Source organism: Triticum aestivum, chromosome 6B (genome assembly GCF_018294505.1).
Source record: "Triticum aestivum cultivar Chinese Spring chromosome 6B, IWGSC CS RefSeq v2.1, whole genome shotgun sequence".
Classification (NCBI taxonomy): domain Eukaryota; kingdom Viridiplantae; phylum Streptophyta; class Magnoliopsida; order Poales; family Poaceae; genus Triticum; species Triticum aestivum.
This window is the reverse complement of record NC_057810.1, coordinates 651,979,283-652,051,371: the sequence shown is the minus strand read 5'-3', so window position 1 is coordinate 652,051,371 and position 72,089 is coordinate 651,979,283. Positions and strand designations below refer to the sequence as shown.

Sequence of the window (72,089 nt, the reverse complement as noted above, 5' to 3'; positions counted from 1 at the left end):
ATGATCATTTTCGGAATTTACTCATATTTTTTAAAATAATTTTATTGTATTTAAATCCCCCTAAAAATCAACGGTTGGTTTGCTGAAAAAAAGGAAATGTTAACGCCCACACGTGTGGGCGTTTGCACATTGCCCACACGCCTCCATCATCACTCATTTTGCCACGTATGAACAGATGACATCAGCAGAATTTTTTTGGTTTTCGGCTTAAAAATGTTGTATCTCCTAAATAAAAAAGCGAACTAAAAATCCGTTTTCACCATTAAATCCGTCTCGACGAGATCTTCAAAACTAGACCCCATGTTGATATGTTTCAATGAATTTTTTTTTGCCAGAAGTTGCCATGATGTTTACACTGCAGTTGCCATAAGGCTTAAACTAAAGTTGCCATGTGGCAATTTTAGTTTGTAGATCATGGCAATTTTAGTATTTTGATGATGGCAACTCCAGTACTTTGACCATGAAAATTATTTTTTGTATGAACCATGGCAATTTTATGTGCATGTATCATGGCAATTTTAGTTTATGGTTCATGGCAAGTCTAGTTTCTTAATTCCCCGTTTTATAAATGTCAAAATTTACTTTGAAATATAGAAGAAAATAGCTGAAACATATCATGGCAACTTCAGTGTAAACATCATGGCAATTCATATGCACATGGCAAGTTTTAATCCAAATTTTTTTTCATCAAAACATATCAACATGGAATCTAGTTTCGAAGATCTCATCGCGAGGGATTTAATGGTGTAAACGGATTTTCAATCGGATTTTTCGTTTAAGAGATAAAACATTTTAAAAACTGAAAATCCAAAAAAATTCCTGCATGCATGCATGCGATGACGTGGCAATCTGTTTACATTAGAGACGTGTGGTGCGTCTCCCTTCCCGCCATACGTGTGGCAGTTAGCGCGACCCAAAAAAAAAAACAGACTACAAAACCGAAGAGAAGAAAGCGAAGTAAACTTGTATAAACTGAATGTGCTAGATTGGGCCGGTCCATTAGCAACTTTTCTATTTCGTAGGTAACATGTTCTGGAATTAAGCAAAGCAAACCTCAGGTGTCAGATCTTTTCTACTACCTCCATCTCAAAATAAGTTGTTTCAATTTTGTAAAATTTTAATAAAAAGTTGCACTAAAGTTAAGACATTTATTTTGAGACGGAAAGAGTATTTTGTAGGGTTCAATGGCCCTAGTTTTTTGTTCTCACGTTTGATTTGTTCTATCCGGTCTGATTGCAGGACTCTAATCGCCTCCTATAGGCGTCCAACAGGATTACTCGTCTCGCCTGCAGCGGGACTGAGTGTAGTGTCGCCTCAAGGGGCGTTCTAAATGGGATGGTCCGGTAAAAAGGTATGACGTGTTGCTTCTTACTTATTTGTTGCTTCTTTTTTTTTCCTTTTCTACTTTTATTTATATTTAGCATGCAGTGAAATATTTTTACACAATGGAAAGAAAAAGAATCAACACAACTTCTAAAAGAATTAGTAGAATTTTAGAAAAAAATTTATCACATTTCAAAAAATGTTTACGCATTTCAAAATGTGTCCATCACATTTTTACAAAGAATTATACAATGTAAGCTGTTGGTGAAAAATAATACGATTTCAACAAATTGGTCACACATTTCAGAAATATTTTTTTCACATTTTTTAAGATAATAGTGTAAAAGAAAGGTTCACACTATATAAGAAAAATGGTCAAACCAGTCAATTAAAATGTTCAACTTATATTCGAAAAAGTTTAACAGTTTTCCAAAATAATACTCCAACATAATGTATAGCAAAAAATTGTTGTCGGTGCATAGGAAAAATTTACAACATATATTGCAAATTTTGACATAGCACCGGTCCGAACAGGGCCATAAAACTTACTAAAAAAATGCTCAAGGAAGTTACAATGTTGAGCCGACCCGTTTAGTCGCAATGCAGTTTTGCAAAGAGAAATCCATATTCTTTAAGCCAACCTGCCAATCCTGGGATAACCTAGAACAGGAAAGCATTGCTATTTTAACATGATACACGCCTGTACACACGCCATGTCAAGACGACGCAATGGGACGTGCTGACCGGTCGCCCACTTCGCCACGCCACACGTTTTTTAAATAAGACCATCCTGCCCCTTTTTCTGAAGACGTATGGGCTAATCACGGCTATCCTTGTGTTTACGGGGCTTCTACTGAAGTAAAAGTATATTAAGAAATATATCCTAAACATAGATATGGAAGTCCCTTTAGCAACTACTCCCTCCATTACTTTATGTAAGGTGTATTATTTTTGGCACGGTGAGCAAGGCGCATAAATATAAAGGTGTTAGGACGGGAATTACCTTTGGCAAATTTATTGGTTAGTGGCAAGTAAATCAATGAGTGCAGGAAAGTAAGAGATACATGCAATCGAGAGAGAGATTCTTTCCTTATTTTGCAACAAAGAGAGGTACATGCAATCACGAGAAAGATACTTTCCTTTTGCTGGAGGGTTAAAAAGGGAATTAGGAGGATTTAGAAGAAATGCACCTTACATTGTGGAATTTTATCAAAAAACAAATACACCTTATATAAAGAAACAGAGGGAGTATAATCTTGTAACGACGCGTAGTTAGACCACATCTGCCAAATATTTTGGTCCCACATAAAGATACTGGTGTCGCTATGTCCATTATCGTAGAAGTTTTGTCTTTCATCTACCATTGATGAATTAGAAGCTTTGGCAGAGGTTAGACCTCTATCTGAGTATGAAATCGAGATCAAGAGTCATTCAAATGCACAGATAGCTAACATGCTGCGTCAAGAGGAACTCAAATGATATCAACATTCTAACTCTCAGTTTATCCTGAAAGGTGATTCGAATACTAGATTTTTCCGTGGAGTCACCAGTGGCAGACACCGGAAGAAAATTATTCATTCCCTACAACAGGATGAGGGCACAATTGAGGGGCATGAGCAACTTATATCTTATATCACTAATTATTATAAAAAATTGTTCGGAGTCCCAAAGGAAGGAAACTTCTCTATGAATGAGTCCCGAACGGATAACATCCCCAAGTCTCTGATGAGGAAAACAACCTTCTAACAGCCTCATACATCGAGGAGGAAGTTAGAAAGGAGATTTTTCTAACGGAGCATAATAAAGCTCCGGGTCCAGATGTTTTTCCCGCAGAGTTCTACCAGAACTTCTGGGAAGTCATCAAACCGGATCTCCTACTTTTGTTTAGCGACCTACATGCTGTCCAACTAGAATTGTTTCGCTTCTTCGATGAGATTATTTTATTAGCTAAGGTTAATGAGGTTGAAATGATACAACAATATAGACCTATTTGCCTCCTTAATGTTAGTTCTAAAATATTCACAAAGGTTGCGACTATTAGGCTAAATTCGGTTGCTGAACATGTGGTTCGTCCTTCACAGATAGCTTTTATGCAAGGCAGACACATCCTAGATGGAGTTGTTAGCCTTCATGAAACGGTCCATGAATTACACCAAAAAAAGTTGAATGGGGTGGTACTTCAAATAGACTTTGAAAAGGCTTATGACAAAGTCAAGTGGCCCTTTCTTCAACAGACTCTCAGAATGAAAGGATTTTCTGCAGAGTGGCGCACAATGATCCATAGCTTCGTTCTGGAGGTAGTGTTGCCATTAAGGTCAATGATGACGTTGGACACTATTTTCAAACAAAGAAGGGATTGCGACAAGGTAACTCGGTATCGCCCATCTATTCAATATAGTGGCGGATATGCTAGCGGTCATGATTGAGCGTGCTAAGATTGATGGCCAAATTGATGGGGTAGTAAATCATCTAGTTGATGGTAGTCTCTCTACACTTCAGTATGCCGACGATACGATTCTCTTCATGGATCATGACCTTGAAAAAGCGAGAAATATGAAATTAATTTTATCAACATTCGAGCAACTCTCGGGTCTTAAGATCAATTTTCATAAAATTGAATTTTTTTGCTTTGACGACGCTCAAGACGAGGCCCACCTGTATGCTGAACTGTTTGGATGTAGGTTGGGCCAGTTTCCGATCACATATTTGGGGATACCGATACATTATCGGAGACTCACAAATGCTGAATGGAAACACGTCGAGGAGAGAATGCAAAAAAGACTTAGCAGTTGGAAAGGAAAACTGCTATCTCTGGGTGAAAGATTGGTTCTCATAAATTCAGTACTAAGTAATATGGTACTATATATGATTTCCTTCTTCCAGTTGCCGAAAGGAGTTTTACATAGATTGGATTATTTTCGATCAAGATTCTTTTGGAAAGGAGATAGCGAGAGAAAGAAATATCGACTGGCTAAATGGAGTGTGGTTTTCCGTCCCAAAGACCAAGGAGGGTTGGGGATTCATGACCTTGAGGTTAAGAATAGGGCCCTCCTCGGCAAATGGTTGTTCAAATTACTAACGGAAGATGGTGTATGGCAAACCCTCCCGAGGAGGAAATATGTGGGTTCGAAGGCGGTATCCCAAGTATACCGGAAGCCTGGGGATTCCCACTTTTTGCGGGTCTAGGCTACGAAGAAGTATTTCTTCTGCTATGGATCCTTCTCGATTAAGGACGGCTCAGAAATTAGATTCTGGGAGGACAAGTGGCTAGGAAATGGCACACTCCGGGAACAATATCTGGCTGTATACAATATTGTGCACCACAAGGGTGATACTATCGCCATGGTATTGGAATCATTTCTGCCAAATGTGACGTTCAGAAGAGATTTAATTGGACCCAGACTCTAATCGTGGAACATCCTGCTCCAGCGGTTGTCTACGGTGCAATTGTCACATGGGTCTGATGTATTCCGATGGAATCTCCATGGGAAAGGAAAATTCTCAGTGGAGTCCATGTATAGAGCGTTAATCCAGTCTGATGTGCCAGTTGATAATAACAAAAAGATCTGGAAGAGAAGATACCTCTTAAGAATAAAATCTTCACATGGTATCTTCATCTGGAGTTATTCTTACTAAAGATAACCTTATTAAGAGGAATTGGCATGGAAGTCCGTAATGTGTCTTCTGTCACCATGATGAGACAATTAAACATTTATTCTTCCAGTGAAAATTGGCTCGTTCTATATGGTCAGTCATCCAATTAGCTTCTGGATTGTATCCTCCTTGTAGTGTTGCTAATGTATTTTACAACTGGTTACATGGGATTGATCACAAGTTTAGAACGCTACTTAGGGTGGGAGCGCTTGCAGTTATTTGGTCGCTTTAACTATGTAGAAATGATAAGGTGTTTAATGATAAAAGTACTTCTCTGATGCAGGTTATCGGAACTCTTCGTTTATGGTCTTCTCTATAACGCGTGGAGAATTAACACCTATTTACGGAGGTGTGTACACGATTGAAGGCTACGACGAGGGATACTTTTACCCAACATGGGTGGCAGCATTGTGATGCCCGGATAATTAAGCTACAGTAATCCCAAGTTAATAGTGCCATGTCACCACTCTTACTGTTGCTAATCATTGGTTGATCCAAATCGCAATCCAAATTCAAATTCAAATTAAAGTCCAAAACTCAAAGTTTTCAAACATGAAAGCTAAAATGTTCAAACTGTGGCAAATAATCTCTGGTTATTTGTCTTGTTGAAACCAACCTCTTTTGAATTCCTAAAATGCCCCTGGGAATTAATTTTTGATCCAACAAAAAATTATTTGGCCTTTTCAGTTTCTAAAAATGGTTAGACAACTCCTTTTGACCCCATACTTTTTGTTCCATCTCAATATATCGTGTTAAATTTATGTGCCAAGCTTTGTTCAAAACAAAACTCATTTAATACAAAAAGAAAATGCAAAAGAAAAAGAGAAAATAGAAAACAGAAAAGATAAAAGTAAAAAGAATAGCCCCTTCCTCACTGGGCCTCGGTCCAACTGCCCCCCTCCAAGCAGGCCGGCCCACTCCCCACACCCCCCGGCCTATAACCCCAAATCCCCCCAACCGAACCCTAGAAGCAACCCCCACTCCCCCACGATCTCCACCCTCTCCCTCCAGCGCCGCCAGGGGAGAGCCCCACGTGCGACCCCCACCTCTCTCGCTCGCTGTCACGCTCCCCCTCGATCTGAACTGGGGCTCGGCCCCAACACCTCCCGCCGCCCTCGCCATGACGCCGCCGCTCGAGGGCCTCGTCACCGTCGCCACCCCAGACCGCCCCGGGACCACTTGCCCTGACGTCGCCCCGCCGCCTCGTCCGCACCATCGACGCCCGATCTCGCGCCCCCGAAGCTGGCGCCCATCCTTGTCACCTCCTCGCCTCTTCTTCTCCGTCGCATGACGCCCGCCTGAGGCCTCCGCCTTACCGTCGTCGGCCAACGTCGTCGTAGCCGGAAACGCATCCCCGGCCCCTCGCGGAGCCTAATTTTGCACAACTACAGGCCCCGGTGAGGCCTCGTCCGTCTTCACTCCGTTCTCCTATGATCCGGTCGCTGTAGGTCGCCTCCCGCACCCCCCGCTCCGGCCACATCTTGCGGTCACCGCCCAGCACGCGCCCGGTGGCCATGCTCGTGCCCCGGATGCACCTCGGCCGCGCACGCCGCTCCCTAGACGTGCCCAGGCGCGCGCCCGCCGCCACCCGCGCCTCTGTTCGCTCCCGCTCGAGCCCACCGATGGCTGCGCCGCCCGCTGCTTTCCTCTGGCGCCGCTTTCGACCGCACTACAACTGTCTCCTTGCCCGCTACCCAACGCGCCCCGCCGCATCGGTTTCCGTCGCCGGAAACAGCCAGCCGGCGAGCCCTACCGTGGCCGTCGGTGCGCTCCAGCGCCCGCACGCCCGTGGCCATGCGGGCGGGCGCCCGCACCTGTTTCGCCTGTCGCCCGATTGGCCCCAGTAGGCCACTAACCGCTGGGCCCGGCCCCTTGTTAAAAAAATAAATAAATAAGTAAATAATAAATATAAAAACAAGTAATTAATTAGTTAATTAATTAACTTAATTAACCTTGCTCAATTAACCTAACCACATAATTAGTCTTAACTAAACTGTTATGTTAGCTGTGGTGTCAATGACAGATGGGCCCCACATGCCCTTTTTGACCAGTCAATCCAGTCAAAGTTGACTGTTGACCCTGCTGACATCAGCATGATGTCATGCTGGCACAATAAGTCCTTTTTGAATTAGAGATAATTTCAAAAATGTTTAAAAACTTTAGAAAATCATATAAATTAATCCGTAACTCGGATGAAAAAGTTTTCTACATGAAAGTTGCTCAGAAAAACAAGACAAATCTGGACACACGGTCCGTTCATTCGCCACATGTTCCTAGCATAACAAACCTCGAACTTTTCCCCTCCGGTTTATCTGTCTGGCAGACGTCCGGAACCGGGAAGACTTTCCCGGATGTTTCTCCCTTCACCGGTATCGTGTAACACCACATTAGAAGATCCCTAGCGCTGCTTATTGTCTTGTCATGCTTAGTTTTGCACTTGTTTGCTCTGTATTTATTGTTTCTTCCTCCTCTTCTCTCTGGTAGACCCCGAGACCGCTGCCGATGCCCTTGTGATCGACTACGTCGATGACGACTCTCTTCTCTTTTCATCGGAGCTTCCAGGCAAGCCCCCCCTTTGATCATCCCGATATGGCCCATTCTATTATCTCATGCTTGCATTAGATTTTGCTACTGTAATTGATTGCTCCTATTCTGATGCATAGCCTGCTTTTGTACGTGCTTATTGTTACCTACCTGCTTATCCTAAACTGCTTAGTATAGGTTGGTTAGTGATCCATCAGTGACCCCCACTTGTCCTTGTTGCCCCTGCTTCATCATCGACGACTCGATCAACGTGATCGACGACCAGAGCCCGACACCTCACATCACATCACGCCCCTTTTTGTTGCTCGACTCTGCAGAGTTACCATCGAGCGCAAAGGGTGGAACCTCATACATCACTCCTAATGAGATCTCTATAGTGTAGCTTTTCGGTCATGGTCAACGAGGGTGGTTCCTCGTTCACCATTCCCGATACGGCTATGTTGTGCAACACCTCAAGTGTGAACCTCGAGGGTGGTTCCTCTTACGTTCACCTTGATGATTACATTGAGTGGAACCCTCCGAGGGTGATTCCTTGGGTTTTCCCCTTGATGTTTGGACACACGGTTACAATGACTTTACTTGAGACCTTGGTGAAAGTCGGGCGGGCCTGGAGAGCACCCACAAGATAATGACGTGGCACGGCCGGGCATTCTGGGCCCTTTTCGTAAGTCCACGAGACGGGGCGACGGGGTCGCCTCGATCTTGAGTCTCTGCTCGTCTTCGCAAGCTAATAATACACTATGGTTTGGGTATTTGTTCTGAGTTGGCCTCTGGCCTTTACGCACCAACCACCACGCGAGAATAGTTATGGGCCTCGGCGTTGTGGTACCAGCCGAAGATTTGTCAGACGTCCAGTTCAATAGTGCGGCATGGCTGGGCCGACACCATCCTGTAGTGGTGGAGCCTGGACCCGCCCTACGCGCAACAACCCAGAGTGCAACGGGCGATGGGCCCAGACCCCAGAGTGCTTAGGAGGTAGACCGGCGGGGACCTCTCTGCTGAGCCTAGGTAGGGCTGCGACGTGTTGATCTTTCGAGGCCGGGCATGACCCAGGAAAGTGTGTCCGGCCAGAGTGATCGAGCGTGTTGGAAAATGTGGTGCGCCCCTACAGGGAAGATTATCTATTAATAACCGTGTCCACGGTAACGGACGTTCAGACTTATATCCCGATCTTATACAACTACAAATGGATACTTGAGATATGTGGCTCGGGGTTGCATTCTCGCATGGAGTCGAGGAAGGATATCTGGGCATTAATACTACAACATGTTTGTTAATTAAACTGCTATTCGTTACTCTTCTACATGCTGCAAGATGCTTGGAGCTGCTTGAAGATGCTAGTCTTCGATAGGCTAGGCCTTCCCTCTCTATTTTGGCATTCTACAGTTCAGTCCACAGATACAAACCTTCTATTTGATACCAATGCATACTTAGTATAGATCTGATGCTTGCGAGTACTTTGAATGAGTACTCATAGTTGCTTTGCTCCCATTCCCCCCCCCCCCTTCTTCCTTCTTTCTGGTTGTTGCAACCAGATGGTGGATCCCAGGAGCCAGATGATGCCACCCCGCCGACTACTACTACTACCCCGAGGGTGCCTACTGCTACGTGGAGCCCACCGACGACCAGGAATAGTTAGGAGGTTCCAGGCAGGAGGCCTTGCCTCTTCGATCGTTGTTGCTTTTGTGCTAGCCTTCTTAAGGCATCCTTATTTAACTTATGTCTGTACTCAGATATTGTTGCTTCCGCTGACTCTTGTGTATCGAGCTATGTATTCGAGCCCTCGAGGCTCTTGGCTTGTAATATAAAGCTTGTATTATTTTATTTGTGTCTAAAGTGTGTTGTGATATCTTCCCGCGAGTCTCTGATCTTGATCGTACATATTTCCGTGTATGATTAGTGTACGATTGAATCGGGGGCGTCACAAGCACGATCTTAGGATTGGTCCCCCTACGCTTTAGGTGTTATAAAGACTCTACATGTCTCTTTGTATTTCACCTTTTTATTTTTTTATTGTGTGAGTGAACCTTATTTGGCTGTGTGCACCTTAGTTATGCAGAGGCCAGGTGTAATAGTTATAGTTTTTAAGTAATAAAGCGCCCCTTTTCGAAAAAATGTCCATTCTCGTTGTGCGCATCTTAATTATACATATAGACCAGGTGTCACTCATTATATTTTGTATTACTATATCCACTTGATGCTATTATGACCTAATAAAAACTTCATTTCCGGAAGGAAAAAAGACTCACACACACCAAGAACTGAACGTTATTAGTATCGCATATGCAACTAACTTCAGAAAAGATTTCGATGCCATTTATCGTGGTTGCACTGGTGTTTGCTTCCTTGACGACCCTCGCAGCTAGCGTCTTGCGTCCGTGTGCTTGGGGCGACCGCGCGTGTTGGGACCGGAGGTGTGTATGCCGCCAACACACCGCAGTTGGTTCATGGCATTATCATGGGCAGCAACGACGCAGTCCACGGCTTGCCAGCCCCGCTGCTTCCGCCAAGATGTCCCCTACTACGACAGCTCTTGGTCGTGCACCGCCCATGGCGTGCCAGGCAACAAGACGACTCTGTGCCCCGCCGCCCAGCATGTCGGTCCGTGCGCCGGGCATATCACATGCGCCATTAGTGCCAGCTACAACACCTTAGAGACGGGCAAGTTGCTGAATATCTTGGTGTTGAGGTGTTCATGCTGGGTTCACACACGGTGGTTGTGGTGTTCAGGTGTATCAAAGGGTCGTCAAGTGACCTGGCTCAGGAGCTTTACTCGTCTCATTACGCTTACATGATGCCTATTTGGTACTCTCTACTATCTCACTTCACTGATCATGCCAGATAAACCATGTGTCTCATAGCCCATGGAGAAAAATACAAAGCTGATAGCATGGTTTCACACTTTCACTGGACAAACTACGTGTACATATAGAGAGGTCGAGATGCCATATGTCACAGATAGAGTTTTGTGTGAGCAAGCTGAAGACATGGAAACCAAAGTGATATGAATGGCCGCACGCAATAGAAATGACTTGCAACTCTCCCGGGCGACGTACAAACATACATCGATGTGGTCGTTGATCACTGGCCGATATCAGAGGGTCATATGCATGATATGATGCTCAAGGTGCATGCCCATGCCCTTTGTCTTCTCCTCCCATAATGTCGGGATGAGCACACATGAGTACATGACCACACTGTTCACATTTTCCTTTTTTTTGTTTATTTATGTTTATATCTAATTAGGATTCAAAAGTTTTAGAAAGTATACACACATGCTTTTTGAACATTCATACCTTTTTGAAACGAACTTTGCTTTGGTACGCACCCCCTTAGAACAGCTTATGGATTTCAATGTAAATTAAAGGTGGAGATTATAAGTTACCCCTTTCAATGAAAAAGGGTAAGAGAGTCTTTTGCATCCAAATCATTTATCAATACATTTGATCAGCATGCTAATATGGTGATCGCATTTTAAAGTGATTTTAAGTTTCATTTAAACTTTTAGAGGGGAGGGGGAGGGGGATACCAAGGACGTAGGAAAACACGAAACAAAAATTTATATTTGTCTTTTGAAAGATGAGAGCATGTTTTCACACACAGAAAAGATGAGAGCATTTAATTAAGTGGCGGGAGCAGATGATATGCACTATCCTTCACTACCCATCCAAGGAGTTTATTCTCTATTTTAAATGTTTGGGAATACAAACCCATGTCTACGGGGGAAAAAAATACCCGTTTTAAAGGTGCACTTTAACCTATGCATGTGCAATGTGGTAGTCATACATAGAATCTTTCTTCAGACATCAAATATGGGACTTCTTTATTCACACCCTTATGCCCACCACGCAAACTGAAACTTGCCACCCAACCCCACATAGTAGATCACATCTCTAAACTTGGCTCGCCAAGCAGGTGATAGCAATGGGGCCTTTTACCATGTGATTGCTATCGCTTCACACGATCAACGGACCAAATGTACTTGTTCTTGGGGAACGTAGTAATTTCAAAATTTTCCTACGCACACGTAAAATCATGGTGATGCATAACAACGAGAGGGGAGAGTGTTGTCCACGTACCCTCGTAGGCCGAAAGCGGAAGCGTTAGAACAACGCGGTTGATGTAGTCGTACGTCTTCACGGCCCGACCGATCAAGCACCGAAACTACGGCACCTCCGAGTTCTAGCAGACGTTCAACTCGATGACGATCCCCGGACTCCGATCCAGCAGGGTGTCGGGGAAGAGTTCCGTCAGCGCGACGGCGTGGTGACGATCTTGAAGTTCTACCATTGCGGGGCTTCGCCTAAGCACCGCTACAATATTATCGAGGACTATGGTGGAGGGGGCACCGCACACGGCTAAGAGATCTTGGAGATCAATTGTTGTGTCTTTGGGGTGCTCCCCTCCTCCGTATATAAAGGGGGGGGGGAGGAGAGGGCTGGCCAAGGGGAGAGGCGCGCCCTAGGGGGGGCAATCCTACTCCAAGTAGGTTTGGCCTCCCCTTTCCTATTCCAAGTAGGAGAAGGGGGAAGGAGGAGGTGGAGAGAAGGAAGGAGAAGGGGGGCCGCCGCCCCCTTCCCTTTCCCAATTCGGATTGGGGAAAGGGGGGGCGCGCGCCACCTCCTGGCCTCCCTCTCTCCTTTCCACTAAGGCCCATAAGGCCCAATAGCTTCCCGGGGGGGGGGGGGGTTCCGGTAACCCCCGGTACTCCGATATATATCCGATAACCCCCGGAACTATTCCGGTGTCCAAATATAGTTGTCCAATATATCAATCTTTATGTCTCAACCATTTCGAGACTCCTCGTCATGTCCGTGATCACACCCGGGACTCTGAATAAACTTCGATACATCAAAACTCATAAACTCATAATATAACTGTCATCGAAACCTTAAGCGTGCGGACCCTACGGGTTCGAGAACTATGTAGACATGACCTAGAACTGTTTCCGGTCAATAACCAATAGCGGAACCTGGATGCTCATATTGGTTCCTACATATTTACGAAGATCTTTAATCGGTCAAACCGCATAACAACATACGTTGTTCCCTTTGTCATCGGTATGTTACTTGACCGAGATTCGATCATCGGTATCCAATACCTAGTTCAATCTCGTTACCGGCAAGTCTCTTTACTCGTTACGTAATACATCATTCCGTAACTAACTCATTAGCTACATTGCTTGCAAGGCTTATAGTGATGTGCATTACCGAGAGGGCCCAGAGATACCTCTCCGACAATCGGAGTGACAAAACCTAATCTCAAAATACGCCAACTCAACATGTACCGTTGGAGACACCTGTAGAGCTTCTTTATAATCACCTAGTTACGTTGTGACGTTTGGTAGCACACAACGTGTTCCTCCGGTAAACGGGAGTTACATAATCTCATAGTTGTAGTAACTTTGCATAAGTCATGAAGAAAGCAATAGCAATATACTAAACGATCAAGTGCTAAGCTAACGGAATGGGTCAAGTCAATCACACCATTCTTCTAACGATGTGATCCCGTTAATCAAATGACAACACATGTCTATGGTTAGGAAACACAACCATCTTTGATTAATGAGCTAGTCAAGTAGAGGCATACTAGTGACGTTAAGTTTGTCTATGTATTCACACATGTATTATGTTTCCGGTTAACACAATTCTAGCATGAATAATAAACATTTATCATGATATGAGGAAATAAATAATAACTTTATTATTGCCTCTAGGGCATATTTCCTTCAGTCTCCCACTTGCACTAGAGTCAATAATCTAGATTACACAGTAATGATTCTAACACCCATGGAGTCTTGGTGCTGATCATGTTTTGCTCGTGGAAGAGGCTTAGTCAACGGGTCTGCAACATTAAGATCCGTATGTATCTTGCAGATCTCTATGTCTCCCACCTGGACTTGGTCCCGGATGGAATTGAAGCATCTCTTGATGTGCTTGGTCCTCTTGTGGAATCTGGATTCCTTTGCCAAGGCAATTGCACCAGTATTGTCACAAAAGATCTTCATTGGTCCCGATGCACTAGGTATGACACCTAGATCGGAAATGAATTCCTTCATCCAGACTCCTTCATTTGCTGCTTCCTAAGCAGCTATGTACTCCGCTTCGCATGTAGATCCCGCCACGACGCTTTGTTTAGAACTGCACCAACTTACAGCTCCACCGTTTAATAAAAACACGTACCCGGTTTGCGATTTAGAATCGTCCGGATCAGTGTCAAAGCTTGCATCGACGTAACCATTTACGACTAGCTCTTTGTCACCTTCATAAACGAGAAACATATCCTTAGTCATTTTCAGGTATTTCAGGATATTCTTGACCGATGTCCAGTGATCCACTCCTGAATTACTTTGGTACCTACCTGCCAAGCTTATTGCTAAGCATACGTCAGGTTTGGTACACAGCATTGCATACATGATAGAGCCTATGGCTGAAGCATAGGGAACATCTTTCATTTTCTCTCTATCTTCTGCTGTGGTCGGGCATTGAGTCTGACTCAACTTCACACCTTGTAATACAGGCAAGAACCCTCTTTTTGCCTGATCCATTTTGAACTTTATCAAAACTTTATCAAGGTACGTATGTGCTTTGTGAAAGTCCAATTAAGCGCCTTGATCTATCTCTATAGATCTTGATGCCCAATATGTAAGCAGCTTCACCGAGGTCTTTCATTGAAAAACTTTTATTCAAGTATCCCTTTATGCTATCCAGAAATTCTATATCATTTCCAATTAACAATGTGTCATCTACATATAATATCAGAAATGCTACAGAGCTCCCACTCACTTTCTTGTAAATACAGACTTCTGCAAAAGTCTGTATAAAACCATATGCTTTGATCACACTATCAAAGCGTTTATTCCAACTCCGAGATGCTTGCACCAGTCCATAAATGGAATGCTGGAGCTTGCACACTTTGTTAGCACCTTTTGGATCGACAAAACCTTCCGATTGCATCATATACAACTCTTCTTCCAGGAATCCATTCAGGAATGCAGTTTTGACATCCATTTGCCAAATTTCATAATCATAAAATGCGGCAATTGCTAACATGATTCGGACAGACTTAAGCATCGCTACGGGTGAGAAAGTCTCATCGTAGTCAACTCCTTGAACTTGTCGAAAACCTTTCGCAATAAGTCGAGCTTTGTAGACAGTTACATTACCATCAGCGTCAGTCTTCTTCTTGAAGATCCATTTATTTTCGATGGCTTGCCGATCATCGGGCAAGTCAACCAAAGTCCATGCTTTGTTCTCATACATGGATCCCATCTCAGATTTCATGGCCTCAAGCCATTTTGCGGAATCTGGGCTCATCATCGCTTCCTCATAGTTCTTAGGTTCGCCATGGTCAAGTAACATGACTTCCAGAATAGGATTACCGTACCACTCTGGTGTGGATCTTACTCTGGTAGACCTACAAGGTTCGGTAGTAACTTGATCTGAAGTTTCATGATCAATATCATTAGCTTCCTCACTGATTGGTGTAGTTGTCACAGGAACCGGTTCTTGTGATGAACTACTTTCCAATAAGGGAGCAGATACATTTACCCAGGGGCGGATCCAGAGGGTGGATAGGGTGGGCCGCGGCCCACCCTGGGATTTTGCAACGGCCTTCATAGCATAGTAGAAAAGGGCCGAGAAACTATACAAAGCCCAGGAAGCACTGTCCCGACCCACTGCGCATAGCCGCACCTGCTCCCGTCCCCTGATTCCTCGCTGACACAACAGCGGCACGCCCGTTAATCCCGCGCGCACGGTCTTGCCCGGCGGCCGGCGAGGCTACAGAGTATGAAGAACTACATTAACATGAGTTGACTAACAATCAATGATGCCGTCCGTAACTCACCATTTGTGTTTTGTGAGATGGTACAGTAAACTGGAACTAGGAGTTAGTATTAAAAAAAAGAAAAAAAAATGTGAGGAATCAAACTTGTAATATGATGCACTAGCAAAAAAAAAAGTAGTATGATGCGAAGCAAACTATTTCTTGAATGGCAATTCCTCGCTGCCATTTCTTCATATACGTAAGTAAAATTAGTAGTGAAGGATCATTGGCAAACAAAAATCTTCCAGCAAAATATGCTACACATCATTGATCATAGGCATGTCATATTTGTAGTACATTTTTTTAGGTGGACCACCCTGTTTTAAAATCCTAGATCCGCCACTGCATTTACCTCATCAAGTTCTACTTTCTTCCCACTCACTTCTTTCAAGAGAAACTCCTTCTCTAAAAAGGATCCGAATTTAGCAACAAAAATCTTGCCCTCAGATCTGTGATAGAAGGTGTACCCAATAGTCTTTTTTCGGTATCCTATGAAGACACATTTCTCTGATTTGGGTTCGAGCTTATCTGGTTGAAGTTTCTTCACATAAGCATCGCAGCCCCAAACTTTAAGAAACGACAAATTTGGTTTCTTGCCAAACCATAGTTCATAAGGCGTCGTCTCAACGGATTTTGATGGTGCCCTATTTAACGTGAATGCGGTCGTCTCTAAAGCATAACCCCAAAACGATAGCGGTAAATCAGTAAGAGACATCATAGATCGCACCATATCTAGTAAAGTACGATTACGACGTTCGGACACACCATTTCGTTGTGGTGTTTCCGGGTGGCGTGAGTTGCGAAACTATTCCGCATTGTTTCAAATGTAAACCAAACTCGTAACTCAAATATTCTCCTCCATGATCAGATCGTAGAAATTTTATTTTCTTGTTACGATGATTTTCCACTTCACTCTGAAATTCTTTGAACTTTTCAAATGTTTCAGACTTTGTTTCATCAAGTAGATATACCCATATCTGCTCAAATCATCTGTGAAGGTAAGAAAATAGTGATACCCACCGCGAGCCTCAATATTCATTGGACCACATACATCAGTATGTATGATTTCCAACAAATCAGTTGCTCGCTCAATAGTTTCGGAGAACGGCGTTTTAGTCATCTTGCCCATGAGGCACGGTTCACATGTACCAAGTGATTCATAATCAAGTGATTCTAGAAGTCCATCAGTATGAAGTTTCTTCATGAGTTTTATATCGATATGACCCAAACGACAGTGCCACAAATAAGTTGCACTATCATTATCAACTCTGCATCTTTTGGCTTCAACATTATGAATATGTGTATCACTAATATCGAGACTCAATAAAAATAGACCAATCTTCAAGGGTGCATGACCATAAAAGATATTACTCATATAAATAGAACAACCCATTATTCTCTGATTTAAATGAATAACCGTCTCGCATCAAACAAGATCCAGATATAATGTTCATGCTTAACGCTGGCACCAAATAACAATTATTTAGGTCTAAAACTAATCCCAATGGTAGATGTAGAGGTAGCGTGCCGACCGCGATCACATTGACTTTGGAACCATTTCCCACGCGCATCATCACCTCGTCCTTAGCCAATCTTCGCTTAATCCGTAGTCCCTGTTTCGAGTTGCAAATATTAGCAACAGAACCAGTATCGAATACCCAGGTGCTACTGCGAGCATTAGTAAGGTACACATCGATAACATGTATATCACATATACCTTTGTTCACTTTGCCATCCTTCTTATCCGCCAAATACTTGGGGCAGTTCCGCTTCCAGTGTCCAGTCTGCTTGCAGTAGAAGCACTCAGTCTCAGGCTTAGGTCCAGACTTGGGTTTCTTCTCTTGAGCAGCAACTTGTTTGCTGTTCTTCTTGAAGTTCCCCTTTTTCTTCCCTTTGCCCTTTTTCTTGAAACTGGTGGTCTTATTGACCATCAACACTTGATGCTCTTTCTTGATTTCCACCTCCGCAGTCTTTAGCATTGCGAAGAGCTCGGGAATAGTCTTGTCCATCCCTTGCATATTATAGTTCATCACGAAGCTCTTGCAGCTTGGTGGCAGTGATTGAAGAATTCTGTCAATGACACTATCATCAGGGAGATTAACTCCCAGTTGAATCAAGTGATTATTATACCCAGACATTTTGAGTATGTGTTCACTGACAGAACTATTCTCCTCCATCTTACAGCTATAGAACTTATTGGAGACTTCATATCTCTCAATCCGGGCATTTGCTTGAAATATTAACTTCAACTCCTGGAACATCTCATATGCTCCATGACGTTCAAAACGTCGTTGAAGACCCGGTTCCAAGCCGTAAAGCATGGCACACTGAACTATCGAGTAGTCATCAGCTTTGCTCTACCAGACGTTCTTAACATCGTCAGTTGCATCTGCAGCAGGCCTGGCACCCAGCGGTGCTTCCAGGACGTAATTCTTCTATGCAGCAATGAGGATAATCCTCAAGTTACGGACCCAGTCTGTGTAATTGCTACCATAATCTTTCAACTTAGCTTTCTCAAGGAACGCATTAAAATTCAACGGAACAACAGCACGAGCCATCTATCTACAACAAACATAGACAAGCAAAATACTATCAGGTACTAAGTTCATGATAAATTTAAGTTCAATTAATAATATTACTTAAGAACTCCCACTTAGATAGACATCTCTCTAGTCATCTAAGTGATCACGTGATCCAAATCAACTAAACCATGTCCGATCATCACATGAGATGGAGTAGTTTCAATGGTGAACATCACTATGTTGATCATATCTACTATATGATTCACGTTCGACCTTTCGGTCTCCGTGTTCCGAGGCCATATCTGTATATGCCAGGCTCGTCAAGTTTAACCTGAGTATTCCGCGTGTGCAACTGTTTTGCACCCGTTGTATTTGAACGTAGAGCCTATCACACCCGATCATCACGTGGTGTCTCAACACGAAGAACTTTCGCAACGGTGCATACTCAGGGAGAACACTTCTTGATAATTAGTGAGAGATCATCTTAAAATGCTACCATCAATCAAAGCAAGATAAGATGCATAAAAGATAAACATCACATGCAATCAATATAAGTTATATGATATGGCCATCATCATCTTGTGCTTGTGATCTCCATCTCCGAAGCAGCGTTGTGATCACCATCATCACTGGCGCGACACCTTGATCTCCATCGTAGCATCGTTGTCGTTTACGCCATATATTGCTTCTATGACTATCGCTACCGCTTAGTGATAAAGTAAAGCAATTACAGGGCGTTTGCATTTCATACAATAAAGCGACAACCATATGGCTCCTACCAGTTGCCGATAACTTCGGTTACAAAACATGATCATCTCATACAATAAAATATAGCATCACGTTTTGACCATATCACATCACAACATGCCCTGCAAAAACAAGTTAGACGTCCTCTACTTTGTTGTTGCAAATTTTACGTGGCTGCTACGGATTGAGCAAGAACCGTTCTTACCTACGCATCAAAACCACAACGATAGTTCGTCAAGTTAGTGTTGTTTTAACCTTCGTAAGGACCGGGCGTAGCCACACTCGGTTCAACTAAAGTGAGAGAGACAGACACCCGCCAGTCACCTTTAAGCACGAGTAATGTCTCGCGTAAGCGTACGCGTAATGTCGGTCTGGGCCGCTTCATCTCACAATACCGCTGAACCAAAGTATGACATGCTGGTAAGTAGTATGACTTGTATCGCCCACAACTCACTTGTGTTCTACTCATGCATATGACATCTACGCATAAAACTAGGCTCGGATGCCACTGTTGGGAAACGTAGTAATTTCAAAATTTTCCTACGCACACGCAAGATCATGGTGATGCATAGCAACGAGAGGGAAGAGTGTTGTCCACGTACCCTCGTAGACCAAAAGAGGAAGCGTTAGAACAACGTGGTTGATGTAGTCGTACATCTTCACGGCCCAACCGATCAAGCACCGAAACTACGACACCTCCGAGTTCTAGCACACATTCAGCTCGATGATGATCCCCGGACTCCGATCCAGCAGGGTGTCGGGGAAGAGTTCCGTCAGCGCGACGGCGTGGTGACGATCTTGAAGTTCTACCGTCGCGGGGCTTCGTCTAAGCACCACTACAATATTATCGAGGACTATGGTGAAGGGGGGCACCGCACACGGCTAAGAGATCTTGGAGATCAATTGTTGTGTCTTTGGGGTGCTCCCCTCCTCCGTATATAAAGGGGGGGGGGGAGGAGGAGAGGGCCGGCCAAGGGGAGAGGCGCGCCCTAGGGGGGCAATCCTACTCCAAGTAGGTTTGCCCCCCCTTTCCTATTCCAAGTAGGAGAAGGGGGAAGGAGGAGGTGGAGAGAAGGAAGGAGAAGGGGGGCCGCCGCCCCCTTCCCTTTCCCAATTCGGATTGGGGCAAGGGGGGCCGCGCGCCACCTCCTGGCTTCCCTCTCTCCTTTCCACTAAGGCTCATAAGGCCCAATAGCTTCCACGGGGGGGGGGGGGGGGGTCCGGTAACCCCCGGTACTCCGATATATATCCGATAACCCCCGGAACTATTCCGGTGTCCGAATATAGTCGTCCAATATATCAATCTTTATGTCTCGACTATTTCGAGACTCCTCGTCATGTCCGTGATCACACCCGGGACTCTGAACAAACTTCGGTACATCAAAACTCATAAACTCATAATATAACTGTCATCGAAACCTTAAGCGTGCGGACCCTACGGGTTCGAGAACTATGTAGACATGACCTAGAACTGTTTCCGGTCAATAACCAATAGCGGAACCTAGATGGTCATATTGGTTCCTACATATTCTACGAAGATCTTTATCGGTCAAACCGCATAACAACATACGTTGTTCCCTTTGTCATCGGTATGTTACTTGCCCGAGATTCGATCGTCGGTATCCAATACCTAGTTCAATCTCATTACCGGCAAGTCTCTTTACTCGTTATGTAATACATCATTTCGTAACTAACTCATTAGCTACATTGCTTGCAAGGCTTATAGTGATGTGCATCACCGAGAGGGCCCAGAGATACCTCTCCGACAATCGGAGTGACAAAACCTAATCTCAAAATACGCCAACTCAACATGTACCTTTGTAGACACCTGTAGAGCTCCTTTATAATCACCCAGTTACGTTGTGACGTTTGGTAGCACACAAAGTGTTCCTCCGGTAAACGGGAGTTGCATAATCTCATAGTTGTAGGAACTTTGTATAAGTCATGAAGAAAGAAATAGCAATATACTAAACGATCAAGTGCTAAGCTAATGGAATGGGTCAAGTCAATCACATCATTCTTCTAATGATATGATCCCGTTAATCAAATGACAACACATGTCTATGGTTAGGAAACACAACCATCTTTGATTAATGAGCTAGTCAAGTAGAGGCATACTAGTGACGTTAAGTTTGTCTATGTATTCACACATGTATTATGTTTCCGGTTAATACAATTCTAGCATGAATAATAAACATTTATCATGATATGAGGAAATAAATAATAACTTTATTATTGCCTTTAGGGCATATTTCCTTCACTTGTCGGTGTCACTCACAAAGGTTTGATGCTTGAAGTTGGCCTTCTACTCCTTTGTCGCACTAATCTGCAGCCTCTATGGTCTCACGGCCACACGCACGTAGTCCGGGTTGATGATACTGACCGCCGTTGTTGCCAATGTTGCACACAATGCTGCACTGCGTTTGCGTGACGACCACGAGTTTGTCTAAGGTGAAGGCCGCCGATGGAGGCATGAACAACACAAACTAGCCGAAACATAATGTAGTCATGACTAATGAAAGGGTGAAAATCGAACGGCTATGGGTTTTACCACCATGTTGGTTTTCTAAGCCTATTGTTATATTTCATTTTTCGGAACTTTATCAACTATGAAAACTATTCTAAATTTCCTTTTTTGTTTCTTTTATTCTGCCAAAGTAAACATAATGGCCGCTTAACTTATTTGGTGCACACGGATTGTGAAAAAAAAATCTACACATATGATATAATATATGATTCCAGAGTTGAGTGATGTATCTCTAGCATTGGAGTTTATGGTGGTTTACGAAGGCATGTATCTCATCGACCTGAACAACACATACTTTTATACGTCATAAGGATTCACAATGCTTTGCAAAGACTTAATAATATCTAGTGATGTAGCTTACCCAGAATTCACCTTAGAGCTGTTTTTCCGGGTTCCGATCCTCCTCAAGTATGTCCACCAGGATGGAGTCGACTGAGTTCAAGCATAAATTCCTGCCATCTCCTTGGCGAGGTAAGGGTTTCTCACCATGCGTGCAACACGATGAGATTTGGTGTCAAGAACGTCAGATCAAATCAAGGATTCAAAGGTGACACTTGCAGCTCTTGTGCATTGGTTTTTAGGGCACGCGCATGAAGAGTTCCCAGCTGTCATCGACAAGGTTAGGCCGGCTCCGGTAAAATAGTGGCGACTGTGGCGTCTCAATGACTCATTTTGAATGTGACAGTGGTCGTTCAGTGGTCCAAGGACCTCGATGTACTTTCTTTTATTTAAGGTGCTTTGTACTTGTTATGAACCTTTATAACACCTTGTTGAACACCTTTATTTATTTATAAATGTGGCCGTATGCATCGTTCTGATGCAGAGGCTGGGGAGTCGCCCCTTTTCGAAAAAAGAAAAAAAAATGAACCTTTATAATAAATCCGGGTCCTTTTTATGGAAAAAATACCCTACATAATTCACCGCACAGTAAGTTCACAATTCTCAACTCTACATAATTAACATAGTTGTGTCTCCGAGTAATACATGACACTATAACGAAGTACTAACCGAAAGTAATGGCACAAAGTTCACATCGTGATACTACACACTAGTTAACTAATTAGATATTTCATTGCTCCTCTGATGATTTTCCTTTCTTCTTATCTAGATCAAATATCAGAAAGGTTTGGGCTGCTAAAACTAAGAAACATGATATCGGATTTTGCCATTGCTCTTGCTGCTCGACATGTAGGTTAAAAGGAACACAACTTTCAATGATAGAAAGTGCCAAAACGATGGAGTAAAAACGATCGAAAGGTGTCAATAACAGAGAATTATGTATGATAAATGGATACTTGCTTACGTTTTTTATGTTGTAGCAAACTTAGAGTTCCTTCATGTTCCTTACACAAGTTCAAGCCAAACTCCTCAAGTGCCATCTAGAGGTGGGCCTTTAGGGATAGGTTGTGTTTTGAGCAAGAATGTTGTAGACGTGTGGTGAATGGATATAGCAAAGCTGGCATGCCGCACTCAATCGAAGCAGTGGATGTGGCTGTCTGCCACATGGACGCCGCCCGCTTAATATGGATGTGTTAGTTATCCATCATCGAACTAGAAGACAACGTCTAGCTATAGCTACATGTGTAGTTAGATATTTTTGTTTAAACTTTCACATTTTACCAATGTAAATGAATTCCAACATTTTATCTTATAAATTAAGTGTGGTGGGTACTTTTGGTTATTGGAACTGTGTGAACATAATTACACACGACTTCTTAGATAAAATTATCTATGATTCTAAACATATTCCATACCATGTGTCAATTTTAAATCACACAAGACACATCCAAAAGTTATGTGTGGGATGATTTACATATCACAAATGATTTTATAAATACAACTTTGTGCTATGTAGCACACATGTTTCATTTAAGCGAAACATGTGTGAGAGTTCAGTTCATCGCACACACTTCTTCAAGTAGAACTGTGTGCACGGAATGGCACACAATTCCCCCCTCCCCCAATCGTCCACGATGTGTTGGCTATCACACCATGTTTCATTTTCAGGCACATGGTTTTATTTTATAACATGTGCGATGCTTTCATCGCACATAATTTGACGCTAGGGTGTGTGATAGGTGGGGCTTAAAAGCACAGATCCACATTAGTGTGTGATGGTGATGGGGAGGGTGCCAAGGCAGCGCCTGGCCGGCGCAGTGGCGGGTGGCGTCGCAAGATTGGGGAAAGGAGGAGATGTGGCGAATGGAGGCCCGTATCAAGCTCCCAGGACACAGCCAGGCTAGAGCAAGCTAACAAGGGTCAGCAGAAGGAATGAAACGAAGTGATGCATAGTGCATTTTGGTGGAATCTGGCGGCAGTGGTGTGACGGAAACTACAGTGGTGGGACCAGGTGCCCAACGGTAGAAGGAAGGAGTTGGGTGTGAAACTTCTCCGACACCAAAAAATTGGAGGAATAGAGTGCACTCTATATTTCCTCCTCTCCCCCTATATTTTGAGGTGGTTTTTAGAGGGCCCTCTTAAAAAAAATTAGGGACACAAGGGGCTTCTAGAAAATATGAAGGAGTGGGTTGTCCTATTCTGACAATTTTTTAGAGGATATGGTTGGCTGGTCTAACAACCATATCCTCTAGATGATCTAGATGCATTTGGTTTATGGCCAAGGATTGCTGGAAGCCATTAAAGTGTTGGCGGTATATTGTTGCCTTGAAACTGCCGATTCGGAAAATTAGGAGGCCCCCGCGTTGCCTACCCCATGTGGATGGCGATCCACGCCGCCGCCACTATAGCCTCACCAACAACTCCAGCCTCCTCATTGTCGTCTCCTCCCTCCCTTCCTGGCTTCCCTCTACTTGGAGGTTTGTGTGGTACACTCTGGGTCAGCCCTGTACCAGCGATTGGTACTATTTAAGGTGGATTTTAACTATCGGGAGGCATCAACTCATAGCTTGAATGTGTGGCTATGTGAGGTGGCTCGGCCACCAGTGATAATAGTCTGCCCTCACCCTCGTCTCATATTGGATCTGGGCTGAGCGCATGGTATTGATGTTGTGGCGTTCTACGAGTGCAAGGCACCTTGATCTGCTCTTGGTGGCCGGCGCTTGATGCCCTGCTGTGCCAGTGCACCCCCGCAAGATCTGGCCACTTATCATGCTGGCATGTGTGCCCTGGGTGCTGGGTATGGCCACTCCTTCCATGTGAATTGCCATAGTCATCATAAGGTATTGGTAAGGGTTTCTCTCATCAGATATGATGATTGTTGCCGATGACTCGATTTAGTGAGGTTGCGGGATGCAGCCTGAACACCCTTTTGTGTGGTTTGGCGGCTCTCACTTCGGCCAGTCTACTTTTGGCGGTGAGGTCAATCTATAAATGGCGGTTTGACGCAGAGGATATGGTTGTGTAGCGGCATTGGTGGGATTTCTAGCACAACACATGTAGCTACTTGGATCGTGGAAAAGTGGTGGCGACAACGCATGATTGACATTGATACGGTGGTGCTTCTCAAGTACTCTAGTCTCGAGCTCTAGGGTGAAAACCCTAAGTCTTACCAAAGTTGGTTATACCTGGCAAGCACTGGTGGGATTTCTAGCCCAACACATGTAGCTACTTGGATCCTGGTAAAGTGGCGGCGACAATGCATGATTGACATTGATCTGGTGGTGCTTCTGAAGTACTCTAGTCTCAAGCTCCAGGGTGAAAACCCTAAGTCTTGCCAAAGTTGGTTATACCTGGCAAGCATTGGTGGGATTTCTAGCCCAACACATGTAGCTAATTGGATCCTGGAAAAGTGGCGGCGAGAACGCATGATTGCCATTGATTTGGTGGTGCTTCTCAAGTACTCTAGTCTCGAGCTCCAGAGTGAAAACCCTAAGTCTTGCCAAAGTTGGTTATACCTGGCAACGACGATGTCTTTGCACCGTTGCCTTGTTGAAGGCTTTGCTCGGATATGCTCAGACTTTTATTCAGGGCGAAAACCTAGACTCCGGCCTTTGGTGGTTCGATCCGGTGACGGCGACACTTGTGGGTCATTCCCTTCCTGAAGGTGTTGCATTTGAAGAACCTCTTTTTCCTTGTGTTCTCAAAAGATGGCTGGTGTGGATATGGTTGTTGTTTTAGTTTGCCGATCGTTGTGTTGATCGCTTCGGAGTATTTTTCTGTTTAGGCATAGCTTTGGTTTTTTATGACTTTGTTCTTGCCGGTGTGTTTTTTGTATGTGTGCGTTGATGTTGGTTGTGTGCATTCTAACTATGTAGAGGTCGGGTGTGTGCTCATTGTGTTTGTATCCGCTTGATGCTTCATTTCGAGTTAATAAAATTCATCCTTTGTCGAAAAAGTGCATTTGGTGCAGGCGTTTGCATCACTAATTTTAATTATATTGTTTTTTTAGAGAGGGAGTACAATATATGACACAATCTTAAACACACTGAACTGTGTGCTCGTTGCTGACGGCTGGACGGGAAGTGTTTTGTAGCAAGGCTCTGCTACGACGCTACGGTTAAGCACTGGAAATCATTGCCAGAAAACTATTTTTTGGGCATTCAATTGTCAGCGCATTCTCCTACTATCTTCTGCTCACCGGGATGTCGACATGTCATCGTTGGGTAACGTGACACTGGCCTCGGCCGATGTGCGGCACTTGCTGCTTCCGCCGAGACCTGCCATGCCCTAGTACAATGCGGACATGTCGTGCCCCGCGCACAGCGTGCCGTGCAATAATGTCACCCCATGCGCCGACTAGCACATCCGTCGGTGCACGGGGCATTGTTTGTGCGACAGCGTTATACTTGCACGATTACTATTTGGTTTTCTCCACTATCTCACCTCACCGACCATGCTAGATGAACATGCATCCCCGAGTCCACAAATAAACACATAGCTAGTGCCCACGGCCTAACTAGACAAACGTGTATATATAGAGAGAGGGGGTGGGAGATGGCATGCCGCGGGTACACAATTTTTTTAGGCTTGTTTTGTGTGAGCTTCCAAGACATGGAAATGATGGCGGTGCATGCTATGTATGCTGGTGGCCCGTAGCGGAGGCCCCGTATGCATGATGGTGGCTCTATGCATGATGGTGGTGCTCAAAGTGCATGCCCGTTGTTTCTCCTCCTGTAACATCGGCTCGTTTTCTTAGGGAAAGTATCAAGAGATAGCAGTCTTTACATGCTATCATGCTACAAACTTGTAAAATTCAAATTTAAATATGTCAAAAAATTCTGAAAAAAGCATGGCTGTTCACAACACATAAACAACCCTAAAAACTTCATATCGAAATTCAAAATACACAAGGAGAAAAAAAACAAATTCAGATGTGGATAGTGTCGTTTCTCTATGTCTGTGTCGAATTTCAATCTGATTTTTTTAGGGGTTGTCAACATGCGTGTTATGTTCTTGCAAAAAAAACGTGTGTGTTATGAACATCCATGTTCTTCTTCAGAATTTTTTGATAAGTTGAAATTTTAATTTTACAAGTTGGTAGCATGGTACCATTCGAGGCTTGGTATCATCCGATATTTCCTCCATTTTCTTGCTTCATGTCATCTTCCTTCTCTAGCCTGCTACACTGCATGCGGGCCCTACCGCCAGCTCAGAGCTCTACCCTAACTAGTGCCCCCCATTTGCAGCATCGTTGTTCCAATTAAGCTCAACAACACAACACTTGAATGCACTAGGGATGTGTACTCTGGATGAAGACACTCCTTTGTGTGACAATTCTTAACTCTACATATAATGGAGTCTTTAAGTAACACACGATGCATATAATAAAATACTAGCCAAAATAGATTTCATCGCTCCTCCAATAATTTTTCTTTTTTGTCCGGACCAAATATCAAAAAGACGGTGGGAGCAAGAACCAAGGAATATGGGAAATTTAGTTGGTGACACTAACTAACTCGAATATTCGAAGACGGTCACAATTTCATGAATTCGGTTTGTGCCAACAACAAATGTGGATAAATTAAATGTATACTCCTGGTCAGACCTCATTTCCACCTCCTATGACGCGGTTTCCTCCTCTAGGGGACACACCACTTGACATGTCAACTGTGTCAATGTGAAGGACCTATTGGCAGTGGAATCTGTTGTAGGCCCCATGGTCAACCAAACAGGAGAGAACAACGGTAGTTCTCTACTGTGGCACATCATTAAATGTTCTCCTATTCACACACACCTCACATTGGGCTTGCCTTGAATTCCGGCGACTGACTGCTACTTCTCGCATGACTGACTGCTACTTCTCGCATGACCCACTCGAGACGTCGATCACCTATAACTACTACACACCCCAGCATTCCCCCCTAGTACTCACCTCCCCGCCCCCTCCACTCTACTCATATGCCATCTCCCCTCGAACGCTTCCCTAGCCCTCTCTACTCGCATGCAATTAAATAGCTCACTAAAGTCGGTTGCTAGGGGGAGACGACTAAAAGAAAGAATTAAACTAAGTACTAAAGAGAACGGAAAATAAATACTAAACTAAACATAGAAAATAAACTAGAGAAATATGTGATGTTTTAGATGAGAACGCTGACATTTTAAGTGCGGTCTCGTTTGGCCCCGGCGCGGAATGGAGTTAAGTTTTTTGACGAACCACACATGCAACTAAGTCAGTACCCATATTATAGGATGCGTGCAATCTACAAATGGTGGTGGTGGTGGTGGGGGGGTCCCTCACATAACATTGTCTCTCAAGTAGCACCATCTTGAGACAACTCAATCTCCCTACTTCCCATCCCATACCTGTGGTGGATAACAGAAATGCATTGAGGTCACGAAGGCCAGACCGAAGGCTATGGACAACTGTGACTCGTAGAGTAGGTGTGTTCGCCTCAAGATATCAACATATGTCACCTGGAGGTTCTCTGTTTGCACAACTATCTACCAACTTCATGTGTGGCCTAAGGAGTTGAATGTCTCCAACTACATCAATGGATCAGACATCTCTAGTCACTATATTACCATAATGGCCAATAAAACACGAAGAAGATACACATAAATAAAAGACATGTATCAAATAACTGCTTACTAGACGACTGACCCATAGCCAACAATTACTCAAATAATATCACATATAAAGGGGGTTCAAGAGTTGTTACAACCCATCGGAGACCGTGCTGGGGCGGGAGAAGGGTGTTGATGGTGGTGATGGAGGCGGGGGTGATTAATGATGAATGATGGCGAAGTGGCGGCGGCCCATTATCTCGCCCCCCGGTGATGGTCCTTTGGCGGCGGCGGCTCCCTTCCGGTATTCTTCCAAGGTTGCAACAATGGAGATGGAGTCTTTCCACTGCCCCCAAGTGCTCATGATGTGGACGGCGGTTGGACATGGGGAGATTAATTGTGGATGGCTCGTGGTTGAGGATGAGGATAATGGCGGTGGCTAGGGTTGATGGTGTATATATAATAGCTCTTCCAAAGCCTCCTCCACTGATGTAGCATATCTCCTTTGGTCCAAGGGCTATAGGGGAGCCAAATCTCCCTTGAAGGCGAAGAAACTTGTAGGAACAATGGTGGACAAAATTTGCAAAGGTCCCATCTGAAAGGGCAAATTTAGGAGTTGTCTGAGCTTGGCACGAGCGCTGGTACAACCACACGCTATTGTACCAGACGCCGTCGAACGCTCTGGACTCCTCTAGAAAAATGGCTGTCATTTATTTATACGAACTCAGAATTTGACATTTTTGGGCTCGTTGGAATCGTATGAAAGACACCGATTCATCTGTGATTTTAGATCTTGATTTGGAGAAGTTCGAAAAATTACATTTTTTACTCTCCGATGTGCTTGGATGTCCTCCGTTTAAGTTCCTTTCATCATGCTAAGTCCATGGGAAGTCCTCATCACCTAAAAAACACACAAAGACAAAGAAAACTAATAAAAACCAATAAAGAATAAATATTATGTAATGCTCACTGTAAAAAGAGTAAACATTAGAAATCATGCATGTGGACATGTAAGTGCCTCAGTGGGACATGATATACAGAGATAATAGGCAACTAATGAGCTCTAAAATGTGTAGAATATGGAGCCATCAATAAGCTCCTCAGGACTCTCAAGAATTGGCACCACTTGCAATTCCTGCCTTCTTTTCTTATTATGACCAAATAAGTTTGTCCCCGTCCTTTGAAATATTTATTAAAAAAATTAAATTGAAATAAGAATGTAAATAGGATCACAAATTTTAATAGGTTCACACCAAATTTCCTGAACAAGGGAAAGGAACTGCTCATTATTGAACCAATTCAAATTAAAATGGAAAGTTCTTTTCTTGGGAGAAAGTGCCCTAGATATCCTACAGTCCATGACCAGCGGGTTACGATCAAATAATTCTCTAGGAAGTTTTCTAACATAGACCAAAGGAAACTGATCTTCCCAAGTAGGGGACATCAAGACCCTATCAAGATTTTCTAAAGTGGGAGCATCCTGGTTGTGTTTCAAGTATAAATCCCACCAACCTTGTAAAACTATCTCAAACACAAGGTATTAATAATGGCATTAAACATGTCGGAGCTACGAGATTAAGGATTTTTTTCTCGTCATTATGCCTTAGCACATTGAAGACACCACTAACCGCATGTCGCACCTCTAAATTTTTGCAAAAGGAGGCCAATTTAGAGAAGAATTTTATCATATGCTCCTCATGACCAGAAATGTATACTACCATAAATGCTATATCACAATCTAGTAGAATAGGGTGCAAATGAAGCTAAATCACATATTGTTCTTTCTTCATAGATTGGGCATTAAAGATATCAGTTTTCAAACCACACTCAATGCCTCTAGATTTACCATTGGAAGGTATCCAATCCTTAGAAAAAACATTATGAGGATCAAGTTTCCTAAAAGGTAGGGGGTACTTGCCCTTCATGGTCTCTTGAAGACCAACAAAATCCAGAGGATAATTCTTAATAATGTTAGAGAGGTATGATTTCATAACTTTTTTTAGTACCTCTACAATTCCAAAAACAACCTATCATTTGTATTTATTAGGTATTTTCCTTAATGTACCATGTCTGTTAGGAGGCAGAGCGGAACTGGAAGTAGCCTTTTGGCTCCTAGTACATGGTATACCAAATTTCAAAGCAGTGGAAATAATCACATTTCTAGAGTAAGTACCATTCTTCCTCCTGATCATAAGAGTAACGGCTTTGTCGTCTACCTCAATAGGATCAATCTAAGTTAAACACAAAGGGACCACGTTCCCTCTATTATCATGAATATGTAAGGAATTCAAAATTATCTTCATGATTTTTCATTTTCATATTTTTCCTAGTTAATTCCATCTCTGTGAGTGCAATGTTCTCAAAATCATCTAAAGGAATGTCTACACCCATTCTAGCAGCTTTACACAGGATATCCATATCAAATAAAGCAACAGAGGAATAAACATAAGTTGGCTTGTCAATATTATCTTCCAAGTTCCTCTTATTGGTTAATTTAGCAGCTTTGAGAAACACATGTTGCACTTTGTCATGCTAGTTATGAGTGCTCATCCTGCTAGGAACTTGAGAAGTAGTTGCAGCCCCCAAAAGAGTGAATCGGTGAATCATTAGGAGATTCCAACCACTGGAAGAGATGGCCAGTCACTGTAACTCAACTCATGTTGGAACCCAGATAACTTCACAGCAGCAACATAGCCATATCATTTCTTCATAGGAACAAGAGTAGAGGGTGCATATTCACAAGTAAGAGCCCAAGTGTTGTCAGGAGTAGCAGCAATCTTCTAATTATAGCTAAATTATTTTCCAGAAATCCACGGATTCTTGGGGATATCAGGAATGTAAGCATAGTTATTAATAAATAGTCTATGATCAGTAGGTGTAGGCAGAGTTATAGACAGTAGATTGTGCCTTCTTGCCATAATATCAATCAATAACTCATTATGCTTAAAACTTCCCTCACTAGGCTCCATCTGATGATCACCTTACCCTGGAGAGGGACAAAAACATTGAGTTTGACCCACATTAACTGACCCAGAGAATGTCATTTGCCTTCCACCCACATTTTTAGAAGATTTTGCATGGTTTTAACTGCCAGCATCAGTTCTGGCCCCTTTTCCTAAAGAGGAATCATTAATTCTATAATAAGTATCAAACCTGTCCATTTGAGCAAGGACCAAAACCACATATTCCACTTCATAGAAGAAATCATAAAAATCTTCACCCAGAACCCCTTTAGCTACATAAAGAACTTTTGAAGCATCCTTACAACCCAATGAAATTCTAGCACACTCAACCTTATGGACAGTAGCATAGTCTATTTCCATAGTTACTCCTACCAAAGAGCCAAGCTACTATAACATCACATCTTTTTTCTGCAGGTATGTTTCTAACTCTTAGCCAAGCCTTATTAAGAGGTCATTCGCTCCCACATTAGGAGACCAAGCAGATAGGCGCATCACCATTCCTTATGATTTGGAATGCGCACAGAAAATTCCATATGTTGTCCATAATAAAGCGCACATTCTTCCTTAGGATTTGGAAAGTGCATAGAAATTTGATTGGGGCTAATGCATCTAGCAGTACAACGCCATCTAGGGGCAAATAAATTATTAAAATATTTATCTATCTCTTTAACAGTAGCAACACCTTTAATAACCGTAATCACAACATAGCTAGAATTTTTCTTTCGCATGTTTACCAGCACACACATAAGGAATGTAAACGAAACCCAAGCTAGGAGACTGAATAGCGTAAACAGACGCTACACACTCCCAAGAAGCATAGCTTGAAAAATCTATCTAGTGTGAACAAGGTTCTTACATCTATCACATGGATGGTAGGGCAGCTAGCGGTGAAATGATCTTTACGGTTCCAGTTCAGGCAGGACAAGTAGTTGAGTTGATATTACCCCGTCCTCCAGCTATTGGCGCTTCGGGGTTGTGATTCGCCGCCACCTTTGTCGCCCCTTGGTGCTATCGCGCCTTCCCATCCGTCTTCATGACATGGAGGAACCGCCCGAGCCGCTAGAGCTTGGCATGTTGTCGGATCCTTACGGTGGATCTCGCTTCCAGACCATGTTGGGGTCGTGTTGGGAACCACAACCATGGTCCGAGTTGCCCCTATGAAAGTTGTCGTGCCCCCCACAGGTGCGCTGCCTGCCTATGGAACCGCCCCGCTCCCGCCTTGTCCACCATCTAAGCAGGCACATGAGAAGAGCTGAGAAGTGTAGACACAATAAGCTGACCGAAGGATCGACAATCACCAGCAAACTACCCCTTCCACCACCCAAACAAGTATCCCAATGGTGGAGCCGCAGATCTAGGATTTCCTAGAAATGGACAAAACATGAACGGATACAAGTGCGATTCGGATGGGGTGCATAGATAAGGCCCACCCTGCGCCCTCACGTTGTCTTTGTCAGGAACCCTAGGCCCTCATGGTGGCCAGACACACCCGCTCGTGCAGATCTAAGGGTACTCGTGCTCTCCAATTTTGGAGAACCCTCACATCTAATCGTAGAGCTAGCGTGCACTTCCATGGCTCTTGTTGCGGCACATGGTATCGGTGCCACATCATCTAACCGCCGGTCAACCTTTACCAAACATATGTATCATGCATCCGATCTCAACTACCTCGCCCTCCCTTAGATACCTAGCATCGACCGAAGGGCTGTTGTCGACACGGGGTCAATGGAGGACTAGATGGAGAGCATCACGACAGAGACTGAGCACGCCGTCGCGAAATGGGAGCTTGGCCTTCGTGCGGAGATCCGATCTAAACGTGACAACCCAGAGAGGTTCTGCATGGTGGGCCATCTTCATCTGCAAAGTTGAGGAGTTAATTGATGGCCATATAGTGACCTAAATTTTAAGGGATTGGCTAGAGAAGGGTGGCTCCGAAGCGAAACCTAGATCCTAGAAAAAGCACCCCCCGCCATCACTCTCTCGCCGCCGCTACCACAGGCCTTGATCACGGTGGCCGCGGGCCCACCTACCAAAGGCGACAGGGAGAAGTTGGGGCAGCAGCGGCCGACTGGGGCGGCGACGGCCGACTGGGGCGGCGACGGTCACGTCTGTCCGCGCGCAACGACTAGGGACAACGCTCCCCGGACGATTTGGTGGCAATGCCACTCTTTCATGATGGTGCCCAGCCGGTAGATGCGCTGGTGACGCTCCCATGGTGGATTTGTGTGTTGCTCGGTGGAGATCTGAGAAAGATCTGGGCCTGATTGGCCTGCTTCGTTGGCAGCTACTCAAGGGACTTCAAGCACGACCACATCCATCTCTTTTGAGCGGCAACGCCATCTGTGTGTAGGGTGTCAGAGGAGTCTGGCCCGGCTTCATCTCGCAGTCTTCTGGAGCGCCACTCGTCTGCCGGAGATGCCTGGCCTTGGCCTGATCTAGCGGCGGCTACGCTCGGTGTAGGCATGGGACGGCGATGGTGATCTGTCGTTCATGCTTCAGTTCCGACCACGTCGGTCATTGGGCTGGCATGCATGGGTAAAGCTCTCTCTGGTGAGGTGGTAGTCATCGTTGATGTGCTTCATCCTCGGTGTTGGTCCTTGTGGTGACCACTCTGGCCTACGACAATAGCTTCACTCCGGACTGTGATCCGGTGGTTAACTTTCATAAAAAGATGCAAACTATGAACGATAGCCTGACGCAGAGGGAGTTGTACACTGACAATGGTCGCATATCGTATGTAGCTGCTGAAATCGCGAAAAAATGGTGACAACAACACATAACTGTAGTTGATGGTGGTGCAACTCGAGCACCCGGTCTCGAGTTCCAGGGTGAAAGCCTAGGCCTGGCCCGAGTTGGTTATACATGGCAATGGCTATGTTTTTATGTCATTACATTGTTGTAGGCATTGTTCAGATATGCTTAGACTGGTTCTTCATAGTGAAAACCTAGATTTTTGCCTTGGGTGGTTGGATCCAATGACATCGAGGCTTGGGCGTCGCTCCCTTCCTGAAAGCGTTGATGTTAAAGAACTCGTTGTCCATGTGGTGTAGTGATATGGTTGGTGTGAGTACGGTCATTGTTGTAGTTTGCTAATCGCGGATTTGATCGCTTTTTCCCCTCATCTACGCATAGCTTTGGTCTTATATTACTTTGCTATTTGCCGGCGTGTTTTTCTCTGTGTGTGTGTGTGTGTTACGTTGGCTTTGGGCATCCTACCTGTGCAGAGGCGGGTGTGTGCTCATTATATTTGTATCTTCTTGATACTCCATTTTTGAGCCAATAAAATTCACCCTTTGTAAAAGAAAATGATGATCTTAGTTCATTTTCTTGGAATGACCTTATTCCCCTTTAGTTATTTTTCTTGATTTTATTTATACATTTTTTTTTGCGGGTGCTTGATTTTATACATTTAACAGTCAGGTAGTCGTACATGAGACTTCTCTTTGAAATCAAATATTAGACGTCTTGATTCATTGATCCCACCACACGAACTGAAACTTACAACAAATGACATAAACTCACACAATACACTGATCGCATTCACATCTCCGCGACCTGGCTCGTCGGCCAAGTGATGGCGATGGGGCTCGTCACCGTGTGCTCGCCGTCGCTCCACTCGATCGACCCAAACGTGTACTTCTCCGTGACGCTCGCGCCGATTTCCCGCGCGAAGGTGACCGCATACCCCTGTGTCTTCTGCGTCGCACTGAACCGCAATGTCTCGGGGCTCACCGTCACGAGCACGCCGTCCGGGGCGGTGATCTTGGCCCGGTACGTCGTCGTGGCGTCGCTGCCGACGTTGCGCACAACGCGGCGCTGTGTGACGACCGCCTTTTTTTTGTTCGAGGTGATCACCACGGAGAAGGCTGGGTAGTTGTGGTCACCCACGGAGGAGCCCGCGCGCGTCGAGCAGCTGGTGGACGAGCCGAACACGGCGACCTGCTTGGCAGTGTAGCCGAGTGCGCACAGGAAGGTGATGTAGTCCTCCGTGCCGGCGTCGTACACAAGGCCCGGGTCGACCGCGCTGTTGGGGCTGATGTGTCCGGCCCCGCGCGCGAACGGCGTGGACGCCTCGCCGGTGGACATGTCTCCGATCACGCCGCCGGCGTTGTCCATGTTGCGCGCGGTGGTCATCAGGGCGGACTTGATAGCGGCGGGGCTCCACTCCGGCCTCGCCTGCCGGAGCAGCGCGACGATGCCGCTCACATGCGGGCATGACATGGACGTGCCCGATATGATGTTGTAGTTCACTCGCCTCGTGTCAAAGTCGAGCTCGGAGGGCGAGTTGGCGCCCGTCCAAGCGGCGAGGATGTCCACGCCAGGCGCGGTCACGTCCGGCTTGAGGATCTCCGGCGCGCGGAAGTTCGGCCCGCGGCTCGAGAAAGACGCCATTCTAGGGGAAGGAGGCGTCGAGCCGACCACGGTGCCGCGGAAGATGATCGTCGCCGTAGGGGAAGTTTGCGTGCGTATGTACTTTTTAATCTTCTCGGCGGCAGCAAATGGGACGTCCGTGGCGGGGTGGACATGGGGGCTGGTGATGACCTGCTCGCCGTCTTCTTTGGCGCCGGTGAGGATTGCTCCGGCGCCACCGGCGAGCTTGACGGCTTGTCCTTTCGCTGCTTGAGCCGTTACACCCAGTTCGCAGAAAACAATCTTCCCGGCTACCTTGGCTGGTTTCAGCTTCCCCTCTTCGCACACTTTGGAGCCCACGTCCCCTCCATAGACCACTGGTAACTTGGTCGCGCCGAGCGGCTCGCCGGCGTAAAGAGTAGTGCCCGTGAAGGTCTCTCCGTTGCCGAGAACGACGTCGCCCGGGAATCGGCGGTTGAGTGTGGACGCGCCCACCGTCAAGAACCACGGCGCGATGTTCACGGCGGTGGAGTCCCCGGGGCCAGAGTTTCCCGCTGAGGCGGAGACGACGATGCCCTTGCTGACGGCGCGGAACGCCCCCACCGCGGTTGTGTCGCTGTAAAAGTTGTCGGCCAAGCCGGTGTCGCCAAGCGAGACAGAGATAACGTCGACACGGTCTGTGATGGCCTCGTCAAATGCGGCGAGGATGTCAGAGCTCGCGCACCCTTCGTCCCAGCACGCTTTGTAGACGGCAATGCGCGCGCCCGGGGCCATGCCGACGGCTTTTCCTCCGGCGTAGTCGAAGAAGCCGGCATCCGCGGCAGGTGAGCCGCCGGCGGTGGAGGAGGTGTGGGTGCCATGGCCGTTGGTGTCGAGCGGCGACAACGAGTCCTCACCTAGGGCGCGGCCGCGTGCAGCCTCCAGCCCCTTGTGGAAGAACTTGGCGCCGACGAGTTTGTTGTTGCAGAGCGCGGAGGCGTTGAACGACGGACCCGAGACGCACCCACCGCGGAACTTGCTGGGTGTCGGCGGCAGCGACGGGTCGGCGGCGAAGGATTTGCGGCCTTCCGGGTAGACGCCGGTGTCGATCACCCCGATGACGACGTCCGTGGCGCCGTTGGACGCCTTGAGCAGGCCGGAGGACGGCGAGAGGCCGAGGAAGGATGGCGTCAGGGTGGTGTGCAGCTGCTGCATCACGTCGGGCACGACGGCGAGCACGGAGCCCGAGGACGCGAGCTGCGCGGCCTGGCGGCCCGTGAGCTGCGCCGCGAAGCCCGTGGCGGCGTGCGCGTAGGAGTAGAGCACCCTCGGCGCCGGGCTGGACAACTCGACGGGGAGTTGATTGCGCAAGAACGCACCATACGCCCGCGTGGCCAGCATGCCGCGGCGCGGCAGCCGTGGCGCGTGCGCGGCCGCGACGTGCACGATGTAGCAGGACTGGGCCTCCCACGTCTCGCTCTCCACCTCCGTGGCCACCACCGCCACGGCGACGAGGACGAAGCCAAGCAGGACGCACAGGGCCGCGAATGGTCTGAGGAGCTCCATTGTCACTGCAAGAGGTGTTGGCGGTCAGCGGTGTGGTGGCAGCATGGACGGGGAGCACGAATAAGTAGGCAGCGCTGCTGCACGCGGAGGGAGTAGCTGCCGTTCCACGAGATAAACTCCCACATATTCTAGCACTGCATTATTGCGAGAGGCCGGCAGCGAGGCACTGCATTATTGCTTAGGTTATCTACATTATTATTCTTGGGAGTGTCTATCTAGCATTTGACTGATTTCTAATTGGTTATGATTCAAATTTCCTGACCAATGTTCTGTTGACACATGTATGTCCAGTTACTACCGATCTTTGTGTGTATTTCAATAACAACTGGTTGGGCTAAAATTGTGACCCGGTTCTCAACTAATCGAAATATAAACACAACGACGCGGCGACCACAAAGCACCAGACAACTAAAAGAAGAGGAAAAGCAGCAAACAGCTGACCTTGAGCTTGCAACCCACGAAAAGGCCCAAACACACATCCCAGACCTCGCCTTGTACTACCCCTCCCATCCACAGATGACAGATCCCGGCTAATACACAACCCCAGCGCATAACACAACCAAGAGACACCAATTACGGTGTAGACTAATGGCAATTACCCTCAAGAACCGAAGAAATTACAGTGTAAACCTGACACAAATTACAGAGTAATCAATCGCATACAACAAAGAGAGCACATGAATTACAGTGAAAATCAGAAATGGGAGATTACAGTGCAAAAATCACATGAATTACAGAGCAATTATATAGTTTACTTTAGGGAAATTACACTGGCAAAAATCTGAGGAAAATTACAGTGAAAATACCAAGCATATTACAGTGTACATTGAGGGAAATTACAGTGTAAATACTACAGGAAAATTAAGAGACATCTGAGGGAAATTACAGTGTAAATACCATGCATATTGCAGTGTGCATTGAGGGAAATTACAGTGTAAAAACTATACAGAAATTACAGTGTACATTGAGGGAAATTACAGTATAAGTACTATATGGAAATTACAGTGTACATTGAGAGAAATATAGTGTAATTACCACGAATATTACGTTGTATATTGAGGGAAATTACAGTGTAATTATCATGGATATTACAGTGTACATAGAGGAAAATTACGGTGTAATTACTTGCAGGCTATTTTCAGTGAACGATGCAAATTACAGTGTAATTGTCATGGTTGTTGCAGTGTATGTATAGTGCAAAACTGATGAAAACTACAGAGTAAGCTACTTCAGTCAGAAAGCACATGAATTACAAAGCAAAGCTACACAATTTATAGTGCGAACCTAGGTCTAAACCGGGGGATTACAGACCAAAAGGTCAAGAATTGCAGCAAATAATTCAGACGGAAATTACAAAGACACTAGAGAACAATACAGTGCAAAACTGAGGGACTACATTACATGGAAATACTCGGATATTACAGTGCAATTCAGAGCTAAAATCCACTGAAATTCAAGGAAAACATATAGAAAAAAATTGACACACATTAGCCGACCTAGTTGCAGTGCTAGAACGCAGGGGATTATGGAGGGAAAAAACCACGAACTACGAAGAAAATAGCACTGCAAACTCTGAAAGAACTCATACACAAAAGAAAACCAACTCTAAAAAAGTACTGCTACCTAAACCTGACCCTATCAGATGGTTGAAACTGCAACTGCAGGGGACAATCCAAAAGATTCAACACAGAGACATGCCTATCACCTGAGAAATCACAAACCCTCACCCTAGCAGAGCACCAACATATCAATCAAAAATTCATAAACAAGCAACCAAATAGCGGCTACAACGGAAGGAGCAAAACGAGCATGCCTGAAACGTAACAACGGAATCACAAAGCTAGGGGCTAACACACGAATACTAACAACTGACGCAAACACACGGGATCCACAGGAAACTAAATGAACCACGAAGCAGAACCAACAGCTAAATACTCAAACAACAACAAATTCTACAACACAAACGCACGAACGCCTAGATCTGGAAGCTACACAACCACAACCATGGCAAATCGCACATGGGAAGGGAGATAGACAAGAAGAACTAACCTGGGAAGTTGGGAATCAAAGAGAAGAATCAAGCTCCGGCATAAAGGGATCTCGGAAACGCCATGAACCCGATGGAATCGCCTCAACTTCTCTGCCGCTCGACCGCCTCCTCATATCGCTCCCTACTCTGCCCCTCTTCCCTTTCGAAACAGTACAACCCAAATGAAATGGGGAAAATTTTGAAAGGGGGAAAAGGAAAAGGAAACGTCACACACAGGGGAGATGGTAACGGGCAGATCCAAAATAAAACCGAGCCCGACAAAAGAAACCCGCGGCCGAAACAACTACTCTCAGCGCGAATCTCAGCGCGAGATCAGACGGGCACAAATTCGAGTGACAACGAATTGAAAAACAGTCGGCTGTTAAATAGCAAAACCGTTATTCTTTCAAAATTGGTGTTGTCTCGTTCCTTGTAAGGACGCCAAAAAGAAAATGCACGTTACCTCCATTTTCTTGGTGGCTCGTTTCCTTGTAAGAACGCATGGCGCCTCCATTATGTTTTTGGCAAGAAAATATGGGACATTGCTCCAATAGCATGTTGTCCTTAAACTGATTGTAGTGCCTGTCAACTGATCAACAGGTTCTTTTTTGCGAGGGCACAAGTATTGAATTAGTAGAGGTTAGTTGTACACATTTGGCGTATGAATGAAGGCATCAAATTTGTCAACTATACTCTTGTGAACTGTCGCTGTGAGTTGAGGAGCCCTAGCATTTTTTTTTTGCGGGATGAGGAGCCTTAGCATTGGAGGGACAGGAATCATTGTAGTGATGGATCTTCCTCTTTTTTTGCAGGAAGATGGATCTTTTTTTTACCAATCACAATGATGGATCTGGTGAAAGAGAGGGCAAAGAAAACCACTTTAGCTATACCTAAGCCACCTGAATTTTTTATTTCGGTCTGTCGGTTTTTGAAGCGTTGATGTTTGCTTTGAGATTCGGTGCCATTTTCTTTCTGGCGTGGTCGTTTTGCTGGTTCGGGTTGTGTTTCATCGACTGACCCCATACTAGTCAATCGATTTGTTCATGGGCTGAGCTCGTTAACCGTTATGAAATCTTGACCCATTTTCAGCTCAGCACAACTGTTGTACAACGTCGAGACTCGAGAGAGGCCGACTCCTTGGGTTTGTCTCTTCCCTTTATCTCCTCGGGTTACTCACCTCCCTTTCAGTATATCATCCTCTCCGTTCCCCTTCGCCTCTCTGTTCTTCTCCCTCTGTAGCTAGGTTTGTGTTTTTTTTCTATCACCACATACGTTTCTTTTTGTATTATGTGATTCAGTTGCTATTTTTTTTATCGTGTGATCCTGCCCAGCTGTTCTTGTAGTAGTTGTTGTTCTCCGACCATGGATCCTTGCTAGAATTTTGTTGTAGTAGTTGTTGTTCATTCGCCATGGATCTAAGCAATGAACTGGTAGTTGTTGTTGTTTATGTTGGATAGTTTTTTCTAGTATTATTTGTTGTTGTTTCATGCGCCATGGATCCCTGTCTTTTGTATTCAGATACATGTATGAGATTTGTATGTTGCTGAAGAATCATTTGTGCAAGTTTTTGTTATTGTTGATGCAAATTTTTGTAGCCTGAATATTAGAAGTTCTAACCTGATTAGTATCATGATATGGTAGTAAATAAAAAAAATAAATGGTTCTCATCATAACAATTTTTTTGGAATGGCATCCAAAATAGTTGTGCCCTGCATTTAATATTAGTTTTTAGTCTTGCGTAACCTTGTTCGTAGTATGGTTTGATCCACAGTGAATTACTTCTTGCTGGTCTTGTATTTCTGCAATTTCTAGGCCATGCATATGCAATTTTTCAGATAATTAGTACTGTGATATGGTAGTGAATAAGAATAGTTATGGCTCTGCCATTTCGTTCATAGTAGGTGCCATGGCAATTCATTGTGTACCCATTCTAGCATAAATGACTGGTAGTGAGATTCCTACTATGTTGCTCTACTTGTGTAATTGTTGCTACGCTCTAAATTTGTTCTTACAGAAGTTTGTTATGTGCAAGTTCTGAATTTCCAATCTGTAATTAATTATTATTATATTTAACATATGCAAACCTGTGTAGAAATGCATGCCAAGGTATGCAATTTATGTACCCTGCATGTGTAACTGAAGACTATTACTGACAATAGTACTTTCTGGATTTTGTAGATAATAGTAAAAATAGTAACAATAGTACCCTACATATAGCTAGGTGCAACTTAGAGTTGGAATGAGTGACATGGCAACAAAACTTATGTCTATTTTTGTTTTTGATTTTTGAATTTATCTTCAGGGAGGGTAATTGGCTTCCCCAAATCCATTCATGTAAAGAGAAGCTTATTTCAATTTTGTTTTTGAGTTTTGAATTTGTTTGTAGGGAGGTTAGTAGGCTTCCCAAAATTCATTCTTGCATAGAGAAACTTCATTCGATTTTGTTTTTTTCTTTTGAATTAATCTTCTGGGAGGGTAGTAGACTTCCCATAATTCATTTTTATAGAGACATTTCTTCCAATTTTGTTTTTGCCTTTTGAATTTCTCTTCGGGTAGGGTAATTCATTCTGCTCTAGTAAAATTTCTATCGGCTAACATCCTTGTACTTCTAGTATTGCTCAGTGCAACACTAGTCCTATGAATTTGCCCATTCAGATATATGTTATCCATACATTAAATTCAAAGGTGCAGGAAAGGAATTACAAAAAGTTTTTGCATATGACCTGCCTATCTTCAAGTAATGTTTGAACTGTTGTAAATTAAAATTTACTTACCTGAGAGTATAGCTTATTCCATAGTTAATTTTTTTCTTACTAATGTTCTTGTGAGCAAATGTTCCAACCTGAACCTGCAATTTTTAAAATCATAGTAGTAATGGCTTTTGATCTTTCTATAATACTGAGTTACGGGGCTACGATTTGATTGTAATACATCAGATTACTTCTATTAAACTTATGATAAGTATAGTAACGACTTTTAATACATGAACTGCATTCCTACAATTTTAAATTCTACACGATACCAATTTCAAAGGGACAATGCTTGTAGGCTTCTAGTTGAGTGATCAAGCATTTTCTATTTAGGTAATGTTTTGTTCCTAAGACTCTGCCTATCTACTATGGATTTGATTACCTTTTCAAATTATTCATTTTGTAGTATCCCTATGTCAAACTAGAGGTTTCCTACAACATCTCTGTTGCGATTCATCCATATGAATTTCATATATGGAGAAGATCAATTCAAAATGGATAAACCTGCTACTCAACTGGATGAGAAAGCTTGTAGGCCGTTCTTCCCACTTCTTCCTTTTCTTTCTCTTACTTATGATTTTCTTCCTACTCTCTGTTTGTTCAGATCCGAGCTCATAGTTTGTTTCTAGTGGAGATCCACGGTGGAGAAAGTGAGAATCCTTGTAGTCAAGTGTGTTTTTGTTTCAGTGGGTTTTGCTGCGACGGGTTAACAGGTCCAGCACATGGCTGTGTTTCTGTGTGATGCTCAGAAAGGCTGAAGTAGTCTGGGTTGTTTCTTCAAACTCGATTGACTCATAATTTGGGCCAGTCAATTATGTTTGAACGGAAATTCTATTTGTCTGTTTGATCAGAAATTAATAGTAGATCTAGAATTGACCGACGACAAATTCTTTTTTAGTCGACTGGCTACTAGCCAGTCCCAAAGAAAACAGACTTAATGATGCCGCCCAGAAACTTCCACCATCAATATAAGTCTATGACACACTTGCTAATATTTGGTTGCCTGATATTTTTTTGGTGTTTTAGGCGATTTGGATACGACTCGAGACTGGGCTGGACATTGGGACGACATGTCCGAACGCAGTGTCGCCGACGAAGGCGACCAAAAGATGGGAAAGATAAGACTTGTGGAGAGGAGTCCAAGGGTTAACCGGTGTTGGTGGTGGTGGAGGTCGTGGGTGTTTTCCAACTATGTGAAAGTGGGTTCAGAGCAATGGTCAAGGCAACAACGACTCAGAGGAGGGCAGCCAAAATTTTGCAAAAAAATAAGTTAATGATCAATAGATTTGGACAAGTATTTAGAAATGATATTCTCATACTCACACAATACAAGAACAAGTATATGTGAAATCTATCCTTTCATATTTTGTAACTAATTCGTGTCTTGTTTGTTGGATTAGGTCTATAAATGTTGTAATGGAATGTATATGTTGGATAGTGTAGGATAGGGTGGTGAAGTGAGGCTACGCAGCAACGACACCGCACGGTGAGTAGATCGATGGAGGCGGATGGGGATGAGGAGAGGGCAGAGGACTATATTGATGAGGGTGATTGGAGTTGATGTTTCTTTTTCAGTTAACTAAAGAATATGCTGCCCCTAACTACAGGGGTTGTTGCAAACTTAGAATTTGATGAGAGAAGAGTCAGCGTCGCAAATTGCCTAAATAATTGATGAATTTGCTCACACATGTTTTACAAAGAAGATCAATAACAAAACTACATAGGCGGTGCAACATACGATATACAAATCAAGACAATGCTTTCTAGGAAGGAAGTACATATGAACGCTTGTAGGTGAAGAGATGTACAACCACCATGAGTAGGCGACAACCTTAGGGCATCTCCAACGCCGACCCGCAAACCTCCCGCGACCGTGCGGACTACACGGTCCGGACCACGGAAGCCATCCAACGCCGACCAATATCGGTTCGCGGGGCGGTCCGGATGCGATTTGTCCCGCTAACCGAAGACAAAAGTGGAGGAGGATTGCGGGAGTCCGGACCAATCCCAATCCCGCTTCTGACTGCCCTGGCCCACAAAAAATGTCCGCACCCCCCTCCCGCGCGTTTTCGGTCAGCGTCGTTCCAGAGCGTCAGAGCCCGCATTCATGCCCGAACAGAGTGGACACGACCACTCACTGCTGCCGGCATTGAAGCGGCGCAACGGCCGAGAGAGTGCCGCCCGCGCCTCTTCCGGTGCCAGTGACTGTCGGGCGTTCAAATGACACGACGTTGCCCATCCGTCCGACTATCGCCCGCATTAATGGCACACAGTTGCAAAGGTATCTCTTTCGGGGCCACCCGTCCGTCCCTTTGCCGCCCGCCTGTCAGTGGGAACGACACCTATGGGATCAACGGGATCCCTATTGTGGTCGGCGGGCGCGGCATTGTGAGAAGAGCAGGTCTAAGAGCCAGCACAGAGGTCGTTTACCCAGGTTCGGGCCGCGGAGGTCGCGTAATACCCTTGTCCTTCTTTGGTGTGTATTTGAATGTTCTTGAGCTAGCTATCGAGCGTGACTTGCTCAAAAGTGCCGAATCCCTCTCCAGTATGCCTCAGGCCTCCTTTTATAGTCGAAGGAGGCGCTACAGTGGCACACAGGAGGTGGAAAGGATACAATGGCTATGCTTATCGCTTGTCATTACGGGACAAGCCGCATTAAATGCACCCCCTGAGGTGCCCCCTCGCTTTATTGCCGTCTCGCCCTGCTGCGACAGGCGTCCATGCAGCGAGGTGGGCAGCGCCATGTAGGCTGGCAGGCTGCTGAGTTGGCGCGGTGGCGGCGTCTTCACGAAGATCCGCATGCTACCACGCAGGTGCTTGCTGAGTTGGCTTCGGGACCGCATGTCGCCACGCAGGTGCCCACCTGGCTGGCTGGGCTGGCAGTTGCATGGGAAAGGCGGTGGGGCCTTGGCGCACGCGGGCCTGGCCGCGGCCCCGCTGATGTCCTCGGCAAGGGTCTTGCCGGGGGCCCCAGCAATGGCCTTGCCGTGGCGCCACAGTCGTCCCCGGCAAGGGTGTTGCCGGAGGTCTCTTCTTCTGGTCCTCATCTGTTCTTGTGTGATAATGATCTTCACAAAGATCTGCATGCCACCATGGAGGTGCCTCCTGAGCCTTGGTCCCAATGTTGTTGGTGATGTTCGAAACCTCGGGCTCAAGGGTGGCACATTCCGCAGGTGCGGGGCAAGTTGCCCTGGAAGGCCCTTACCGGGGCCGCGGAGGCCACCCCGGCAAGGGTCTTGCCGGGGGAGTCCTCCTCGCCCTCTTTCTCTTTGTGTTTCTGTCTTGGCGTTGCTTTGACTCTCTTGTGGCTTCGGCTTCCCTCCTTTGCCCTGCTAAGTGTGGCCGCAGGTGCGTCTCTGACTGCCTGTGCATAGGTAAAGGGGTGCAAAGTAGAGCCTCTACTTCTGTACGCCGACAGGAGCCCCTGGGCCTGGGCCACACATAAGGGCAATGCATTGTTGGGCCAGGCCCAGAACGGTGCGCGGGCAGGCGGGGGCCGATTTTTACCGCGGTAACTGCTTTGTCCGCTGCGCTTCCCCACGACTTGCATTGAATGCGTGACGTGGGGGTCGTGCGTGGGGTGACCGAAGCATGCTGGTGTGATCTTGCGGTGAACAGTAAAGAGGCGGCTTGCGTGTCCCTATAAGACCATAGGGTCACTGCTCATTTACTTTCTTCACCTTGGAACCGTCGTCCATGTTTCCCACTACGCCCACCCCTTGGCCACATATGCCGCATGCACGGCGCGGGGCAGGTGACAGGCGCGTGGAATATGGGATGACGCGCGCGTGGGTCGATACCCATGCGCCTTCAATTGGGCGAGGAGGGCGGTCGACAGCCTCGCCTGCTGCCATATTGATGAACTGGATTGGTTGAGAGAGGCGGACGAGCCCCGATCCCGCCCCTTTATAAGGAGGGGAGGGGGAGGGACGGCACCCCTCAATCCTTCGCCATCCGCCTCCTCCCATCTTGGCTTCTTTCTTCCTTCTCCTATGGTGAGAGGGTGCGCTGATACTTCGACGATGGCGGCGAGGGTCTCCGCTCGACAGTGCGCCCCTCCTCCCAGGAGTTCGTGGCGGCGGAGCCGACCACGAGGGGAAGGGGGAGGGGGCGAGGCCGAGGTCGCCGTGGCTCTCGGGGAAGAGGAGGACGGGGCGGCGCATTGGCCTTGCCTCCGCCGGTGGTCTCTCCCCCAATGGAAGGCCACGTCGGGGACCAGCCTCGCAAATTCTTCATCAGGCTGCGCCGGCCGGCGCGCCGTCGTCTCCATCTCCCTACTCCATTTGCTCATGAGATGGAGCTCGACCCGCTGCAGGCTTTGAGACCGCATATGAGGGGCCGCGGGAATAGCGACACATGGGCTGACGTTGATTTCCCAGCCCCTCATGTCATGTATCTCCGTCACGGCTGGAAGACCTTTGCTCGCATCCACAGCCTGACGGCGGGGCTCGTTCTCTATTTTAAACTAATGGAGAATGGCCTACTCTCCGTCAATGTCTTTGGAGACTTCGGTACTCGCCTAAAGTGATGCGTGGAGAGCTCCCCTGATGACGGAGACTCTTCCTCGAGCGAAAGTGATGAGGAGGACAGTGACAACGATGACGAGGGTAGCAGGCGGGAGGATGAAGGGTCTGACTAGGCGTCTGACCTGCCGTCCCCGGGCGGTGCCGGCAGCAGCAGCATCTGCACCGGGCCCCCTCTGCCGATGGGGCCGGCTCCTTGAACTTCTCGGGGTCGCCTCCTTGGGCGACTAGCGTGGGAAGGCCGGAGAAGGCGAAGAAGGTGGGTGGCGGGCCGTCAAGTCAGAGTACGATGGCACTGACTCCTTCGTAGCGTATTGGCGGACCGCTGCCTCATCTTCCAGCTCTTCTCCCGGCACCATGCTACCTCTTGAGCACTGCGTTGGTTTTCCCCGAAGAGGAAAGGATGATGCAGTAAAGTAGCGTAAGTATTTCCCTCAGTTTTTGAGAACCAAGGTATCAATCCAGTAGGAGACCATGCAAAAGTCCGTCGTACCTAGACAAAACGATAGCTATTCGCAACCAACACGATTAGGGGTTGTCAATCCCTTCACGGTCACTTACGAGGGTGAGATCTGATAGAGCAGATAAATAATATTTTTTGGTATTTTTGATAGATAGATGCAAAGCGAAAAGGTAGAAGGCAAAGTAAAAATAAAGCGAGTAAATAAAGTGATGGAGATTGATATGATGAGAATAGACCCTGGGGCCATAGGTTTCACTAGTGGTTTCTCTCAAGAGCATAAGTATTCTACGGTGGGTGAACAAATTACTGTTGAGCAATTGACAGAATTGAGCATAGTTATGAACATATCTAGGCAATGATCATGTATATAGGCATCACGTCCGAGACAAGTAGATCGAAATGATTCTGCATCTACTACTATTACTCCACTCATTGACTGCTATCCAGCATGCATCTAGAGTATTAAGTTAAAAACAGAGTAACGCCTTAAGCAAGATGACATGATATAGAGGGATAAATTCATGCAATATGATAAAAACCCCATCCTGTTATCCTCGATGGCAACAATACAATACGTGCCTTGCAACCCTTTCTGTCACTTGGTAAGGACACTGCAAGATCGAACCCAGAGCTAAGCACTTCTCCCATTGCAAGAACTACCAATCTAGTTGTCCAAACCAAATGGATATTTCGAAGAGACTTGCAAAGATAACTCAATCATACATAAAAGAATTCAGAGAAGAATCAAATATTTTCCATAGATAATTTGAATCATAAACCCACAATTCATCGGTCTACACAAACACACCGCAAAAGAAGATTACATCGAATATTTCTCCACAAGAGAGGGGGAGAACATTGTATTGAGATCCAAAAAGAGAGAAGAAGCCATCTAGCTACTAGCTATGGACCCGAAGGTCTGAAGTAAACTACTCACACTTCATCGGAGAGGCTATGGTGTTGATGTAGAAGCCCTCCATGGTGGATGCCCCCTTCGACGGAGCTCCAGAACAGGCCCCAAGATGGGGTCTCGTGGATACAGAAAGTTGCGGTGGTGGAATTAGGTTTTTGGCTCTGTCTTTGATCTATCGGGGGTATGTAGGTATATATAGGAGGAAGGAGTACGTCGGTGAAGCAACAGGGGGCCCACGAGGTAGGGGGCACGCCCAGGGGGGTGGGGGGGGGTGGGGGCCCCCACCCTCGTGACCTCCTCGGTTACTTCTTGGAGTAGGGTCCAAGTCCTCTGGATCACGTTCGGTGAGAAAATCACGTTCCTGAAGGTTTTATTCTGTTTGGACTCCGTTTGATATTCCGTTTCTTCGAAACACTGAAATAGGCAAAAAACAACAATTCTGGGCTGGGCCTCTGGTTAATAGGTTAGTCCCAAAAATAATATAAAAGTGGAAAATAAAGCCCAATATAGTCCAAAATAGTAGATAAAGTAGGATGGAGCAATAAAAAATTATAGATACGTTGGAGACGTATCAGGCATCCCCAAGCTTAATTCCTGCTCGTCCTCGAGTAGGTAAATGATAAAAAAGAATTTTTGATGCGGAGTGATACTTTGCATAATTTCAATGTAAATCTTCTTAATTGTGGCATGAATATTCAGATCCAAAAGATTCAAGATAAAAGTTCATATTGACATAAAAATAATAATACTTCAAGCATACTAATCAAAGCAATCATGTCTTCTCAAAATAACATGGCTAAAGAAAGTTATCCCTACAAAATCATATAGTCTGGCTGTTGCTCTATCTTCATCACACAAAGTATTTAATCATGCACAACCCTGATGACAAGCCAAGCAATTGTTTCATACTTTAGTAATCTCAAAACCCTTTCAACTTTCACGCAATACATGAGCGTGAGCCATGGACATAGCACTATAAGTGGAATAGAATGGTGGTTGTGGAGAAGACAAAAAAACGGAGAAGATAGTCTCACATCAACTAGGCATATCAACGGGCTATGGAGATGGCCATTAATAGATATCAATGTGAGTGAGTAGGGATTGCCATGTAGCAGATGCACTAGAGCTATAAGTATATGAAATCTCAACAAAAGAAACTAAGTGGGTGTGCATCCAACTTGCTTGCTCACGAAGACCTAGGGCACTTTTGAGGAAGCCCATCATTGGAATATACAAGCTAAGTTCTAGAATGAAAAATTCCCACTAGTATATGAAAGTGACAACATATGAGACTCTCTTATTATGAAGATCATGGTGCTACTTTGAAGCACACGTGTGGTAAAAGGATAGTAGCATTGTCCCTTCTCTCTTTTTCTCTCATTTTTTTGTTTGGGCCTTTTCTCCTTTTTTATGGCCTCTTTTTTCGTCCGGAGTCTCATCCCGACTTATGGGGGAATCATAGTCTCCATCATCCTTTCCTCACTGGGACAATGCTCTAATAATGATGATCATCACACTTTTATTTTTCTTACAACTCAACAATTACAACTCGGTACTTAGGACAAAACATGACTCTATATGAATGCCTCCGGCAGTGTACTGGGATATGCAATTAATCAAGAGTGACATGTATGAAAATTATGAAGGTGGTCTTGCCACAAGTACAATGTCAACTACATTTTCATGCAAAAAGCAGTATGACAATGATGGAGCGTGTCATAATAAACGGAACGGTGGAAAGTTGCATGGCAATATATCTCGGAAAGGCTATGGAAATGCCATAATAGGTAGGTATGGTGGCTGTTTTGAGGAAGGTATATGGTGGGTGTATGATACCGGTGAAAAGTGCATGATATTAGAGAGAGGCTAGCAAAGGCGGAAAGGTGAGAGTGCGTATGTTCCATGGACTCAACATTAGTCATAAAGAACTCATATACTTACTGTAAAAATTTAGAAGTCATCAAAAACCAAAGAACTAAGCGCATGCTCCTAGGGGGATAGATTGGTAGGAAAAGACCATCGCTCGTCCCCGACCGCCACTCATAAGGAAGACAATCAATAAATAAAATTGTGCTCCAACTTCATCACAAAGCGGTTCACCATACGTGCATGCTACGGGAATCACAAACTTTAACACAAGAATTCTTTAAGTTCATAATCACCCAACTAGCATTACTTTGATATTATCACCTCCATATCTCAAAACAATTATCAAGCATCAAACTTATCTTATTATTCAACGCACTCAAAAGAAGGTTTTCACATATCTTGAATACCAAGTTTATAATCATTAAGCAAATTACCATGCTAATAACGACTCTCAAAATAATCTAAGTGAAGCATGAGAGATCAATAGTTTCTTTAAAACAAATCCACCACCGTGCTCTAAAAGATCTAAGTGAAGCACTAGAGCAAAAATTATCACGCTCAAAAGATATAAGTGAAGTACTATGAGCAAAACTATCAAGCTCAAAAGATATAAGTGAAGCACATAGAGTATTCTAACAAATTCCAAATCATGTATGGCTCTCTCAAAAGGTGTGTACATCAAGGATGATTGTGGTAAACTAACAAGCAAAGACACAAATAATACAAGACGCTCCAAGCAAAACACATGACATGTGGTGAATAAAAATATAGTTCCAAGTAAATTACCGATGGAAGTGGACGAAAGAGGGGATGACTTCCGGGGCATCCCCAAGCTTTGACTTTTTGGTGTCCTTGGATTATCTTGGGGGTGCCATGGTCATCCCCAAGCTTAGGCTCTTGCCACTCCTTGTTCCATAATCCATCAAAAGAATTCACCCAAAACATGAAAACTTCACAACACAAAACTCAACAGAAATCTTGTGAGCTCCGTTAGTGAAAGAAAACAAAAGACTACTTCAAGGTACTGTAATGAACTCATTATTTATTTATATTGGTGTTAAACCTACTGTATTCCAACTTCTCTATAGATTATAAACTATTTTACTAGCCATAGATTCATCAAAATAAGCAAACAACACACGTAAAACAGAATCTGTCAAAAACAGAACAGTCTGTAGCAATCTGTAACTAACTCAAACTTCTGGAACTCTAAAAATTCTACGAAAATAGGAAGTCCTGGAAAATTTGTCTATTTAACATAAGCAAAAAGAATCAACGCAAAAGAACGTTCCTGTGATTTAACAAAATTATATTCGTGCGCGCAAAGTTTCTGTTTTTTAGCAGAATCAAATCAACTATCATCGTAGGTTATCCTATAGGTTCTACTTGGCACAAACACTAATTAAAACATAAAACCACATCCAAACAGAGGCTAGATGGATTATTTATTCCTAAATAGAAGCAAAAACAAAAAACGCAAAATAAAATTGGGTTGCCTCCCAACAAGCGCTTTTCTTTAAAGCCTTTTAGCTAGGCATTGATAATTTTAATGATGCTCGCAAGAAAGACAAGAATTGAAGCACAAAGAGAGCATCATGAAACACGTGACAAACATATCTAAGTCTAACATACTTCCTATGCATAGGCATCTTATAGGCAAACAAATTATCATAGCAAGCAAAAACTAGCATATGCAAGGAAGCGGAAAGAAACAATAACAATTTCAACATAACGAGAGGTAATTTAGTAACATGAAAATTTCTATGACCATATTTTCCTCTCTCATAATATTTACATGTAGGATCATAGGCAAATTCAACAAAATAGCTATCACAAAGTATATTCTCAACACGATCAACATGCATGCAAAGTTTATACTCTTCCAAAATAGTGGGATTATCATTACTAAAGTCATGACCTCTCCAAACCCACTTTTATCAAAAACTTTATAAGATTGAACATTCTCCAAATATGTGGGATCTAAAGTTGACACTCTTCCGAGCCCACTTTAAATATTATTGCAAACAACATTATCAATCTCATATTCATCATGGGGCTTAAATAAATTTTCAAGATCATAAGAAGAATCACCCCAATCATGATCATTGCAACAAGTAGTAGACATAGCAAAACTAGCATCCCCAAGATTAGGGTTTTGCATATTATTAGCACAATTGACATCAAGAGAATTTATAGTAAAATCATTTAAATCATGCTTTTCATTGAGGGAGCTATCAAGCATGGGTGCAATAGCAACGATCTCATTTTTAACATAAGGAACTATAGCAAATTCGTCTTCATAAATATTGGCTTCATGGCCACAAGAATAGCAAGCATCATGTTCATCAAGGGATATTTCAATCAAATCATCGGAATCATCATTATCTATAGATTCGTTCATATCATTATTTTCTTCCAAAGCAACGGTCATTCTTTCAATAAATTCTTGGACATAGACATTATGAGCAATGTTTTCATTGCAATATTTAAGTATGACGGAATTTTCAGATTTCTTAAGAGTAAAATCATACTTTTCAATCAAAGAAGCAACTTCATGAGCACCCTTAAAAACGACAAATTCTTCAATTTGTTCGATATCATAGTAACTATAAACACCCTTTGCATAAGAAGATAAGATTTCATTATCATTGAACTCACATAGGTAGGGAAGGTGTTTTTTAGGGTTCTTAGAGCAACAAGTAAAATTACACATTTTACAAAGATTCCAAGCATAAAATAGCAAACTACTTATATGATACTGTAAGAGTCTCCCTTTTTCAGATAAATGATGACGCACAAAATGAGCATGCTCATCTAAAGATTTCCCATCAACTAGACTAGTTGGGGTTTCAGCACGAGCACATAAGGATCGAAGATGATCCAAGTAGAACACTTTAAGTGGATCCATATCAATAGATTTTTAGCAAGAAAAGATGCAAGCATATAGAAGGCACAAGGAAACACAAACAAAGATACATACGGGAAGAAGGCGAAAGAAAAAGAGAGGAGGAGATTGGGAAAGAGAGGGCGAATAAAACGGCAATGGTGAAGTGGGGGAGAGGAAAACGAGAGGCAAATAATGTAATGCGAGAGATAGGGATTGTGATGGGTACTTGGTCTTGTTGACTTGCTTGCATAAGCCTCCCCGGCAATGGCGCCAGAAATTCTTCTTGCTACCTCTTGAGCACTGCGTTGGTTTTCCCCGAAGAGGAGAGGATGATGCAGTAAAGTAGCGTAAGTATTTCCCTCAGTTTTTGAGAACCAAGGGATCAATCCAGTAGGAGACCACACACAAGTCCCCCGTACCTACACAAAACAATAGCTATTCGCAACCAACGCGATTAGGGGTTGTCAATCCCTTCACGGTCACTTACAAGGGTGAGATCTGATAGAGGAGATAAATAATATTTTTGGTATTTTTGATAGATAGATGCAAAGCGAAAAGGTAAAAGGCAAAGTAAAAATAAAGCGAGTAAATAAAATGATGGAGATTGATATGATGAGAATAGACCCGGGGGCCATAGGTTTCACTAGTGGCTTCTCTCAAGAGCATAAGTATTCTACGATGGGTGAACAAATTACTGTTGAGCAATTGACAGAATTGAGCATAGTTATGAACATATCTAGGCAATGATCATGTATATAGGCATCACATCCGAGACAACTAGATCGAAACGATTCTGCATCTACTACTATTACTCCACTCATCGACCGCTATCCAGCATGCATCTAGAGTATTAAGTTAAAAACAGAGTAACGCCTTAAGCAAGATGACATGATGTAGAGGGATAAATTCATGCAATATGATAAAAACCCCATCTTATTATCCTCGATGGCAACAATACAATGCGTGCCTTGCAACCCTTTCTGTCACTGGGTAAGGACACTGCAAGATCGAACCCAGAGCTAAGCACTTCTCCCATTGCAAGAACTACCAATCTAGTTGTCCAAACCAAACGGATATTTCGAAGAGACTTGCAAAGATAACTCAATCATACATAAAAGAATTCAGAGAAGAATCAAATATTTTCCATAGATAATTTGAATCATAAACCCACAATTCATCGGTCTACACAAACACACCGCAAAAGAAGATTACATCGAATATTTCTCCACAAGAGAGGGGGAGAACATTGTATTGAGATCCAAAAAGAGAGAAGAAGCCATCTAGCTACTAGCTATGGACCCGAAGGTCTGAAGTAAACTACTCACACTTCATCGGAGAGGCTATGGTGTTGATGTAGAAGCCCTCCATGGTGGATGCCCCCTTCGACGGAGCTCCAGAACAGGCCCCAAGATGGGATCTCGTGGATACAGAAAGTTGCGGTGGTGGAATTAGGTTTTTGGCTCTGTCTTTGATCTATCGGGGGTATGTAGGTATATATAGGAGGAAGGAGTACGTCGGTGAAGCAACAGGGGGCCCACGAGGTAGGGGGCACGCCCAGGGGGGTGGGGGGGTGGGGGCCCCCACCCTCGTGACCTCCTCGGTTACTTCTTGGAGTAGGGTCCAAGTCCTCTGGATCACGTTCGGTGAGAAAATCACGTTCCTGAAGGTTTTATTCTGTTTGGACTCCGTTTGATATTCCGTTTCTTCGAAACACTGAAATAGGCAAAAAACAGCAATTCTGGGCTGGGCCTCCGGTTAATAGGTTAGTCCCAAAAATAATATAAAAGTGGAAAATAAAGCCCAATATAGTCCAAAATAGTAGATAAAGTAGGATGGAGCAATAAAAAATTATAGATACGTTGGAGACGTATCAGGCATCCCCAAGCTTAAGTCCTGCTTGTCCTCGAGTAGGTAAATGATAAAAAAGAATTTTTGATGCGGAGTGATACTTGGCATAATTTCAATGTAAATCTTCTTAATTGTGGCATGAATATTCAGATCCAAAAGATTCAAGATAAAAGTTCATATTGACATAAAAATAATAATACTTCAAGCATACTAATCAAAGCAATCATGTCTTCTCAAAATAACATGGCTAAAGAAAGTTATCCCTACAAAATCATATAGTCTGGCTGTTGCTCTATCTTCATCACACAAAGTATTTAATCATGCACAACCCTGATGACAAGCCAAGCAATTGTTTCATACTTTAGTAATCTCAAAACCCTTTCAACTTTCACGCAATACATGAGCGTGAGCCATGGACATAGAACTATAAGTGGAATAGAATGGTGGTTCTGGAGAAGACAAAAAAACGGAGAAGATAGTCTCACATCAACTAGGCATATCAACGGGCTATGGAGATGGCCATTAATAGATACCAATGTGAGTGAGTAGGGATTGCCATGCAGCAGATGCACTAGAGCTATAAGTATATGAAATCTCAACAAAAGAAACTAAGTGGGTGTGCATCCAACTTGCTTGCTCACGAAGACCTAGGGCACTTTTGGGGAAGCCCATCATTGGAATATACAAGCTAAGTTCTATAATGAAAAATTCCCACTAGTATATGAAAGTGACAACATATGAGACTCTCTTATTATGAAGATCATGGTGCTACTTTGAAGCACACGTGTGGTAAAAGGATAGTAGCATTGTCCCTTCTCTCTTTTTCTCTCATTTTTTTGTTTGGGCCTTTTCTCCTTTTTTTATGGCCTCTTTTTTTCGTCCGGAGTCTCATCCCGACTTATGGGGGAATCATAGTCTCCATCATCCTTTCCTCACTGGGACAATGCTCTAATAATGATGATCATCACACTTTTATTTTTCTTACAACTCAACAATTACAACTCGGTACTTAGGACAAAACATGACTCTATATGAATGCCTCCGGCAGTGTACTGGGATATGCAATTAATCAAGAGTGACATGTATGAAAATTATGAAGGTGGTCTTGCCACAAGTACAATGTCAACTACATTTTCATGCAAAAAGCAGTATGACAATGATGGAGCGTGTCATAATAAACGGAACGGTGGAAAGTTGCATGGCAATATATCTCGGAAAGGCTATGGAAATGCCATAATAGGTAGGTATGGTGGCTGTTTTGAGGAAGGTATATGGTGGGTGTATGATACCGGTGAAAAGTGCATGATATTAGAGAGAGGCTAGCAAAGGCGGAAAGGTGAGAGTGCGTATGTTCCATGGACTCAACATTAGTCATAAAGAACTCATATACTTACTGTAAAAATTTAGAAGTCATCAAAAACCAAAGAACTAAGCGCATGCTCCTAGGGGGATAGATTGGTAGGAAAAGACCATCGCTCGTCCCCGACCGCCACTCATAAGGAAGACAATCAATAAATAAAATTGTGCTCCAACTTCATCACAAAGCGGTTCACCATACGTGCATGCTACGGGAATCACAAACTTTAACACAAGAATTCTTTAAGTTCATAATCACCCAACTAGCATTACTTTGATATTATCACCTCCATATCTCAAAACAATTATCAAGCATCAAACTTATCTTATTATTCAACGCACTCAAAAGAAGGTTTTCACATATCTTGAATACCAAGTTTATAATCATTAAGCAAATTACCATGCTAATAACGACTCTCAAAATAATCTAAGTGAAGCATGAGAGATCAATAGTTTCTTTAAAACAAATCCACCACCGTGCTCTAAAAGATCTAAGTGAAGCACTAGAGCAAAAATTATCACGCTCAAAATATATAAGTGAAGTACTATGAGCAAAACTATCAAGCTCAAAAGATATAAGTGAAGCACATAGAGTATTCTAACAAATTCCAAATCATGTATGGCTCTCTCAAAAGGTGTGTACATCAAGGATGATTGTGGTAAACTAACAAGCAAAGACACAAATAATACAAGACGCTCCAAGCAAAACACATGACATGTGGTGAATAAAAATATAGTTCCAAGTAAATTACCGATGGAAGTGGACGAAAGAGGGGATGACTTCCGGGGCATCCCCAAGCTTTGACTTTTTGGTGTCCTTGGATTATCTTGGGGGTGCCATGGTCATCCCCAAGCTTAGGCTCTTGCCACTCCTTGTTCCATAATCCATCAAAAGAATTCACCCAAAACATGAAAACTTCACAACACAAAACTCAACAGAAATCTTGTGAGCTCCGTTAGTGAAAGAAAACAAAAGACTACTTCAAGGTACTGTAATGAACTCATTATTTATTTATATTGGTGTTAAACCTACTGTATTCCAACTTCTCTATAGATTATAAACTATTTTACTAGCCATAGATTCATCAAAATAAGCAAACAACACACGTAAAACAGAATCTGTCAAAAACAGAACAGTCTGTAGCAATCTGTAACTAACTCAAACTTCTGGAACTCTAAAAATTCTACGAAAATAGGAAGTCCTGGAAAATTTGTCTATTTAACATAAGCAAAAAGAATCAACGCAAAAGAACGTTCCTGTGATTTAACAAAATTATATTCGTGCGCGCAAAGTTTCTGTTTTTTAGCAGAATCAAATCAACTATCATCGTAGGTTATCCTATAGGTTCTACTTGGCACAAACACTAATTAAAACATAAAACCACATCCAAACAGAGGCTAGATGGATTATTTATTCCTAAACAGAAGCAAAAACAAAAAACGCAAAATAAAATTGGGTTGCCTCCCAACAAGCGCTTTTCTTTAAAGCCTTTTAGCTAGGCATTGATAATTTTAATGATGCTCGCAAGAAAGACAAGAATTGAAGCACAAAGAGAGCATCATGAAACACGTGACAAACATATCTAAGTCTAACATACTTCCTATGCATAGGCATCTTATAGGCAAACAAATTATCATAGCAAGCAAAAACTAGCATATGCAAGGAAGCGGAAAGAAACAATAACAATTTCAACATAACGAGAGGTAATTTAGTAACATGAAAATTTCTATGACCATATTTTCCTCTCTCATAATATTTACATGTAGGATCATAGGCAAATTCAACAAAATAGCTATCACAAAGTATATTCTCAACACGATCAACATGCATGCAAAGTTTATACTCTTCCAAAATAGTGGGATTATCATTACTAAAGTCATGACCTCTCCAAACCCACTTTTATCAAAAACTTTATAAGATTGAACATTCTCCAAATATGTGGGATCTAAAGTTGACACTCTTCCGAGCCCACTTTCAATATTATTGCAAACAACATTATCAATCTCATATTCATCATGGGGCTTAAATAAATTTTCAAGATCATAAGAAGAATCACCCCAATCATGATCATTGCAACAAGTAGTAGACATAGCAAAACTAGCATCCCCAAGATTAGGGTTTTGCATATTATTAGCACAATTGACATCAAGAGAATTTATAGTAAAATCATTTAAATCATGCTTTTCATTGAGGGAGCTATCAAGCATGGGTGCAATAGCAACGATCTCATTTTTAACATAAGGAACTATAGCAAATTCGTCTTCATAAATATTGGCTTCATGGCCACAAGAATAGCAAGCATCATGTTCATCAAGGGATATTTCAATCAAATCATCGGAATCATCATTATCTATAGATTCGTTCATATCATTATTTTCTTCCAAAGCAACGGTCATTCTTTCAATAAATTCTTGGACATAGACATTATGAGCAATGTTTTCATTGCAATATTTAAGTATGACGGAATTTTCAGATTTCTTAAGAGTAAAATCATACTTTTCAATCAAAGAAGCAACTTCATGAGCACCCTTAAAAACGACAAATTCTTCAATTTGTTCGATATCATAGTAACTATAAACACCCTTTGCATAAGAAGATAAGATTTCATTATCATTGAACTCACATAGGTAGGGAAGGTGTTTTTTAGGGTTCTTAGAGCAACAAGTAAAATTACACATTTTACAAAGATTCCAAGCATAAAATAGCAAACTACTTATATGATACTGTAAGAGTCTCCCTTTTTCAGATAAATGATGACGCACAAAATGAGCATGCTCATCTAAAGATTTCCCATCAACTAGACTAGTTGGGGTTTCAGCACGAGCACATAAGGATCGAAGATGATCCAAGTAGAACACTTTAAGTGGATCCATATCAATAGATTTTTAGCAAGAAAAGATGCAAGCATATAGAAGGCACAAGGAAACACAAACAAAGATACATACGGGAAGAAGGCGAAAGAAAAAGAGAGGAGGAGATTGGGAAAGAGAGGGCGAATAAAACGGCAATGGTGAAGTGGGGGAGAGGAAAACGAGAGGCAAATAATGTAATGCGAGAGATAGGGATTGTGATGGGTACTTGGTCTTGTTGACTTGCTTGCATAAGCCTCCCCGGCAATGGCGCCAGAAATTCTTCTTGCTACCTCTTGAGCACTGCGTTGGTTTTCCCCGAAGAGGAGAGGATGATGCAGTAAAGTAGCGTAAGTATTTCCCTCAGTTTTTGAGAACCAAGGGATCAATCCAGTAGGAGACCACACACAAGTCCCCCGTACCTACACAAAACAATAGCTATTCGCAACCAACGCGATTAGGGGTTGTCAATCCCTTCACGGTCACTTACAAGGGTGAGATCTGATAGAGGAGATAAATAATATTTTTGGTATTTTTGATAGATAGATGCAAAGCGAAAAGGTAAAAGGCAAAGTAAAAATAAAGCGAGTAAATAAAATGATGGAGATTGATATGATGAGAATAGACCCGGGGGCCATAGGTTTCACTAGTGGCTTCTCTCAAGAGCATAAGTATTCTACGATGGGTGCACAAATTACTGTTGAGCAATTGACAGAATTGAGCATAGTTATGAACATATCTAGGCAATGATCATGTATATAGGCATCACATCCGAGACAAGTAGATCGAAACGATTCTGCATCTACTACTATTACTGCACTCATCGACCGCTATCCAGCATGCATCTAGAGTATTAAGTTAAAAACAGAGTAACGCCTTAAGCAAGATGACATGATGTAGAGGGATAAATTCATGCAATATGATAAAAACCCCATCTTATTATCCTCGATGGCAACAATACAATGCGTGCCTTGCAACCCTTTCTGTCACTGGGTAAGGACACCGCAAGATCGAACCCAAAGCTAAGCACTTCTCCCATTGCAAGAACTACCAATCTAGTTGGCCAAACCAAACGGATATTTCGAAGAGACTTGCAAAGATAACTCAATCATACATAAAAGAATTCAGAGAAGAATCAAATATTTTCCATAGATAATTTGAATCATAAACCCACAATTCATCGGTCTACACAAACACACCGCAAAAGAAGATTACATCGAATAGTTCTCCACAAGAGAGGGGGAGAACATTGTATTGAGATCCAAAAAGAGAGAAGAAGCCATCTAGCTACTAGCTATGTTCCCGAAGGTCTGAAGTAAACTACTCACACTTCATCGGAGAGGCTATGGTGTTGATGTAGAAGCCCTCCGTGGTGGATGACCCCTCCGGCGGAGCTTCGGAACAGGCCCCAAGATGGGATCTCGTGGATACAGAAAGTTGCGGTGGTGGAATTAGGTTTTTGGCTCTGTCTTTGATCCGTCGGGGGTACGTAGGTATATATAGGAGGAAGGAGTACGTCGGCGAAGCAACAGGGGGCCCACGAGGTAGGGGGGCGCGCCCAGGGGGGCACCCCCACCCTCGTGACCTCCTCGGTTACTTCTTGTAGTAGGGTCCAAGTCCCCTGGATCACGTTCGGTGAGAAAATTACGTTCCCAAAGGTTTTATTCCGTTTGGACTCCGTTTGATATTCCATTTCTTCAAAACACTGAAATAGGCAAAAAACAACAATTCTAGGCTGGGCCTCCGGTTAATAGGTTAGTCCCAAAAATAATATAAAAGTGGAAAATAAAGCCCAATATAGTCCAAAACAGTAGATAAAGTAGCATGGAGCAATAAAAAATTATAGATACGTTGGAGACGTATCAGACCATCATCACCAGCCCTCTCCTAAGCGGCCGCCGATATGTTCTCTTGGCGCCTTCTGCTGCTCGTACCTCGCCCAGGCGCTTCTTTTGCCCTCTTGCCTTCTTGTTCTGTTTCCTGAGGAGAGGGACAAGAAAGGGATTACGGGCACCTTATCTCTTTTTAGTTTGTAAGCCTATGGGCCTTAGTCAAATTTAAAACTTGTAATCCCCTTGCTCATGTTTATGTTTCGTACGAATTGTACCTATATGGAACATATTAATGAAAAAGGGTGCTTGCCGGGCTCTTTGTGTGTGAGCGAAGCCCATACCAAGGAACAGATCCTTGTTATTTTTAACATAAACATCGTTGCTCGACAATAGGCCTTGACGCTCCCTTACTTCATTCGACCATACTCACGCTTTTCGACGGAGAAAGGGGCGAAGTAGGGTTAGGCCCTACGCTTGCTTCCTTGTCACCGCGGCTATAACCAGATTCCGACCCAAGGGGATAGTTTCTTGGGTACGGGCAAAGGGGAGCACGGTAACCTAGGAACAAAACGAGGTTTCATACATCCCAATTTCATATGGAATCATAAAACAGGGGAGGAAGGACTTATCTGAATCTGTAGCCCCCCGGCAACCTTAGCTTGCAGTGGGTGGTCCCTTGTGTCTTCAGCCCCCGGCAACCTTGGCTTGCCGGGGCCGGAGCACCAGCTTGTTCTCTTTCCTCCATATAGCCCAGCAGAAATGCATGTACCCTGCGAACCAAAGAAGACGGGAAGGAACAGAGAGGCGCAGACTCGACCTCTATGCTAGGGGTTGTCGCTGCTAAGCACTATCAACCCTAACCGAGGGAGAGACTCAACCTAGTATGCATGCTATAACTTAGGGTGCCAGCGCTTCGTTTATTTATGCTCAGGGTCTGCGCCTGGCTTTGTAGAGGGTTACATGCCTTGACGGCAAGGCTTGTACAAAAGGTGGCTTGCCGGGGGACTCGACAGCTGCACCTTATGGGTAAAACTTGCGAAGATGCTCGTTGTTCCAGGAGTTGCTCACTGGAACGGCGTCTTCGGTCTCCAGGCAGACTGCGCCGGGCCTGGTGACTCGTATTACCCGATAAGGGCCTTCCCACTTTGGCGTCAACTTGTTGGAATTCTTGGTCGACTGAACATGCCGAAGAACAAGGTTGCCTTCCTCAAAGCTTCGGGCATGAACGTTGCGGATATGGTAGCGATGCAAGGCTTGTTGGTAGCATGCTGCTCTCACAACCGCCCAAAGACGATCTTCCTCGAGGAGTGTCGCATCATCTTGCCACAATCGCTCTTGCTCAAGCTCATCATAAGAGAGCACTCGAGGTGACCCGTATATGAGTTCCATGGGGAGAACTGCTTCTCCCCCGTATATCAGGGCAAAGGGTGTCTGGCCGGTGGCTCGATTTGGCGTCGTTTTGATCGACCAAAGAACCGCCGACAACTCATCAATCCATCGGCTTCCTCTCTTATGCAGCCTGTCCAAAGTCTTTGTCCTTAGGCCTCGCAGTACTTTAGCATTTGCCCTCTCCGCTTGGCTGTTGCTCTGCGGGTGTGCCACGGAACCGAAACAGACCTTGCCGCCGAGGTCCTCAATGTATTGCATGAAGGTGTGGCTTGTGAACTGTGTGCCGATGTCGGTAATGACTTTGTTTGGCACACCAAAGCGGCAAAATAGCCCCTTGAAGAACTGGACGGCTGACTGCGCTGTCACCTTCCTCACTGCTTCCACCTCCGGCCACTTTGTGAACTTGTCGATTGCAACGTACAAGTACTCAAAGCCCCCGAAGGCGCTGGGGAAGGGTCCCAGTATGTCGAGCCCCCAAACCAAGAATGGCCAGGAGAGAGGGATTGTTTGAAGGGCTTGAGCTGGTTGATGAAGCTTCTTTGAATAGAACTGGCACGCTTCATAGTTGGTTACTAGTGCTGTCGCATCCTGAAGGGCAGTGGGCCAGAAGAAACCTTGCCAGAAAGCCTTGCCGGCAAGGGCCCTCGACCCTATGTGGGAGCCACATATGCTTCCATGTATCTCCACCAACAGCTCCAGTCCTTCCTCCCGGGAAATGCACTTCAATTTCACTCCGTTTGGCATTTTTCTGTATAGAACGTTGTCAACGAACTAGTACAGGGTAGACCGACAGGCTACTTTCTCCGCTTCTTCCTGCTCCTCAGGAAGCTCCCCTGTTTGGAGGAATTGAATGGTATGCTGTGCCCATGCCGGAGCCTGGGGCTCGACGGCAAGGACTAAAGGCATCTCCACTGTCATGCGGGCGACTGCCTCTACGGCCAGGGCTTGTCGCCCTGCCGGAGTCAATTGCCCCATGGCAGGCTTAGTGTCCATGGCAACATTTCGCCAGCGGCTCCAGGGAGTTCGGTGGGAAAGTACTTGCCGGGGCATGATTTCCTCCGCTTGTTCTTCTCTACTGATGGTTCAACGGATGGTTGGGTTAGCCAAAGCACAAAATTACCTGGTTCCACAGGTAATTTGAGGGAAGCGCGCTTCGACAGGTAGTCGGCGATGTCGTTCTCCACTCGAGGGACATGCTCCGCCTGTATACCGTCAAAGCGCTCCTCCAGCTTCCTCACCTGATCCACGTAGGCTTCCATCAACGGGCTTTGATAATCCTTGTTGACCTGCCTGACGACAAGCTGTGAATCACCCCTAACGATGAGGTTCTTGACCCCGAGGTCTGCCGCAATCCTGAGACCGGCAAGCAATTCCTCGTATTCAGCAGTGTTGTTCATCAACATCTCCCTTGGAAAGTGCATATGGATCACGTACTTGAGGTGCTCTCCGGTGGGTGCGATGAGCATCACACCAGCACCGGCGCCTTGTAGCAAAAAATCTCCATCAAAGTACATAACCCAGTTGTGACTTGTTTCCTTGTCGGGAAGAGTGGTCTCCTGGACCTCTTCGTTGGGCATCAAGGTCCATTCTGCAATGAACTCCGCCAAGACTCTGCTCTGGATCGTCAAGGTGCTTGCAAACTTCAAACCAAAGCTTGAGAGCTCCAAAGCCCATTCCACAATCCTCCCCGTTGTGTCTGGGTTATGCAGTATCTGTTGCAACGGGAGGCGGGTGACGACGGTGATCTCGTGCGCTTGGAAGTAATGATGCAGCTTCCTCGAGGCCATAAGAAGGCCGAAGAGCAATTTCTGCACATCGGAGTACCTTGACCTAGCCCCTGGAAGAGGGAGCTAACAAAGTAAATCGGGTGCTGCATCTTCTTCTTCTTCTACGCCACATCACCTAGTTGTGTAGGCCTTGTCCCGCTGGCGCCAGCCCATGTCGGGGGCCTCGCCTTGCCGGGACCAGGCCCTGGGGGGAGCTCTCGATCGCCATCCGCCAACCCTGCCGTCGCCACTGCTCCTTCGTCAACCTCCCTCTGTGCCACTAGCACGGCGCTAACCACTTGATTCGTTGCCGCTAGGTACAACAACAACGGCTCTTGTGGTTTAGGCGCAACTAGTATCGGCATGGATGAGAGGTACTTCTTCAAGTCCTGCGGCGCTGCTTCGGCCTCTGGGGTCCACTCCATTGGGCCCGCCTTTTTCAAGATTTTGAAAAAGGGAAGGGCACGCTCAATAGACTTGGAGATGAATCTTCTCATGGCGGCAATGCAGCCAGCGAGTCGATGCACATCCTTAATCCGCCTAGGTGCCTCAATCTGCTCAATGGCCTTGATCTTGTCTGGGTTTGCCTCGATCCCACACTGTGACACAAAGAACCCGAGAAGCTTGCCGGACAGGACGCCAAAGACACACTTCTCAGGGTTCAGCCTGAGGTTGATCTTGCGCAGATTTGCAAACGTCTCTTCCAAATCTTGCACTAGTGTTGCCTTGTCCTTGGTTTTGACCACTATGTCATCCATATAAGCTTCCATATTTCTATGCAGCTGGGGCTCAAAACCAATCTGGATTGCTCTTGCAAAGGTCGAACTAGCACTCTTCAACCCGAAAGGCATCCGTAAAAAGCAATACGTACCACATGGGGTGATGAATGATGTCTTCTATTCATATTCTCTGTCATGAAAATCTGATGGTATCCTGAGTAGGCGTCGAGGAATGATAGCAGGTCACACCCGGCCGTGGAGTCAACAATCTAGTCAATGTGCGGCTATGGGAAAGGGTCTTTTGGACAAGCTTTATTGATATCTGTGTAATCAATACACAGCCTCCACTTCTCGTTTGCCTTGCGCACCACCACTATATTAGCGAACCACGTCGGATGGAGCACCCCTCTAACCAAGCCTGCTGCTTCTAGCTTTCTGATCTCTTCTGTGATGAACTCTTGTCTTTTCAAAGCTTTCTTCCTGACCTTCTGCTTGACGGGCGTGCATGAGGATAGACAACAAGATGGTGCTCAATCACCTCCCTGGGAACACCGGGGATGTCGGATGCTTGCCAGGCAAACACATCGAATTCGCCCGCAGGAAAGTGACGAGCTCGCCTTCCTATTTGCTATCGAGGGTGGAGCTTATGGTAAAAGCTCCTCCCGTGCCATCCTCCTTGACGGACACCTTCTTGGTCTCTGGTGGTGCAGCTCTGGATCTCTTGCTCTTGCCGGTGGAGCTCTCTGGCACATCCTCTACGGGAGCACAGCACCCCGAAGAGGTGCGCTTGCCGGAGTGGGTGCGAGAGGTCTCACCGGTCATCTTCCCTCCCGGGGCTTCAACGGCAGGAGCAAGTGCCTTGGCGACAGCTGCTCTAACTGCTTCCTGGTAGAGTTGGTTAGCGCAAATCAGGGCATCTTTCTTGTCGCAGGGAACGGTGATGATGTTCATCGGCCCAGGCATCTTCAGCGTGTTGTAGGCGTAATGTGAAGCCGCCATGAACTTGGCCAGTGCCGGGTGGCCGAGGATCCCGTTGTAGGGAAAGGGGATCTCGGCCACATCAAAGACAATCCTCTCCGTCCTATGGTTTAACTCGCCTCCGAATGTCGCGGGTAGCGTGACCTTGCCCTTCGGCTGACTCCTCCCCGGGTTGACCCCTCGAAACATGCCCATCTCCTCGAGGTCTCCATCGGGAATCTGCAGCCTTTTGATCACGACGGGCGAGGTCAAGTTCAGACCGGCCCCACCGTCAACTAGCATCTTCATCACCTTGAGGTTGTGTATCATTGCTGAAACAAACAATGGCAAACACCCGACCGCAGTTGTGCGATCAGGGTGGTCCTCGGTGTCAAAGAAGATAGGCGTGCCGGATCACTTCAGTGGCTTCCGTGCGTCGAGTGATGGCTCTACCGCTGTGATCTCATGTGCCCACTGCTTGAGCTGGCGGTGAGAGGTGTGCGACGAGGCGCCACTGTCAATGCACATGGCCTCCGTAGCTTTCTGAACCTCGTGGTCACCGGACTCGTCGTTCTCGTCATGATCATTGTCTTCCTGTTTCTTGTCGCGGCCCTGGACGGGCCTCCCTTGCTGGTTATCGTTGCCGCAGCGGCTTCCCTGGCTACCACGCTTCTGGCCGGAACCTTCGGCACGTCTTGACCCTTCTCCTTGTCCCGCCTCTCGTACTCAGCTTTATTCTTCTCAGCGAGCAGCTCAACTTGTCGGCAGTTCTGGATGTCGTGGCCTTTGGTGCAATGGATCTTGCAATACTACTTGTCGGAGCCCCCTGGCTTGTCGGCAGCCGCCAAGACCCAGCAAGCGGCACACTCGGCAACCTCCTTGGCGAGGTCGCTCACCTTGGCCTTCTTGGCAGCGCCGGTATCATCGGATCCCTGGACGGCAAGCACAACCTTGCCTTTGCGCTTTCTGTTACGGCGCCGACCCTTCTTCGTCGGGGCGGCGGTATCATCGTCCGTGGAATCGGTTTCCGCACCAGTGTCCTCGCCGGGGTACTTCCTACCCTCTTTAGCATGAGTGCACCTATCGGCCAGAACATAAAGTTCGACCACATCCTTGACCTTGTTCATCGCCAGCTCTTCATGCATCTTGCGGTTGCGCACATTCTGATAGAATGTGCTGATCACAACGGCGGGGTGAACGTCTGGGATGTTGTACTGCACTCGGCTGAACCTCTGGATGTACTTGTGCAGGTTTTCCCCCTCCTTCTTGGGGATAATATGCAGATCGCTCACCTGGCCATGAGCTTGATGGCCTCCAGTGAAGGCGCCAACAAATACATGACACAGGTCCGACCAAGAGGAAATGGAATCCACTGGCAAGTGCATCAACCATGACATGACGTTGGGCTTAAGTGCCAACAGGAAGTAATTGGCAAGCACCTTGTCGTCGCGGGCTCCGGTAGCTTGCATCATAATGGTGTAGATGCTGAGGAACTCTGACGGGTGAGTCTTGCCATTGTACTTCTCGCCAACATCAGGCTTGAACGTGCGGTTGGAGGGCCATAATAACTCTCGCAGCTCACCGGTAAAGGCTGGGCAACCCACCTCGTAAGGTAGGCCACAGTAGCCTCCCAGTGCCGGGTGGTCCATAGTGGGCCCTGCCCGCCTATCTGACTGGTGGCGCACATCACGTCGGCGCTCGATGGTAGTTCGAGCGTCTTCAAGGGATCGCTCCCGAAGGACTTGGCACTGATCGCGGTGGGTCCGTGGATCGGATGATGCTATGGAAATGTTATCACATGCGTCGTCACGACAGATCGACACCCGCGGCAACTGGCGCGGGAGAGGAGAGTGCACCATGGCCGCACCACCTCCGATCCTGCCTCCACTGGCATGTGGTGGCTCGACGGAGCATCGGCGTACGGGCCCCGCGGGTCGCGGCTTATCTTTGTTGGCGATGCCGACGAGGCTCCGGACGGTGGCTCTCCACTCGTCGAGCTTCTCCATAGAAGGAGGAAAGTCAAGGAGCAGATGCGCGCGCCAAAGCTTCTGCTGGCGTAGGCAGTGGCGAAAGCTGCATGGACCTTGACGCGCTTCGACTTCTAACCACGTTAGAAGGAGCTCTACCACGGCCCTGCGGTGGTACGCCATTTTTGCCAGTACTTCGGCGTGCATGTTGACCTCCTTCGTCCTGTGAAGGTTGTACTGGACTCTTCCCAGGTCAGCACCCGGGGTCACCAGCGTGGTGGCGCTGCTCATCGCGCACGATTTGGGAAGAGCGCGTCGTGGGCGCCGGCGCAGGCGTCTTGGAAGCCGCCGCACCGCTGGTGGGTGGCATGGGCCACCCCTGGAGGGCCCCGCGCCACTTGCGGGGGGCCCAACTCTGTCTCTGGAATTTGTGGTGTGCGGCTCATCATCTTGCGCACGAACGATGCCGCTCGCCAAGTCTGGACTGCCAGGGCCATGTGATTGTTCTCGGGTCCGCTACCCGCCCGCACCGATACGGGCAGTCCAGCTCCGGATGAACCGATTGCCGTCGTCGTCTTCCTCTTGGGAGCCATGGCGACGAAGAACTGCTAGACTGGTTGCTAGACTAGGTTTTCACAACTGTGCCCCCTACCTGGCGCACCAAAGATGTCGCTGGGAACGACACCTATGGGATCAACGTGATCCCTACTTTTGTCGGCGGGCACGGGGTTGTGAGAAGAGCAGGTCTAAGAGCCAGCACAAAGGTCGTTTACCCAGGTTCGGGCCGCGGAGGTCGCGTAATACCCCAGTCCTGCTTTGGTGTGTATTTGAATGTTCTTGAGCTAGATATCGAGCGTGACTTGATCAAAGTGCTGAATCCCTCTCCAGTATGCCTTGGGCCTCCTTTTATAGTCGAAGGAGGCGCTATAGTGGCACACAGGAGGTGGAAATAGTACAGTGGCTATGCTTATCGCTTGTCATTATGGGACAAGACGCATTAAATGCGCCCTTGAGGTGTCCCCTCGCTTTATTGCTGCCTCGCCCTGCTGCGACACGCGTCCAGGCCAGCGAGGTGGGCAGCGCCATGTATGCTGGTAGGCTGCTGAGCTTGCGTGGTGGCGGCATCTTCACGAAGATTAGCATGCTACCTCTCAGGTGCTTGCTGAGTTGGCTTCGGGACCGCACATCGCCACACAGGTGCCCGCCTGGCTAGCTGGGCTGGCAGTTGCATGGGAACGGCGATGGGGTCTTGGCGCGCGTGGGCCTGGCTGAGGCCCCGTTGATGTCCTCGACAAGGGTCTTGCCGGGGGCCCCGGCAAGGGCCTTGCCGTGGCGCCGCGGGCGTCCCCGGCAAGGGCCTTGCCGTGGCGCCGCGGGCGTCCCCGGCAAGGATGTTGCCAGAAGTCTCGTCTTCTGGTCCTCATCTGTTCTTGTGTGTCAATGATCTTCACAAAGATCTGCATGCCACCATGGAGGTGCCTCCCGAGCCTTGGTTCCAATGTTATTGGTGATGTTCGAATCCTCGGGCTGAAGGGCGGCACATTCCACTGGTGCTGGGCAATTTGCCCCGGCAAGGCCCTTGCCGGGGCCGTGGAGGCCGCCCCGGGAAGGGTCTTGCCGGGGGAATCCTCCTTGCCCTCTTGCTCTTCGTGTCTCTGTCTTGGCGTTGCTTTGAATGTCTTGTGGCTTTGACTTCCCTCCTTTGCCCTGCTAAGTTTGGCCACATGTGCGGCTCTGACTGCTCGTGCACAGGTAAAGGGGTGCAAAGTAGAGCCCCTACTTATGTACGCCGACACCACTGATGCTATATAAAGCGCTACCACGGTGCCCCGCGTCCATAGCCATAGTTATCCTTATCCGCACGACTCCCCTCCATGGATCCCTCCACCACCAAATCTCTCTGGGACAGGCTGACGTTGGAGCAGAAGAAGGCCAAGGCAGGACATACATGGCCACGAATGGTCTAAGGAGTTCCATTGTCGCTGCATCATGTGTACGTGGTTAGTGATGCGGTGGCAACAGGGATGAGGAGCATGAATAAGAGCATCTACAGCCGTAGTTAGCAAATCCGGGCCCTCAAATGACCGCGGACATGCCCGGGCGCATTCGCTGGCACTGACCGGGAACCCTCATATTTGCCACTCTGCATCCGTGTATCTCATATCCGGTGCCTAATATCCATAGTACACATGCAAACATTGATGTATCCTACATGATCAAATGACGGACAACAAAAATCTGTTGCAAAGGAAGACAAGATCGGCTTCAAACGGACATGAACATACTTCACCACATCCAAAAGACATAGTTTGTCCGCGGACAAGTTCATAAATTTCTACAACTAAAACCGATATATGCATTGAGGAGGAGGGGGCCGGAATCACCACTTCCTTGCCGGGCCTTTGCCCTTCTGATCGCTGGTGCAGCTATAAGCGTCCGCGGCTGGTGGAGGGTCTTGGTCGTTAAACAAGGAGGAGTAGCTATCATCACCGTTGGAGTCGGAGTCGAAGAGGACGATTAGCCCCTTCATCCGACGAACTTCCCTATCCTGCTCCTGCTTCAGCCTTACCACCCGACCCTTCTCCGCTGCTGCCTCCTTCTCCTTGCACTCCGACTGCTCAATAGCAAGCCAGAGTGCCTTCACATTCTTTCGTCGGAGGCGGCAAGCATCCGTCTCCATCATCGTGAGGGAGCGGCAGTACACCCATGCGAGGTGAAGCACTTCCTTGTCAGTGTTCGGCTTCGTCTCGCGGCGGCGGTGCGAGGACTACTCCGCCGTGTCCCTCTCCCATGCATGTTGCCTCTCGTGGCATGCGGCGCACGCCTCCGACTCCAGAGTGCGCGTGCAGGTCGAAGGCGCGGGCACAAGCACCCAACACTGGCCGCGTGGAGGAGCCGCTTGGGGGGGGGGAGGAAACGGTGCAGGGTCGGCGTGGACTATGCTATCTTTGTGTTGCTATGTGCGGGCCAGGAGGGTCCAGTTCCGGTGTTCGTGCTACGCCGACGCGGGAGTTGCTGCGACGCTCCAAATCTGAAGCTGCCGCTGATTGATGTTGGAGATATGCCCTAGAGGCAATCATGTATGATGATATTTCCTATGTGTTTATGAATAAAGATAGTCCTTGGACATTATCAATGATGTGTATCAGCAAGTACGTGACTTGTTTGTGGGACTATGCATTGTATGATGACTGTCCTAAAAGGTCCCTAGTCGAAATGGCTGTGTGGATGCGTAGCCGACTAGACTAGCATATGACACGGTCGATGGCTTGGTCTCACTAGCATATGGACTCGGAAGGATCTGGTCGGATTTGATGTAGTTGGATCCAAGTCGAGATAAGGTCCAAGTCGGACAGACCCAACTATGAGATGCAGCGATATGTCATCTGTGAGTCTCTAGTACAACATACGTTCTATGTCCTAAGACCTGAGCTGGCGCATGTACTCGGAGTGGTGACATACCTGCTTTGGGCCGACCAAACACTGCTCCATGATTGGGTAGTTACAAAGGTAGGTTTTGGGCTTGTCCATACCCATGTTGCGAGACATGGTCGAGGAAGATGGGATTTGCCCCTCCGATTAGGAGAGATATACTCTAGGCCCCTCATGTGATCCGACCAGGATAAGCATGGCCATGCAACATGGATTATGAGATAATCCGGTTTGTTGTCGGCATCACTGGAACGAGAAAGAGGTCAGGCTAGCACAAGGATGACAGACCCGCCTTGAGCCCGACAACGTATATCGTGTGGAAAAAGGAATAGAAGTTTGATGTACATGTTCGCCCACCGGCTTCACTGTCTACTTGGTGGTTGGTACGCCTTGCTAGAGGCTGCTACCAGCCGAGCAGGTCGGAGGTGATCTGACCTGCGACCAAGCTGACTTGAACCTAAAGGGTCGCAGTCTTAAGGTAAGGAACTCGTGAGGCCGGATCGGCTTCCACGAGTCAAATGTGATCCTACTCGGACTCGGATCCCGGCCAAAAAGATTTTGGGCTTTAGGGTCTATTCCAAGTCCAAGTATTGAGCCCATGATGGACGCCTATATAAAGTGGAGGTGCGGCACACTCAGAGGTTGGTCGCTTCGGCGATGTCACTAGGGTTTGCATGTGTTGCAAATAGCCACCTTCACTCATCACTGACTGTGTGATTGGATCTAGCAGTCCGCCGCACGGTGCTCCTCCTGCACGCATGGATATCGTTAGAGGCGGTGCACTTGCGCCGCTCCGGCGAACCTATATGTGGGCACCGATGACCGGCTGTTCGAGGGAGATCGGACGAGGAGGAGATGATCCACGTAGATGCACTGCCCCAACTCTTCTTCCGTTGCATGCCACTTCGCGTCTAGTGGTAATGATCTGTGATCCATCTCCCATAGCATGTTCTTGGTTATTCTACGCATAGGAAAATTTTAATTTGCAGTCGATGCACCCTGACAACCCACAAGTATAGGGGATCGCAACAGTTTTCGAGGGTAGAGTATTCAACCCAAATTTATTGATTCGACACAAGGGGAGCCAAAGAATATTCTCAAGTATTAGCAGTTGAGTTGTCAATTCAACCACACCTGGATAACTTAGTATGCGTAGAAAAGTATTTAGTAGGAAAGTAGTATGGAAGTAATGGTAACAGTGGCAAAAGTAACGATAACAGTTTTGTAGTAATTGTAACAGTAGCAACGGTAAAGTAAATAAGCAAAGCACAATATGTGAAAAGCTCGTAGACATTGGATCAGTGATGGATAATTATGTCGGATGCGTTTCCTCATGCAATAGTTATAACATAGGGTGACACAGAACTAGCTCCAATTGATCAATGTAATGTAGGCATGTATTCCAAATATAGTCATACGTGCTCATGGAAAAGAACTTGCATGACATCTTTTGTTCTACCCTCCCGTGGCAGCGGGGTCCTAATGGAAACTAAGGGATATTAAGGCCTCCTTTTAATAGAGTACCGGACCAAAGCATTAACAATTAGTGAATACATGAACTCCTCAAACTACAGTCAGCACCGAGAAGTATCCCGTTTATTGTCACTTCGGGGTTGTTGGATCATAACACATAA

The 72,089-nt window shown here is 45.6% G+C and overlaps 1 protein-coding gene across 1 annotated transcript; it reads right to left on the bottom strand.

Moving 5' to 3' along the window:
• Positions 1–34,447: 34,447 nt before the first annotated feature.
• On the bottom strand, positions 34,448–37,001 carry LOC123138515 (subtilisin-like protease SBT1.4). Its single transcript, XM_044558491.1, has one exon. The coding sequence runs from the start codon at positions 36,903–36,905 to the stop codon at positions 34,551–34,553; it is 2,355 nt and encodes a 784-aa protein (XP_044414426.1). The 5' UTR covers positions 36,906–37,001; the 3' UTR covers positions 34,448–34,550.
• Positions 37,002–72,089: the final 35,088 nt, after the last annotated feature.

What these genes read in the sequence shown, in the direction of transcription:
- LOC123138515 (XM_044558491.1), bottom strand. Translation starts at nt 36,905, where the DNA reads ATGGAGCTCCTCAGACCATTCGCGGCCCTGTGCGTCCTGCTTGGCTTC.